This window comes from Labeo rohita, unplaced genomic scaffold, assembly GCF_022985175.1.
Source record: "Labeo rohita strain BAU-BD-2019 unplaced genomic scaffold, IGBB_LRoh.1.0 scaffold_197, whole genome shotgun sequence".
Taxonomy (NCBI): Eukaryota; Metazoa; Chordata; class Actinopteri; order Cypriniformes; family Cyprinidae; genus Labeo; species Labeo rohita.
This window is the reverse complement of record NW_026128187.1, coordinates 1-72,089: the sequence shown is the minus strand read 5'-3', so window position 1 is coordinate 72,089 and position 72,089 is coordinate 1. Positions and strand designations below refer to the sequence as shown.

At 34.8% G+C, this 72,089-nt stretch overlaps 4 protein-coding genes across 8 annotated transcripts in view; 3 read left to right on the top strand and 1 right to left on the bottom strand.

The window, feature by feature from the left end:
* LOC127159186 (monocyte chemotactic protein 1B-like) overlaps positions 1-2,048 on the bottom strand; it is a 5,857-nt gene extending 3,809 nt beyond the window's left edge. Inside the window, exons 1-3 of one of the 2 annotated variants that reach the window (XM_051102079.1) lie at positions 1,858-2,012; positions 1,586-1,706; positions 1,311-1,460 (exon numbers count right to left, since the gene is read on the bottom strand). In XM_051102079.1, the coding sequence (XP_050958036.1) occupies positions 1,340-1,460; positions 1,586-1,706; positions 1,858-1,918 (303 nt within the window). In that variant the 5' untranslated portion in view covers positions 1,919-2,012 and the 3' untranslated portion in view covers positions 1,311-1,339. Of the gene's footprint in view, positions 1-1,310; positions 1,461-1,585; positions 1,707-1,857 lie in introns of both variants that reach the window. The other variant, XM_051102080.1, reaches the window with a different exon arrangement.
* A 14,998-nt stretch (positions 2,049-17,046) lies between these two features.
* Positions 17,047-21,940, top strand: LOC127159187 (monocyte chemotactic protein 1B-like). Of its 3 annotated transcripts, none has more exons than XM_051102084.1 (3): positions 17,047-17,466; positions 21,459-21,579; positions 21,705-21,940. In XM_051102084.1, the coding sequence occupies exons 1-3, from the start codon at positions 17,406-17,408 to the stop codon at positions 21,823-21,825; spliced, it is 303 nt and encodes a 100-aa protein (XP_050958041.1). In that variant the 5' UTR covers positions 17,047-17,405; the 3' UTR covers positions 21,826-21,940. The 3 variants fall into 3 exon arrangements, with proteins under 3 accessions (XP_050958041.1, XP_050958039.1, XP_050958038.1); XM_051102082.1 differs by lacking the exon at positions 21,459-21,579 and adding an exon at positions 17,607-17,727; XM_051102081.1 differs by lacking the exon at positions 17,047-17,466 and adding an exon at positions 21,151-21,304.
* A 6,565-nt stretch (positions 21,941-28,505) lies between these two features.
* On the top strand, positions 28,506-33,724 carry LOC127159183 (uncharacterized). The gene is made up of 6 exons (XM_051102073.1): positions 28,506-29,053; positions 29,250-29,373; positions 29,494-29,592; positions 32,016-32,224; positions 32,385-32,508; positions 32,629-33,724. The coding sequence occupies exons 1-6, from the start codon at positions 28,939-28,941 to the stop codon at positions 32,702-32,704; spliced, it is 747 nt and encodes a 248-aa protein (XP_050958030.1). The 5' UTR covers positions 28,506-28,938; the 3' UTR covers positions 32,705-33,724.
* Positions 33,725-36,855: 3,131 nt separating this feature from the next.
* Positions 36,856-71,022, top strand: septin15 (septin 15). Of its 2 annotated transcripts, none has more exons than XM_051102076.1 (12): positions 36,856-37,134; positions 41,858-41,954; positions 52,860-52,966; positions 57,209-57,309; positions 57,421-57,555; positions 61,680-61,797; positions 61,886-61,978; positions 62,747-62,843; positions 68,812-68,863; positions 69,006-69,131; positions 70,580-70,715; positions 70,852-71,022. In XM_051102076.1, exons 1-12 carry the CDS (start codon positions 37,096-37,098, stop codon positions 70,999-71,001), a joined length of 1,251 nt encoding a protein of 416 aa, XP_050958033.1. In that variant the 5' UTR covers positions 36,856-37,095; the 3' UTR covers positions 71,002-71,022. The 2 variants fall into 2 exon arrangements, with proteins under 2 accessions (XP_050958033.1, XP_050958032.1); XM_051102075.1 differs by having other exon boundaries at positions 41,855-41,954.
* The last annotated feature ends 1,067 nt before the right edge of the window (positions 71,023-72,089 follow it).

Below are 72,089 nucleotides of genomic sequence, written 5' to 3'. Positions count from 1 at the left end.
CTCTGAATCTACACAAAACTCTCTCCCTGCAGTTGTTTTAAACTTGAGATGAGAGACACAAAAATTAGACTTAGATCAAAGTTTGTTTAATAGAGTGTCTCATTTAGATTTACTCCGCAGTTTGAAAATGAGATAACATTGATTATACTCAATAGCGCGTCTGGCACAGTTGCTGCTGGTCAAGTAGTAAGAACTCACCAGTTTCACAGGAATCTTCACATTAGAGAACTCTACACAGCACTTTAAGTGTGCTGATTCAAATGCACTGGTAGCTGAAATATGAAGAAATAAGATAAAAGTTCGATCATATCACAGCATTTTAATTAACCAAATGCAATAAATGAATCTGCCATAAATAATCTGAAAACAGTACATTTTGTCTTTACAGTAAGAAAAATATGATTTACCTGGTAGTTAAACAATCACTTTAAAGAAGCTATCAGTCAGACTAAAAACAATATTTCAAGTCTGGAAATTTCTGAAGATTCACCTGGAGATCTAGTACAGGGTCCTTTTAAAAACTCAAAAGACAACATTAGTTTCTCAAAATCTTTATGTACATTTTCTTTCTTTAATGATTTTTGTTTTAGAATACAATCATAATGCCAATAGTCTATTGCAAATAGTAATCATATAACCATTGTAATCTTACAGTTAGAGTGGACAATACTTTTTTTTATCATGTTTTATCATCTATAATAGTTTAGGAAAACTTTGTATAATATCTAATGTATTCCAGCATACACTGTAAAAAATAAAAAACACAATTTGTTGAGTCAGCTTAAAATAATTTGTTACCCTGCTGCCTTAAAATTTTAAGTTCAGTCAACTCAAATTAGTTTATTCAGCTTGAAATGTTAAGTTGTACTAAGTAACAACTTAGATATTTGTGTTTGCTAAACTTAACAGATGGGTAAGTAACCCAGCTGCTAATATCTAAGTTGTCACTTAGTATAATTTAACATTTCAAGCTGAATAAACTGTTTTTGAGTTGACTGAATTTAAAATTTTATGGCAGCCAGGTTACAAATTATTTTAAGTTGACTCAACAAATTGTTTTTTACAGTGTAGTTTCATCTTTTATTTTTGTCACTGAAAGTCTATCAGACTGAAAACTTCCACCATTAAATGCCAGCATATAACTGACACACATTTTAATAGAATTTATTATACTTGTATGCAATAGAGAATAAAAACATTACTACATCATGATAATTTTATCATTGATATTTTATTAAAACAACTGAATCCAATCACATAAATTATTCTGTAAATAAAATATTTTATATACACATTGGAAATAGTACAAGGTTTGAATATACAATATGAAATGCACAGTTCAAATAGAAACAGTGTGGCTTTTGTCCACTGTTGTTCTTTTGTCCACTTTATTAACATGGTGGCTCACCCAGGTGGTCTCAGGATCTACACAGAACTTTTTCCCTGCACTTGTCTTAAACCTGAGAGGGAAGACACAATAATAAGGTTTATATCAAAGTTTATTTAATGGAGTGTCTCATTCAGATTGACTTTGAGATTTGAAAGACTTTGAGTTTGAAAATGAGATAATGTTGATGTTACTCACACAATAGCACGTTTGGGACAGTTGCTGTTGGTCCAGGAGTAAGATGCCACCAGTTTCACAGGAATTTTCACGTTAGAGAACTCTACACAGCACTCTGGTGGTGTATTAGCTGCTTCAGAAGCTGAAATATTGACAAATAACACAAACGTTTTCAATGTGACTATATCACAGCATTTTAAATCACCAAATGCAACAAATGAAACTGCTATAAATAATATGAAAACAATATATTTCGTCTTCAGAAAAAATTAAAAATGAAAAAGAGCGCTCACCACTTGTCATCTGCACAGAGCAGAAGATCACCAGGAACAGCACAGACATCAGGCTTCTCATTCTTCAAGATGTTTCTTCACAATGACAGAAAGAATCTGTAGATGTTCTGTAGAGCTTGAAGATCTCAGAGTTAGATGTCAGAGAATAATGTCTGAGCACCTTCTTATATACATAGTCGGAGACATATTCCTGACATTCATGCAAATCCATTTCTGAGTATCAACATTGTAGAATGAGAGCTGTTTTTAGCTCTTCCTTTCCCTCATCCTTTTTCTGCTTTGCTACTCATGTGAAACTGTGGCAAGTAGTTTTCTTTTAGATTCACTGAAAACGTGCTTCAGCAAAACAACACAACTTCCTCTTTTTCAGATCTGTCAAGCTCGGCATTACATTCAATAAATCAGGAGATATTAATAATTTGAATTGTGCTGTCACTAAATATCAGGTGCTTAACCTTGACCCCTTACTCACATATAACCCCAAAGACCTTGATTAACTGGTTCACTGTAAAATCCAATAGTGTACCTTACTTGTATATAATTAGTTATCTTTACTTAGTTGCTCTACTTACTAGGTTACTACTTACTAAGGCGAAAAAAACAGTTTACTTGCTGCTTTGAGTAAGGCTTACTTAAAATATTCAAGTAGTCACAACAAAACCAATGACATGAATGCACCAGTGAGAGGCAGCAGTGCGCTAATGTGTTGCTAATGTGCAACAAAACCACAGAAGAAATAATTAGGACAGTTAGAGCATGCGCAACAAGCAATATTTTGAATTTGTGCTGACATCGGTTGGCTCCAGCTAATTGGCGAAGAATTTGCTGAAACTTGGAAAAGAAGCAGAGACTGCTTGCATTTTTACCTCTGGACAAAGACACTAAGGTAAGTTATCAAAAAAATAATTGTGTGTAAATGTGTCTTTCTGTCTGCTGCTAATTTTAACTGACTTAGCCCTATTTTGTGCATGGGCTGCATGTAAAGTAGACAAAAGACAAGTGATTCTGTTTACACTAGATGCTTTTTTACTGTCACAAATGTAAAACTTTGTAGTTAGTTTTCTGTTTTGCCCAGAGTTGATGCAGCAAACTCATGTTGATTTTAAGTCAATTTTGTCAATTTACAATTTTATCATCAAATATGTTTTAATATGTCACAGTTATTGCCATTGCATGATTAAACCTTTGTGGTTTAAATTAAATGAGCTCTTTGTCTCACAGTAATTGTTATTTCTACAGTAATCCAGAGGAAATGCTGCTTTTGAATTGATTTTATGACTGTGGCCTCAAATAGATATGTATAGAAATGTGGACTCTTTCTTTCTTTCTTTCTTTCTTTCTTTCTTTCTTTCTTTCTTTCTTTCTTAATGTAACCCTTCTAAAACATGCAACTATCAAGGAATGAATGTGTCTGTAATCTAGAAGCCACAACACTAGTGTAACTTACTTTTATTTGTCATATTTAGGACAAGTGTTTGTGGCAACTGCCTTCTCTGAACAGCGGTCTCATCAGCACAGGCCTCAGTACATTGGAGGTAAGATATTTCAAGCTAATACACAGCAGTACAACAGTTTTTTTACTCAGTAATCACTGTGCTACACTATTTACAATTTCATTTAAAAAAAAGTCCTGCATATGCAGTATACCTCTAACCATTTTTTTTTGCAGATTTAAGAGGACACTTCACACCCTACAACCCTAAAATGTATGTTGCTACGTTAATTGTTTTCAAATTTTTTAAAATAAACAGTTAATGACCTCTTTATTGACACTTTGACAAAAACATTTGTACTGTAACACTTGAATGTCTTAAACTTTTTTTTTTTCTTTTTTTTTTTCTTCTAGAACCCAGATTTGACAGCACTGCACACCCATCTCCGGCCTTCCTGTTTCATTTTGCGATTACCCCAGATACTTCTACTACTAACCCGCTTTGTAAGTTCTAAAAAAAGAAAAAAAAAAAACACCTTAAACAAACACTTAATTGTGGGAAAATGTAATGTGTATTTGCTCTTATATTACTGAGATACTTCTATAAGATTATTGTTGATTATATACCTCGTTCACCCAAAAAAGAAAACTATGCCATTTAATCTCCCTTATGTCATTCTAAAATGATCAAAAGTCATGGGTGAGAAATGATAACAAATTTAAATTTTTGGTGAACCAGGCAGGACAGATAACACTGACAAATAACATTGCCCTACTTAATATTTTATTTGTTTGTTTTTTTATGCAGGTGTCTGATGTTGATCCAGTCTGGACACTAATATGTGTTGGATTGCTGACCAACATTGAAGATGATGTATTTCTCCAAATCTTCTCTGCCTTGACCCTGTGTCTTCTGCCATCATTGTTCAGGGTACACTGCAAAGAACAGTCTGTAGAATCTACATCAACTGTTTGCTTCTGGAATGTCATTTGGTACATTTGGATTACTGCTACATTTGGATTGACCTAATACCATGAAAAACACTTGGAGATTCATTCAAAGTGTGGTGCTTTACTTGGGACAAAACAAAACCCTGAAACTAAAGTGACTTTTTGAACTTTAATTATATAATCCATTGGCAACATGTGCAGCCTACCCAGTGCCATACTTAAACTCATCCTCCTACTGCTACCTCTACTTCTTACACTAAGCATACCCTAAATCAGATTGTTGTTGGTTTGTGTAATACATTACCTTTAACTTTGAATTGTCACTGCCTTAAATTTATGTGTCATATGAATGGAACATTGTTTTCATTAATTTGTAATGGATTTTTGAAGCACTTAAGTTACTAGACTAGTTAAATTACTACTATTACTACTTAAATTAATAGTTAGTAATTTAAGTGCTTAGTTGCATTTACTTGTACAGAAATCTAATGTATTGCTAAAACCATGCAAACCGATAGCTTTACATAAACCAAGTAAGCATTACTCTAGCACCAGAGTAACGCTTACTTGATTTATTTAAGGCAATCGGTTTGCATGGTTTTAGCAAGTAAATTAGATTTCTGTTCAAGTAAATACAACTAAGTGACTCTGAGTTACCAGAACTTGCGTGTAAGTTTACAACACTAAATAAACCTTTGTAAGTACAAAATACTGTTCTTTTTTCACTTTACTTGCTTTTTTCAAGGCAATCGGTTTGCATGCTTTTTTTAAGTAAGGTTTACTAATTAGAATTTACAGTGTTCAGATGTCTTAATTAAACTATGAATTTTAAGATGTTGGACCACTAGAAGCATGACAGAGAACCCCTGCTCTAAGAAAACAAAACCTCTTCTTGTTTCTAGTGAGAGCTGTTGGTCTAAAATGGGAACTTTTCACTTGCAGTTAGTGTCTGGGACAGATGCTGCTAGACCAGTATCTGATAATGCTATCATCAGCAACTAATGAACATTCTGTATGAACCATAGATTAAGTAATCAATAAATTGCTATTAGGTAAATGTGTCATAATGTATTAATTCCCTAATAACTTATTATATTAATGATGTCAATTCATATGTTAATTACCACAGTGGCCAAAGCTACTTCAACTTCCAGCTGTCTGCTTTAATTACTCATTAGTTAACAATTTGCAAATGTATCATTATGTTGTGACTTTACTTGTTGAGGCACAGAACTATTAACTAATTGTTAAGTAATATGGGGTTATGGATATAGAATTATTTAGTTAGTCATGTGCCTCAATGAGTTGAAGCCATGCATTTCAACTTCCAGTTGTCTGATTTAATTAATTATTAGCTAATGAGTTACAAAGATATCATTATGTTATGACTCTACTTGTTGAGGCACATGACTAACTAATTCTAAATCCATAACCACAATGACATATTACTTACTAATTAGTTAATAGTTCTGTGCTTCAACAAGTAAAGTCATAACATAATGATATCTTTACAAACCATTAGCTAATGATTAATTAAAGCAGACAACCAGAAGATGAAATGCGTGGCTTCAACCCATTGTGGTAATTAACACATGAATTTACACGATTAGTTCATAAAATAAGTTATTAGGGAATTAATACATTATGACACATTTAACTAATAACAATTTATTGATTACTTAATCTATGAATCATATAGTAATTATTATTAAATGGTTTAGTTCTTCATGAGCTATATATTAACTCACGATTATCTCTGCATTAAGCATGAATTAATGAATATTTGTGCACCCGTATTGTAAAGTGTTACCGTGATCTCTCTAGAACACTTTGATTGTGCCACATCAAGTACATATGGCACTGAGTGCTTGTCCAAACTTTTATTGTTTGAAAATGAGGTTAGGAAAGTTCTAATAATGAAGGAGTATCTTGTTGCTGTTTTCTTTGACATAGAACAGGCATATGGAGGGAAGGACTGCTAATTAAGGTAAGTAAAATCGGGGTGTGTGTGTGTGTGTTGGGGGGGATTGAGAATGTATGTCTGGATATTAGATTTTTTGTTTGAGCACACATTTCAGGTAAGAATAGGTGAAGAAATGTCAGCATCATATTGTATCCTGAATGGGACCCCACAAGGAAGCGTAATCAGTCCAGTTTTATTTAATTTAATGATCAATGATATATTTGAAAGAATCAGACCAAGCGTTGGGAAGGCACTGTATGCGAATGATGATGCAGTATGGAAAAGAGGTAGGAATTTAGGAAATGTACACTGTTAAAAATAAATGTAATTTTACATGTAAATTTCTGTATTTTTTTACAGTATTTTACCTTTTTTTCATTATACGATGAAATACCTGTTGTTTTACAGATATTTTCTGTATTTTAAATTTCCACCATGAAATTTACAGATAATTGTTTGTATTTTGATATTACACACATTTTCTGTTTTTTAAAAGGAAATTTTCTGTATTTTTACAGAGTAATGTGTAATTTAACATAAAATGTCATGTAATAATTACAGACTATTTCTGTAAAAATAAGAAAAAATGTAACCACATATCATTTAGTCAAAGTATTTTTATTACCATTGAAGGTTGTTAATTATGTGAAGGTTAATGTGAGGTTTTAAGGTCAAATAATAGTATTTGTACATACAGTAGCCTAGATGTACTGTTAGTAAACAGTAGGTTTAAAGAGTGTGTGTACGCGCGCGCGCCCGCACACAATCTGCTCATGAACGAAGATTTAAATTTGCCGCTAGTTTCGCTCCGCCCACGACGGTTGGCTGAGTTGTTTCTGTATTGGACAACAAGGATGGAACAGCGCGCGGGAATGATTTGAATTTATTTTAGGCATCCATTCGGAAATGTGTGAGAAAATAACGCGCTCTTTCTTCAGTGAGTCTGTTTCACCAACTACAACAGATTCGGACAATACTACAGCAGACATCATGACAACCACTGAGGTAAGTCTTTCATTCAGCATGTAAACGGTATTCTTATAGTGCAGCTGCGCATTTGTGTTATTTAGTTTTGAAGCGAACATTAGCATTTCTAAATAAGTTTTAGTAAACTTGTTATTCGTATCAAAATCCATTCGAGTGTATATAACGTTAAAGTCTTTGTTTATCCGGAAGTTCCCGGCGATTTTTCAAACTCTTAAAATGCGGGACATTTTGAAACGCTGAACGTGGTTAACGTTACTTAAGTAATATCAAAAACATTTTTAGAGTGAATTCAGTAGCTGTTCACTTTATTGATTATGAATATGAACGCAGTATGGTAACGTTAAATCGCAAGGTAGGCGCTTTCCCCCTTTCATATTCTCCTGTACATACATACATACACATATATATATATATATATATATATATATATATATATATATATATATATATATATATATATTTAAAAGTACTCAGAATTTGGTCCTCCATTGTCACTAATGTGTTGAGCGTTTTGTAATGGTTTTCTATGGGAAAACGCTCAATCTAACTTGCAATTAAAAAGCGTTGCATTCACATTCTGGACGCATTTGCTCGCCTACATCTATATTATGCACGTGTAAGTACATATTTTTGTCTTATAAGTAATAATAACTGTTATAATCTTTGTGTTCTGATTAGGAATAAAACACGTCTTGAGGCCTGAAGCTGAGTAAACTGTCATTACATATGGGATCGTTGATTATGAAAACTGCATCCATCCTGGACAGTTACACTGCTACTGTAGACAGCAGTGGCGGACTGGGACAATAATTCAGGCTGGGAATTTGACTCCACTCCCAGGCCACCTCTGCTGCTGCAGTCACCACCACCCTATTCATGTAATCTACTGGACTGATAAACTTGTAGGCTAACCCTATTATTGTAACAGGTAGACTACCAGATGCAATATAAATGAATAAAAAAAATAACCCTTAACAACTCACTAGGAATACACCATTTATACTACCAAACCAATGACAAATAGAAAATTGGCTTTTTAAAAGAGATAATAAGAGACACATTCACATGTTGAAATATTTACATTTTATGTATTTTCAGTGCTCAACTCTAGTATATCAAATGTATCAGAAACACAAACACAAATAAACTTAACAAAACCTATGACAGCGTAAGTAACAGATAACAATGTTTACTCAATTATGGCATTATGTGGAACAGACCAGTAAGAGTAAACAGTAAGTAATTAGCACTACTAGTACACCAGTAGGCGGCGCAGTAGCTCACTGCTCTCTGCCATCTTGTCAATTATGTCATCTTTATCAAGTTCCATAAGAATCTCCTTCTCAGTTGCCATCAAAAGGAATGCTTCAAGGTTATCTTGACTCAGGGAGGTTCTCAGACGGCTCTTCACTAACTTCAGGGTGGAGAAGGTCCTCTCACAGGCAACTAGATAGATAATAGATAGTGTGAGGAGGAACTTGTAGCCCAAACCAATGATGTGATAAGCATCAGTAAGCAGATTGTACTGAGACAGGAGGAGATAGCAGCATATTGGACAGTTTTTGCATTTGGAACAACTTCTGCTTACAAACTCCACACTTTCATTAGGAACCTCAGAGCCTTCCCCTGCTTCATCATTAGAGGCAGCACCCCTAATGTTGTAGTTCTCCATTAGTGATTGTTTCAATCTTTCCCAGTGCTGTGCAAGGCTGATCAGTTCAGCCTGCAATGTCTCAAGACTGGCACGTTCATCAAATTGCAGTAGGCATTTGCTGAGCTCCTTCATGGCTGTCCCTGGAAGGCCTTTTTCTCTGATTTCAGGGAAGTTCCTAGGATCCATGCAGGAGACATCTGAACACAGCACTGCATTTTCTGCATAACGGCTATGAAAGCTTTCAATAACAGTGTCCAAGATCACATTGTGGATGTTGATTTTGTAGTCAGTGTCTGCATTAGCAATAGGCTCATCTTGTGCCAGCTCACCTGGTTGCCTCTTGTGTTTTCTAATTCTCTTCTCTGGGAGAGAAGTCTGAACTTCAGCCTCACTGTCCTCAAGCTTCTCCAGAATGCCATTGGCCCGTTCAACAAAGTCATCTGCTGCCCTCATTACACCCTGAAAGTCCCGGGCACACTTTCTCAAGCTCTCCTCTGTTCCTGTCACCAAGTGCTGTGCTGAAGCAATATCCATGCCACTTGTTTGTAAATATTTAGAGAGAGGGGTTGTCTGCTCAAAAATCCTGAGGAAAATCTAAGCTGTCAGTATGGTCTCATACTTTAGGAGAGCAGCCTTGTACCCTTGGGCCTTGTTTCGGATGACAGGTTTCATGGTCACATCCTTTTCAATTTTTTCCATAGTGATGACCAGATCTGTGTAAAGTGCATTGTCAGGCTTTGCAAACCTTCCAAATACTTTCCTCAAGGCCTCATCTTTGGCCCACCAGCGCGTTTCACCAATTACACCAAGCCGTCTGTGTCTCTTGTCCTCACTGTTTTCCTCCCATAGCTTCATGCGCTTGTATGAATCACGAATGAACACTGCAATGTCATTCAGTAGTGAGAAAAGGGACTCACTTGCCACAACAACCCCTGTAGTGTCAGCTAGAACAAGGTTGAGGACATGTGAGTAACACCATATGTGTACTTGGTTAGGTGATGCTCCTGTGAGCAATGCAGAGAAACCTTTGTATTGTCCCTGCATGTTTGCAGCTCCGTCTGTTGCATTACTAATGCACTTTTTGATGTCTATGTCCATCTTCTCCAGGGTCTGTTTCACAAGCTCCACAAAGTACTGTCCAGTTGATGACTCACAGTCAATGACTGCAATGAGTTTCTCGTGGACAACATCAGTAACATATCGCAGAACTACTGCACACTGGTCTTTGGATGTTAAATCCTGTGTTGTGTCAATTTGTATTGAGAACATCCCTGCCTTTCTCACTTCAACAGCAATTGTCTGTTGAATCATATTTCTTATTAATTCAACTACTTTATTTACTGTTGTTTTGGACATCAAAGTTACCATGGACCCTCTTCCTTTAGTTCTCACCTGCTTCTTTTTCTTCTCAATACAATCACTAACATGTTCCTGTAGGCAGACATCATACTTGCTCAGCAAAAGTATGAGCTCAAGAAAGTTACCATGATTGATAGCCGTGTTTTCAAGGTCATTTGTAGCTTCATGACTGTGCCCTCTGTAGCTTAGCCCACATTTACCAATAACTTTCACTACATCAATCACACGTTCCAAGACCTGCCTTCTCTTTCTAACCTGGTCTCGATGGACGGTCATTTGCTTATCAGTCAGAAGGGTATGGATATCTGCTTTGTTGACTCTAAGAAAAAAGGCTTCAGCACTTTCTCTATGGATACTGCTTCTCTCATGTTCCTGTACTCTCTGATGGGCATGTTTCCAGGCCTGCATACCTCCTTTGACAAATGCACTGTCACTGCCTAAAGGTTTTGCAAATGCAAGACATACTGAGCAGAATAGGGAGTGATTACTTTCATTGTATGTCAGCCATTTTCTGTTTGTGCCATCTTTTGAATGGAATACATCAGGAATGGCTCTTTCAGATGTTTGAATTGGGTGATACTTTAAAAAAAAATCTAAATCCTTAGACTGTGGACGGGCAAAATAATCAAAAGAGATATCAAGGCTTTCACTGTCTCCTTCATCTTTCCCTGAATCCTTCTCTCTCTCACTCTGCACATCTAGTTGCTCTGCAATATGAAATAAGCGTGTTCAATAATCTGTATTTATAATTGTGCAGCCATCAGTTGTATGTCCCCAAAATCACAGTCCTACTACTGATCTTATAAATCATAAAAAGCACATGTTGTTTAAAAAGTATAGCCTGCTGCCTGCATGTTTAGTTTTGCCTATCTTAAATTTTACCTGAAGGTTCCTGCTCTGACTCAAACGCTGAACTGTCCACCACCTCTAGCTCAACAGCAGGAGCATTTGCAGCACTAGTGCTACTGCTGCTTCCTTCGTCACCTTTTCAAAATAAATAAATAAACAAACAAACATTGTAGGCTACATATTGTAGACTAGAAATGAAAAATCAAAATAATCAAAATTTCCTTTTTATACGCTCCCTCTCTGCTCCTCCTTTGCGTTTACGCTCCATTTTTTTGAACGATTTAGTCAGATATACCCTGTCTCTGGATATAGCCAGATATTAGGCAGTGCGTCGCTGACGTTGGGTCATGTGGGAGTGTAATTTTCCCTCCGCCATTGCCTGATTCGTAGATTGAGAGATCCGTCAATTAATTCGTAGTTGCACACCAGCCTATCACATGCCAGGCTGATCGTCTGCACAGCGGCAGCCGGCAGGCCAGAACGACCGTCAGGCCACCGGGAAATGTCCCGGTGCTCCCGATGGCCAGTCCGCCCCTGGTAGACAGTAATATGATGCAGCTCAAAGTCAAAGTAAGTAATATAAATTTACTTTCTATAAGTTGAGCTAAAGTCACATGGTGGACCAAAGCATCACTGTTAACCTTTCCTGCTCAGTTTCCAGATCATTGTCTCAGTGGAGTATAGACTGTAATGTCTGAATGAAATACAAAGTATTAAATTATTATTATTATTATTATTATTATTAGTTTCAGGTCGTGTGGAAAGACTGTGGAGATCTACAGCAGACAAGCATGGCAATTCAGGTGTGGAACTTTGGTTATTATTGATAATAATAATTAGGGATGGGACAAAAAATCGATTCACCTAACAATCGCGATTTTTTTATTTACGATTTTAAAATCGATTTTTTTACACCAGAATCGATATTAATTCATATTAAATACAATTGCTTTATTTTAGCACTTACTTATAAACGAGGCGGACGAAAGTTACGTCTTTTATTTCAGCAGAGGGCGATGTGTTGTATCGGTTACATGATGTCACATCTCTTACTAGCAAACACGAAAAATTGAAAATGGCGGAAGGAAAGACAGCAAGAGATATACAGCCTGCACCATCACACTTTAAATCCAAAGTGTGGAAACACTTTGGATTTCACAAATTACCAGGGAATGAACAGCTAGACATGTCTAAAGCAGTGTGCAAACTCTGTCGAATACTGGTAACCTACTGTGGTAATACAACTAAAATGAGCGCGCATCTTGCTCGACATCATCCAGAGTTAAACGCCAAGCAACCTGAGAAAGCAGAAGCGTCTGCAAGCCAACGAACTCTAAATGAGACATTGTATAAGTTAGTGGTTGTTTATGCTGAAATATTTAGTTTGTTATAAACTGAAATAAAACAGGAAAAATGCTAAAATGTTTTTTTTATTGTGTATATATTGTGTACTATTCACATTTTTCCATATGGTCTAGAGAGAAAAAACAAAATCGCAACACATTACAATATTGAATCGCAATACTTGTAGAATCGGAATTCTTAAAAAAATCGCAATACATATCGTATCGGCACCCAAGTATGGGAATCGTATCGAATCGGGAGGTAGGTGTATCGTCCCATCCCTAATAATAATAATAATAATAATAATATTATTATTATTATTATTAAATCTGCCATATGATAATACAACAAATTCTGTATTTTCTTTTCATGTAGCTGTTTGTTTCTTTCTTTTTAAAATGGTTCTTTGTGTATAATTGTCAGTTTCTATGTGGTAAGGGGTGAATAAATTAACCATCAGTGTAATTAAAATCAGTGTAAAACGGCTGCATGAAAAGATGTCTGTGAATTTTATTGTTTGACAATCATTGTCATTTTATGCAGAAGCAAAAGTTTATAGTTAAACCCTAGTGTTACCTTTATGCTTTCTACATTACATTTTTGAATAATCGGAATGTTGGTGTACCCACTTAGATGCATTTTGTGCCTCAACAGATCTTGGACTCCAAAAGTGATTTGCAGAAGACATCTTGGAATGCATGGGGGTGAGTAAAACAAGATTTTCAACTTTGGGTAGGGCTGGGTATCGTTTTTTGATACTTTTTAGGCACTCACCAAATTGCCTCAACTATTGAGTATCAAAAAATGTCTCGTTGTTTGAAGTATTAAATGTCAGAATGCTTTATGTGCCCAAATCAAGTGCTGGTCACTGGCTGTGGCAAGGCATCAAGGGCTTTAAAATGCAGGAACCAGTACTGAAATCAAAGTATTGTTATTGATATTGAACTTTTTTGAATGCTTACATTAATTTTTGGATTAACTAGGACCATTAAAACATGTCATTTGGGCCTAGAGTTTAAAATAATTGGGTCTGTCATTCAGAAACATGGCTTTTCATATTACTGCTATTGTAGTGACACACATCTCTCCCTTTCATTCTAGCTGGATTTTCTGACGGTTACTGCTCCCATCTCTGAACAGAAATGCCTTGCTGAATGTTGAATGACCATCAACTCAACCTTGCCAAGACAGAACTGCTCATGTTTTCAGCCAGCCCAACTTTGGTGTTACAGTGGACACATATTAACTTCACTGACCACATTTCAGTGGCCCGATCCTGCAGATTTGCCCTTATGGGGCATGCAACAGAACTGCTTGTCCAAGCTCTTATTTTCTCTAAACAGGACTACTGTACTTCTCTCTTAGCAGACCTTCCAGCATGTCCTACCAAGCCTCTGCAACTAATCCAGCATATGGCACTGAGTGCAGTCTTTAATGAGTTGAAGAGAGTGACGTCACACAAATGTGTATGTGTACATGACTTTCTACTTTCAGACAAAAACAATCGGAGTTATATCAATAAACATCCTGGCTCTTTTAGGCTTTAAATTGGCTGTGAATATCTGCTATGAGTTTGAAGCTCAAAGTGCATCCATCCCTCATAAACTTACTCAACATGGCTCCGGTGGATTAATAAAGGACTTCTGAAGCGAAGCATATTTTACACCTTATAAAGTAAAATAACTAATGTTCAGGTCAAACAGCCATACAGAGTCAACTTAAACATAAATTGCATGATGTAGGATGTAGCTTAGCATGTCATGTCATAGCATTTTGCTAGAATCAAGTTTTTTTTTTTTACTTTAAAAAGTGTAAAGTATGCTTCACTTCAGAAGGCTTTTATTAACCCCCTGGAACTATGTAGAGTACGTTTATGAAGGATGGATGCACTTTTGAGCTTCAAACTGCCATTTACTGTCATTATAAAGCCTGGAAGAGCCAGGGAGTTTATTGATATAACTCTGATTGTGTTTGTCTGAAAGAAGAAAGTCATATACACAGAAACTATCCATTTAATACTAACACTTTCTGTTTATTAAAAAACTACTATGTCTACTGTGTTAGACTAACTGGGATATTGTATGTTGCTTTGGATAAAATGTCATTGTAAATGTACACAGGTATACAGCAGTTGTCTCTTGTATGTAGGTATTTTTGCATGTTCTAAATTATGTACTAAACGTGTTTCCTATAATTTTATTATTCATTTAACTTGACATACAATGCTTCTGTAAAATGACTATTACTGTGACTGTAGAATATGTTGTTAATTTTACAGAAATTGGCTGAAAATGTTGCTGTTGTTTTTATGCATTTCTAAGTACTGTGCTGTATTCTCTACTGTCCAAACATTTTAAACTGTAATATTTCTGGAAAATGAATGATTAAAATGTATATCTACAGACATTGTCTTTGTATTACGAATTTACAACATTTTTATGCAACATTTCTTGATTATTGTAGTTAATATCTGTATTTTAACAAAATTATTCCAGGTAGACATAAAATAACTTATACATACCTTTTAATTTTTCTGTAAAAAGAAGGATTAATCCTTTAAAAAATACGCATTTACTGCATTTTTATAAATTATTTCTTAGTTATTGTACATGGAAAAATGGTAGTTTAAAAGTAAATTACTGTAGATGGACAGATCAGTTCTATAAAATAACTAATTAAAACCTTAAATTTATGGCAATTAACCTGAAAGTTGACTTTTTCTATGTAATTTAACATAATTTTTGTATATTATCAACGATAATATACTGTAATTTAATGAGTTTTGACCATAAAGTTTGTCCTGTATTTTTACAGTCTTTGCTTGTAATTTTGAGAAATGGTGATTTCCTGTAATTTAACGGAGTATCTCTGGAATCCCTGCTGCCAGTCTTTTTGCCGTTTTTTTTACAGGATTTTTTTTTACAGTGTAGTTAAAGCAATACAAGAAACTATAAATGAAGTTGAAAGATGGTCAGTGGATTGGGGAATGAAGTTTTCAGTATCAAAGACTCAATATATGTTTTTTTTTCAAAGAAAAAGAAAACAGATTACATTGAAATTATATGATCAACTGTTAGAAAGAGTGACAGAGTTCAAATATGAATTGGAAACAAAATATTAAGAAAATTGAAAACAAATGCAAAGGTGTAATAAATTGTATGACCTCAATAACAAAGTATGAATGGGGAGCTAGGAAAAGTGCACTGTTATATATCAAGCCCTAATACGTTCTAGTTTAGATTATGGATATGCAGTGTATGGTGCTGCAGCTAAATCTCAGTTAAAGAAACTGGATAATATACAGTCTAGAGCACTTAGAATCTGCTGTGGATGCTATTAGGGTTGAAATGGGGGAGATGCCACTAGATTTGAGAGGAGAAAAGCTTGCAATGATGTATTGGGTTAACTTAAAGGGTAGTAATAAGAATCACTGTACACGCATAATACTCAATGACTGTTGGGAATATAAAAAGAATGGAGGAAATAGCTTTGGATGGAAATATGAACAGTGGGTCAAGGATTGTGGTCTAGAGGATGAAGCAATCTGTCCTAACATGCCATTAAGTGGTGTGTCGGTATGGAATATTCCTGAACCTGTTGTTGAAATGAGGTTACTGGAGGCCCAGGAAAAAGCAGAAGAATTATATAGTAATAGTTATGAAATTAATGTTTTTATGAGAGAACATTTTTATTCTTTTGTACAGATTTATACAGATGGATCTAAGGATCCAATTGAACAAAAAGTGGGCATAGGAGTATACATTCTATGTTTTAAGATGGAAATAAGTCTAAGGCTAAGTAATAAATTGTCTGTGTACTCTACTGAATTAACTGCAATTATAGTAGAATTGCAATGGGTAGAACAGGTTAGGCCAGACAGGATTTTAATTTGCTCAGATTCTTCAAATTAGCAAAAGAGGCATTAAAGAAAAACATGGTGGATGTTAAGGTGCCTCTGGGTAGAAGTGAGATAAAATCAGTGATTAATAGGAAATTAATAAGAATATGGCAACAAAGATGGGAAAATAGCAGCACCATTAAGTGGTATTATAATATTGTGAAATCAGTAGGGAAAAAAAGAACAGTTTTATGGAGACACAGAAAGGAAGAAGTAATGATCTCTAGACTAAGAATGGGACATATGGGGTTAAATTCAACACTAGCATTAATGGGTAAGCATGAAAGTGGGATGTGTAATGAATGTGGTATCTTAGAAACAGTTAAGCATGTGCTTTTTAAGTGTGGTAAGTATGATGGTCAGTGTGACAGTCTTTTTAATAGTGTAAGGCCAGTGTGTATTGTGGATCTTCTGGGGAAGGGCTTAAGTGATAATCAGATATATAGGGCTGTTTTAACTTTTTTGGAGGTTACAGGACTAGGTTATAGGATATAGAACTATAGTGTCTGAGGATGAGGAGCATCGTGCCTCTGTCTGCCTTGAAGGCTGAGGAGCCCAGTGTGGAAGCTGGAGGAGCTGAACACGCAGCGTCAGCTGAAGCCTGGGATCTGATCCTTTGGGGTGGGTGGGGTATTTTTTATTTTTATTTTTTAAATAATACAATTTTAATAAATAAAATACAGATTCATCACCCAGCTGCATAAGATATACAGTAGGTGGCGGTAATGCTCCTACGGAGTGAACGGCCATTCAACAAAAGAAGAAGAAGGAGGTTGCGAAGTATTGTTTTGCCTGTGCGGACTCTACCAAGCGTTTTCCCTGTTTCATTGCCTTGTTTTGTTATTTCCATGGTCATTGTTTTGTTTCATAGTCATAGTTTTGCCTTGTTTTCATTGCCATAGTTTTTGTGTGGTTTCATTGCCTTGTTCATTTGTTACTTTGGACTGCTCACTGGTATTTTGACGTTCTGCCTGTTTATAGGATTACGTTCTTGTCTTGTTATCTGTTCACACTTCTGACGAGTCCCCTTACGCACATCTACTCTGAGATCTTCAAGCTCTACAGAACATCTGCAGATTCTTTCTGTCATTGTGAAGAAACATCTTGAAGAATGAGAAGCCTGATGTCTGTGCTGTTCCTGGTGATCTTCTGCTCTGTGCAGATGACTAGTGGTGAGCACTCTTTTTCACTCATTTTCATTATTCATATCATTTCATATTATTTATGGAAGTTTCATTTGTTGTATTTGGTGATTTAAAATGCTGTGATATAGTCACATTGGAAACTTTTGTGTTATTTATTAATACTTCAGCTTCTGAAGCAGCTAATAATCCACCAGAGTGCTGTGTAGAGTTCTCTAACGTGAAAATTCCTGTGAAACTGGTGGCATCTTACTCCTGGACCAACAGCAACTGTCCCAAACGTGCTATTGTGTGAGTAACATCAACATTATCTCATTTTCAAACTCAAAGTCTTTCAAATCTCAAAGTCAATCTGAATGAGACACTCCATTAAATAAACTTTGATATAAACCTTATTATTGTGTCTTCCCTCTCAGGTTTAAGACAAGTGCAGGGAAAAAGTTCTGTGTAGATCCTGAGATCACCTGGGTGAGCCACCATGTTAATAAAGTGGACAAAAGAACAACAGTGGACAAAAGCCACACTGTTTCTATTTGAACTGTGCATTTCATATTGTATATTCAAACCTTGTACTATTTCCAATGTGTATATGAAATATTTTATTTACTGAATAAATTTGTGTGATTGGATTCAGTTGTTTTAATAAAATATCAATGATAAAATTATAAAGATGTAGTAATGATTTTATTCTCTACTGTGTACAAGTATAATAAATTCTATTCAAATTTGTGTCAGTTATGGCATCTAATGGTGGAAGTTTTCAGTCTGATAGACTTTCAATGACAAAGATAAAAGATTAAACTATGCTGGAATACATTAGATTTTATGCAAAGTTTTCCCAAACTATTATAGATGATAAAACATGCTAAAAGTTTTTGTCCACTCTAACTGTAAGATTACAATGATTATAAGATTACTATTTGCAATAGACTGTTGGCATTATGATTGTATTCCAAAACAAAAATCAATAAAGAAAGAAAATGTACATAAAAATTTTAAGAAACTAATGTTGTCTTTTGAGTTTTTAAAATGACCCTATACTAGATCTCCAGGTGAATCTTCAGAAATTTCCAGACTCCCTTTTTTTTCTCTCTTTAATTATGAAATATTGTTTTAGCCTGACTGACAGCTTTTTTAAAGTGATTGTTTAACTACCAGGTAAATCACATATTTTTCTTACTGTAAAGACAAAATGTATTGTTTTCAAATTATTTTTTCAAATTATTATGTATTGTTTTATAATTATTTTGTGAAAATGCTGTGATATGATCAAACTTTTATCTTATTTCTTCATATTTCAGCTACCAGTGCACTTGAATCAGCACACTTAAAGTGCTGTGTAGAGTGCTCTAATGTGAAGATTCCTGTGAAACTGGTGAGTTCTTACTACTTGACCAGCAGCAAGATGTGCCAGACGTGCTATCTGAGTTTATTATCAATTATTATCTCATTTTCAAACTGTGGAGTCAATCTGAATGAGACACTCCATTAAACAAACTTTGATGTAAGTCTTATTTTTGTGTCTTCCATCTCAGGTTTAAGACAACTGCAGGAAATGAGTTTTGTGTAGATCCAGAGACCATCTGGGTGAGCCACCATGTTGATAAAGTGAACAAAAGAACAACCAATGCTACAACAACAACTGCTGCTGCATCAACAACTTCTACCACAGCACAAACTCAGACTCTCACAGTCTAAAAGAATCTACACTGTTTCTACTTAAAATGTGCATTTCATATTGTATATTTAAACCTTCTGCTGTTTCCAATATGTATAAAAAATATTTTATTTACAGAATAATCTATGTGATTGGGTCCATTTGATTTAATAAAATATCAATGATAAAATTGTCATAATGTATTAATGTTTTTATTGTCTATTGCATACAGGTATATTCAGTTTCATGAAGAAACAGCACATTTGTTTTAAATAACTCAGGCTATTATGAATTTTCTAAATGTGACTATAAACAAATCTGTTTTAGCAATACATTTCCCTTCTCATGTAGACACTAAAATGCTATACACTTTGTGTTAACAGAATTATCAAAATAAAATACAGTATGCAGCTTTATGTACTTTGTGATAGTCCTGCAGTCATATTCTGCCATCTAATGGTGGAAATTTTCAGTCTGATAAATTTTCAATGACAAAGATAAAAGAGGAAACAATGGAATACATTAGATATTATGCAAAGTTTTCCCAAAGTATTACAGATGATAAAACCATACAAAAAATTCTTGTCCAGTGTAACTATAAGATTACAAGACAAGATTACAATTTGCAGTGGACTGTTTGAATTATAATTGTATTCTAAAACAAAAATAAGTAAAAAAGAAAATGTGCAGAAAGTTTCTGAGAAACTCATGTTGTCTTGTGAGTTTCTAAAAGGACTTTGTCAATCTCTGGATGAATCTTTAGATATTCAAGAGACTCGCCTTTACCATAATTGTTTAGAGAAATGCACTTGCTGCTTTGCAAATGTTAAGGATGATTCAAGAAATGTACCAATGCGACTGAGAAAAACTGTAATATGTGAAATATAGTTGAAAAGTTGAATTGAATAATATTGAAATACTTGTTAAATGAAAAGATCACCCCAAAATAAAAATTCTGTCATTAAATAAAATGCATGTGTGCATCGTCATACTCTCATGAATGGTGGCAGAGATGTACCTATAATAGAAGAAATTATTGAATGAAGTTGTTATTTTTGTTTTCTTTGCACACAAAACGTATCCTCATAGCTTCATGACATTACAGTTGAACCACTGATGTCACATGGACTATTTTAATGATGTCCTTACTACCTTTCTGGGCCATAAATGTGATAGTTGTGTTGCTGTCTATGCAGAGTCAAAAAGCTTTCGGATTTCATGAAAAAATATCTTTATTTGTGTTCCAAAGATGAACAAAGGTCTTGCGGGTTTAGAACAATATGGGTGAGTAATGACAGAACTGTCGTTTGCTCAAAACCTTTTCTCAAAACCTTTTGTTGTCATTTGTGTGCATGAACATACAGATTAATTATATTTGTCTGATTGGGGATATTTCAGCTGTAGTACTTGATACAGCACAATCAAAGTGTTCTAGAGAGTTCACTAATGTGAAATTGATAGCGTCTTACTACTGGACTAGTAGCATTTGTCCCAGACACTAACTGCAAGTGAAAAGTTGCATTTTCCAATCATTACATTTACATGTTTTAATTCTGAGAATCAGTTTAACTAGTGATTCTCTATTAGACCAACAACTCTCACTAGAAACAAGAAGTGGTTTTGTTTTCTTAGAGCAGTGGTTCTCTGTCATGTTTCTAGTGGTCCAACATCTTAAATTTGTAGTTAATTTAAAGACATCTGAACCAGTTAATCAAGGTCTTTGGGTTTACATGTGAGTAAGGGGTCAAGGTCAAGCACCTGATATTTGGTGACAGCACAACTCAGATTTGATCATTAATATCTCTTGATTTATTGAATGTAATGCTGAGCTTGACAGGCCTGAAAAAGAGGAAGCTGTGTGTTGTTTTGCTGAAGCATGTTTTCAGTGAATCTAAAAGAAAACTACTTGTCACAATTTCACATGAGCAACAAAGCAGAAAAAGGATGAGGGAAAGGAAGAGCTAAAAACAGCTCTCATTCTACAATGTTGATACTCAGAAATGGATTTGCATGAATGTCAGGAATATGTCTCCGACTATGTATATAAGAAGGTGCTCAGACATTATTCTCTGACATCTAACTCTGAGATCTTCAAGCTCTACAGAACATCTACAGATTCTTTCTGTCATTGTGAAGAAACATCTTGAAGAATGAGAAGCCTGATGTCTGTGCTGTTCCTGGTGATCTTCTGCTCTGTGCAGATGACAAGTGGTGAGCGCTCTTTTTTTTTTTTTTTTATTTTTTCTGAAGACGAAATATATTGTTTTCATATTATTTATAGCAGTTTCATTTGTTGCATTTGGTGATTTAAAATGCTGTGATATAGTCACATTGAAAACGTTTGTGTTATTTGTCAATATTTCAGCTTCTGAAGCAGCTAATACACCACCAGAGTGCTGTGTAGAGTTCTCTAACGTGAAAATTCCTGTGAAACTGGTGGCATCTTACTCCTGGACCAACAGCAACTGTCCCAAACGTGCTATTGTGTGAGTAACATCAACATTATCTCATTTTCAAACTCAAAGTCTTTCAAATCTCAAAGTCAATCTGAATGAGACACTCCATTAAATAAACTTTGATATAAACCTTATTATTGTGTCTTCCCTCTCAGGTTTAAGACAAGTGCAGGGAAAAAGTTCTGTGTAGATCCTGAGATCACCTGGGTGAGCCACCATGTTAATAAAGTGGACAAAAGAACAACAGTGGACAAAAGCCACACTGTTTCTATTTGAACTGTGCATTTCATATTGTATATTCAAACCTTGTACTATTTCCAATGTGTATATGAAATATTTTATTTACAGAATAGTTTATGTGATTGGATTCAGCTGTTTTAATAATAAATTTTTCAATAATAAAATTATCATGATGTAGTAATGTTTTTATTCTCTATTGGATACAAGTATAATAAGTTCTATTAAAATGTGTGTCAGTTATGGCATCTAATGGTGAAAGTTTTCAGTCTGATAGACTTTCAATGACAAAGATAAAAGATGAAACTATGCTGGAATACATTAGATATTATGCAAATATGCAAATGTTTTCCCAAACTATTATAGATGATAAAACCATGCTAAAAAAATCTTGTCCACTCTAACTGTAAGATTACAAGGATTATTAGGTTACTATTTGCAATAGACTGTTTGCATTATAATTGTATTCTAAAACAAAAATCAATCAAGAAAGAAAATCTACATAAAGATTTTGAGAAACTCAAAACTCAAACTCAAAAGTTGTCTTTTGATTTTTTAAAAAAAGGACCCTGTACTGTAGATCCCCAGGTGAATCTTCAGAAATTTCTAAAGACTCCCTTTTTTCCTCTTTAATTATGAATTATTGTTTTAGTCTGACTGATTTTTTTAAAAGTGAATGTTTCACTACCAGGCAAATCACAAATTTTTCTTACTGTAAATAAAAGAAGACCTGCTCTGTTTTTGATTACTTTTGTATATTTTAGTTCTGTGAAGCAGGTTAACTGTACTTCTCATTAGACAATGAAAAGGCATTAGAAACAGTCTGTCATCTCAGCTTCCCTAAAATTACTTAAAACATAATAATAACAATAATTCATAGAATTGAAACAAAATAGGAACTGTTGAATTGAAACAAAATAGGGATTTAAATGGCCTTTTTAAGCAACTGATGCTTCATTATTTTATAGGCATGAAAGATACCCAAATTACCACAGAATAACTGTGATAAAGGTTACTGCATACTGCAAATACACACACTAATATTAACATATGAATGAAAAGTGGTCTGTTGGTTATTCACTCTCAGAAAAAATAAAGTAAAAAGTAAATTTCTGTTGCTGGGGAGGTACCCTATGGTACAAAAGTGAAAAGGTACATTTTTGTACCTTACCTACCCCTAAACAGTACATATTTGTACCTTTTCACTTTGTACCTTAGGGTACCGCCCCAGCGACAGAACTGTACTTTTTTTCTGACAGTGTTGGTAATGTTAATGGTCATCTTTTCGGGGTTGTAAAAACGTCTGCTCTTTCTGTTTCACTATTTGTAAGGGTTTTGTGTCCGTTTCTCACATAAAAGCATTTACAGTTCAAATAAAAATTAATTTCAATTGTCTAACTACAGTAAAACCACAATGTCTTTTAAAAATGGTGTATTGTATTTGAGAAGTTGTAAACGGTTGGTGAAGGCAATACTGTATTTGTGTCATAATATTAGTATCATTTCTCAAAGTAGAATCGTCTTTTCAAAGTGTAGTATTGTTGTATGAGCATAATTTGCAAGTTGTGATTTCTTGTTTCTAAGCATAGAAGTTAATGCACAGTGTGCCTTATTTTAAATATAGTAACAGTGATCCTAATTTACAAAGAGGCTACAGACTGTGGTCTCTTAGTTTAGTACTAACTTCAATAAAATCTTGCTGAAGTAGACAGGCCTGAAAAAACAGGAAGCTGTGTTTTGTTTTCCTGAAGCACATTTTCAGTGAATTTGAAAGAAAAGTACCCTACCTTCCACTTTCACATATGAGTGGCAAAGCAGAAAAAGGATGAGCAAAAGGAAGAGGTAGAAACAACTCTCATTCTACATTGTTAATACTCAGAAATGGATTTGCATGAAAGTCTCACTACAACAACAACTGCTACAAAAACAACAGCCACAGAATCAAAAACAACTGCTGCTGCATCGACAACTACTACTACAGCAAAGACTCAAAGAGCCTTACAGTCTAAAAGAAGCTATACTGTTTCTATTTGATCTCTGCATTTCATATTGTATATCTAACCACTAATATATATATATATATATATATATATATTACAAAATAATCTGTGTAAATGGATCCAGCTGTTTAAATAAAATATAAATGATAAATTTATCATGTCGTGATGTTTTTTCCTTTCCCTGGATTTTTGCATTTAGTCTTTTCATTTACATTTTATTTAAACTTATTTTATTTTTATTTAAAAGTCAGTAGTAAATATAGATGTGCAATAAAAAAACATTTAATACATAAATATAACAATAAAAGTAATAAAAAAATGATATTAACAGTGTTTAAATCCATTCCATTGATTCACAAATTTTCTTCCAGACAACAAAAACACTTCCTCAAATCCTCATAACATACAATTAATTTATCTCAATGTAAATGTTTCAAAAAGACATTTACAGACAAATATTACACACTTTTAATGGGTGTTTATTCAGAGTCACCTCTTCATTATTAAATCATTTTATTGTAATCTAATATGGATTATATTCTTGCAAAGTGAAGAAAACGGTTTTGTTACTCTAATGTAAGACTAGCAAAGCCAAATTTAACCAAAATATACTTTACAGAACTGTACAATATAGAGATGCAAATATGACACAATACAAAAAGCAGTGAACATTAAGAAAAGTTATGAATGTTTACATACGCTTGATTCTTAATGTGTTGTTACCCGAATGATCCACAGCTGTGTTTTTTGTTTAGTGATAGTTGTTCATGAGTCCCTTGTTTGTCCTGAACAGTTAAACTTCCTGCTGTTGTTCAGACTAATCCTTCAGGTCCCACAAATTCTTTGGTTTTCCAGCATTTCCGTGTATTTGAACCTTTTCCAATAATGACTGTATGATTTTGAGATTCATCTTTTCACACTGAAGACAACTGAGGGACTCATAGGCAACTATTACAGAAGGTTCAAACACTCACTGATGCTTCAGAGCAAAAAAAAAAAAAAAAAAAAAAAAAAAAAAAAAACATGCATTAATAGTTGGGGAGTGAAAACTTTTTGAATTTGAAGATCAGGGTCAATTTAACTTATTTGTCTTCTGGGAAATGTAGCTGAAAAAAAATATAATATTTAAGCAAAACAAGAAAAATGTAGTCTACACATCTTTATTCTGTTCAAAGGATTACGCCTCTTTCCTTCTGAAGCATCAGTGAACATTTGAACCTTCTGTAATAGTTGCATATGAGTCTCTTGAACTTCCTTGTTTGTTGACCTAGTTCTTCAGCTAATTTGATTAATCATTTTGTTCCTGGTGTCTCATTTATTATTTCATCAGTTCCTGTCTATTTATTCTCCCAGTTTGGCTCAATTCCTTTGTCTGATGTCATATGTGTTGTGGTTTTGTTTGCTTGTCTGCCTTTCTTTGAATTTACTTGTGGATATTATTAAAGACTTTGTTTTGGATCTTTGTCTGTGCGTGATAAAGCTGATTATAGTTTTGTGCTGTGGAGGATTACATTTAAATAGTGTATCTTTTCAGTAAGTCTGATGAAGTTGACTAATCTAGGTCAGCCATATTTGAAAGTAGATATGAACTGTATGTATTTCCATTGACATAATTCTCAGTTATAAGAAGTGGTCTAGTAAAATAGACAATTAAAGAAAACTGATATATAGACAGAAATACTAATATTTATTTCTCAGTCAAAGCAGTATGAGAAAGTCAAGTGCTGCCTTTGTGAAATATTCAGAGTGAGATGACTTGAAGGAAGCAAGAATTAGGTTCTTTCTTGTAACACTGAGGAGAAGTACAGAATTAGAAAGAAGAAATGAAACCATTCAAATGGGTCGTACCACAATGTTGATCCTCAGAAGTATATTTACTTGGATACCTGTTAGAGGAATATGTCCTACTCAGTATAATGAGAAAAGTTATTCTGTGCATGATATATTTTCTCTGAATATTCATCTCTGAAATTTTCACTTTCATTTTCTTAAAAAATGACAGTTTACCCAAAGATGAAAGTTTTGTAATTATTCACTCAAAACCGTGAAACACCATGCAACACTAAAAAAAAAAAAAAAAAAAAAATTAATTACAAAATGTTCAAGATCCTGTATTTTAAATTTACAATTTGAAAGGGAACTGACACCATGTCTGTGAAGTGTGAATATAAAGGCTCTTTAATGAATAATGACTTTTATAATTTTTATAAAACTTTTATAATGAATTTTATAATGATTTTATGATGTTTTAAGTTTTTTTTACAGCCTGAGAACCACTGGTCACCATCCACTTCAATTGTATGGAAAAAAGTTAACTTTCTTCAGAATATCCCTTTATGTTCCACAGAAGAAACTCATATGAATGACATTAGTGTGTAAATGATGACAGAATATTCATTTTTGGGTGAATTATTCCTTTTACTTTAGAGTATGAGATACATTAAAGAGATAGTTCATCCCAAAAAAGAAACATTTATGTTAATTTACTAACCTTCAAGCCATCCAACATGTAGGTGGTCCTTGGAGGGTCATAAAAATGCAAGTCAATGGCAACCATCACTTTGAGAGTCAAAAAAATAATATCAGGCAACATAAAAATCAGTACCAAGGCGGGTAGTGTCAAAAGCAAATGTCCCATACCAGCTACTGTGTAAGTATCCTGTTAAGATTTTCAGAACCAAACTGAATGAGGCAAATGGCGTATAATAAAAGTGAACTTTTAAAAGTGTCTTCTAGTGGTGATCGTTCATAATAACACATGCTCCCTTGAACACATTTTAGCTAATTATAATTATTTTATCCAAGACCCAGAAAGGTAGTAAGAACATCGTTAAAATATAGTCCATGTTACATCAGACGTTCAACTGTAATGTAAAGTAATGAGAATACTTCTTGTGCACAAAGAAAACAAAAATAACAACTTATTTCAACGATTTCTTCTCTCCAGACACAGTCCTCCGCTATTATTTGTAGTATGACGCATGCGTGTGCATTTCTCTGCTGGTAAATACTTATTTATAGAAAAATATCTTAATTCGTATTCCGAAGATGAACGAAGGTCTTACGGGTTTGGAACGACATTGTCACACCCCTGGACTCTTTAGTTGGTTTCTACCATCATTTCCCCCTGCAGCTCTGTGTGTTTTGGTTTCTCCCTCATTGTCCGCACCTGTGTTTGTAAATCAGTCTGTGTATATATAGCGTGTGTTTTCCCTCTTGCTTTGTTGGATGTTTATGTTATTTCCCTGTGTTTCTTGTGGATTATTAAAGACTGTTCGTTTCATTACGTCGTTGTTAGTCTGTTCCTGCCTGAAGCGTGACAGACATGAGGGTGAGTAATTAATTTTTATGTGAACTATCCTTTTTTCCACAGTAAAAGCTTTTAGTGATTATAGATAAAGTTTAGAACCGACATCAAAGTATAACAAAGTCTGTTGCTCCATTAATTTTCAGTAAACATATTTTTTCTGCAATCATATATGGGATTAGTGAAAAGCACTAAATGCACCGCTGTTATGTTTCAAATGACCGACTGTGCTGGTTGCAACTAATTACAGTTTACAGCATGCAAGACAAATCTATGAAATTTACCTTTAATTATGTAGACATAATTTCAGCATTTTTCTCCATATAATGGACTGATATGGTGCCCCGATTTTGAACTTCTAAAAAAGTTTACATACAGCTTCAAACGATCTCAAATGCGGTTGTAATCCCAGCCGAGAAAGAAGGGTCTTATCTAGCGTAGCGATTGGTTATTTTCATAAAAAGAATACAATTTATATACTTTTTAATGCCAAACGCTCATCTTGTCTTACTCTGCCTGTACGGTTTTTGTTCTGGTTCATGACAGTAAGGGTATGTCGAAAAACTCCCATCTCATGTTCTCCCTCAACTTTGGAATATTCTTATATCGCTGTTTTACCTTTTTTGTTGAGGGTGTTTGATCTCTTTGCTTGTTCTTCACTGTAAAAAATAAAAAAACAATTTGTTGAGTCAGCTTAAAATTTATCCTGCTGCCTTAATTTTAGGTTCAGTCAACTTGAAATGTTAAGTTGTACTAAGTAACAATTTAGATATTTGTGTTTGCTAAACTTAACAGATGGGTAAGTAACCCAGCTGTCTTATTTTTAAGTTGATTCAACTCAAATATACTAAGTTGTCACTTAGTATAATTTAACATTTCAAGTTGAATAAACTTTTTGAGTCGACTGAACTTAATTTTAAGGCAGCCAGGTTACAAATTATTTTAAGTTTTTTTTTTTTTTTTTTTTTTTTTTTTTTTTTAATAACAGTGTGGGTCGGGACTTCTGCAATGATGTAGGATGATTTTGAAATTTTTAAAGGTGAGGGAGAAAATACGATCTAAGTTTTTTGACATTTTTGACATACCCTAACTGTCTTGAGTCAGAATACAGGGAGAGAAAGGCAAGAGATTAAAAAGCATTTAAATTGTGTTTTTTTTTTTTTTTTTTTTTTTTTTTTTTTTTTTTTTTTTTTTTAAATGAAAACCGATCGTTTCGCTAGATAAGACCCTTCTACCTCGGTTGGGATCATTTACAACCGCATTTGGGATCGTTTGAAGCTGCATTAAAACTGCATTTTGGAAGTTCAAAATCGGAACACCATAATAGTCCATTATATGGAGAAAAAAAATGCAGAAATGTTTTTCTCAAATGTAACTTATTTACAACTGAAGAAAGACATGAACATCTTGGATGACAAGGGGGTGAGTACATTATATGTGAATCTTTGTTTTGGAATTGAACCTTTAAGGCAGAACTTTTAAATAAGTGTACTTTTTATTAGCTAATTTCCCCACAAAGTCTCTGCAAGCACACCAAATGAGTTCCTAATTCTATTATTTACTTGTATAGCTCTGAAGCACAATAGAGCACTGTGTTATTCAAAGAAGCCTGTGGCAGGTCATTTCAGTAGGAAGAAATAGTGTATTTGTGAAATGCAAGTGTGTTATTCGCTCAATGCACATACAGTAACACCCTCGTATAAAGAGGAAGATGGTTCAGAGGCAAAGTGTCATTATACTTAGAAAGGCTGTGTCACTGATCCAGAGAATCAGCATAGGGGATTTCTTTCAAAAGAAAAAACTAATTCATTATCGCTATATAATCGACTGCTGGCAGTTCACTACATGCTCTTACTTTCTTTGTCTTATGGTGTACATTATACCTGGAGAATGAAGACCTTCATGAAGACTTTAGTGTTTCTGATGCTGTGCTGTGCTCTGCAACTTAGTACCTCAACTGGTGAGTGTCATATTTGTTCTCTGTCATTCCAATTTGTCCAGGGAAACTTCATTTAAACAAAACGGTTTTTTAGTTATCTCTTTCTGAAAATATTGGATAACGCTTATTTAATTTGCATTTTAAGAAACCGAAGAATAAAAACCATGTTTAATCATGTGCTGAATCACATTTGACTAGTAAACCCTTCACTTTTCAGGTCCTTCTGCAAATGACATTGCAAACAGTATCTGCTGCTTTAATAAAATCAATTACAGGATACCTCTGAAACGGCTGAAGTCTTATTTCTGGACAGGCAGCAGTTGCCCCCTCACTCACATTGTGTGAGTATCCTCTAGAAATATATTGGGATGTCCACTTATATTGTTACTTATCTTAAAAGTAAGTTAGTATTTACTTCACATTCATGTAGGTTTAATGCTTTTGTCTCTAATGTGTTCTAGACTTGTAACTGTTCCTCGGGATTCTACCACACAGAAACAATTCTGTACTGACCCTAAAGAGAAGTGGGTCCAGCGGGCCATTAACTACTTGGACAAGAAGCCTGCTTGAAATTCAACAGAATCGAACTTGAAAGAAATGTTCTACATTTCTACACCGATACACACATCTGTATATATGAGTAAAATTGTAAAAAAAAAAAAAAGCTATTGTATTGTAACATTTTAGGGAGTTGTATGTAAATGTGTATATAAATGTGCTGATCTCATTATCAATAATAAGTCAATAGGCTACTGTTGTGTACATTTTTAAATGAGCCGTTATAACTAATAGAGAGTATTGCATGTAGAAGTTGTCATGTTTGGAATTTGTTTTAGTGTCACCTACATTTTAATTTAAATTTACTTAGCTGTTTACTTCAGTTTAGGTTACTTGACAATTTTATGTTCTGTCATAAAGCAGTTAGTGTAAATGATATGCACTTTATTTTAATAATAATAAAAACGTTTATATTATTAATGTATTTGATTTGTTTTTCCATTGAGTATTCCAAGTAAATTTCTTAAAGCACCCCGCAAATTTTTTTTATTTTTTTTTATTTATGAGGTCTGTTTTTATGAACTAAAGTTTATCAAACGTTTTAACATTCTCTATTTTATTTTGATATAAAACAAGTAACTCTTTAAGATTCCACCAGAGGGCAGACGTAGCCCACGTAATTACAGGTTATATGATCAATTGCTCCATGGTCAAAATCCTGTGAGCCAAGTGATGATTCACTGATCACTGCAAGCGGCCAGTCGCTGACCAATAGGAGATGAACTCTGTAGGAGGAGGTCAATCGCTCTTCAAGTTCAGGACCGAAGTCAGAAAGAGTTATTGCCAAGTATGTTTACACACACAAGGAATTTGACTTGACGACAGGAGCTTCCAGTGCAGAAGAAAGTACAAACATGATAGTGCAGACATGGGAATAACACAGTGAGATGGTATTATTAATATAATATTAGAAACACTAAAAATTAAATAATGCACTATATGCAGAAGTAGTTATTTACAAGTGCACAGTTTACAAATGTACACATTTCGGATTTTATGTAGAAATATGTCAGTTATGACGGAAGAACTTCCGGTTCATTATCTGCTCTAGCAAAATAACGAGAAGAATAACAATGTGTAGTAAACGGTAATACTCTTTGCACTGCAAACCAGTGTGCATTAAGACAATACATTTAAATAATATGTTAAGACACCAATCAAGCAGCAAAACAAGCTGATTTTTACAGCTAAAAATAGTTGGACGCGGACGAGGCCGGAAGCCACACCCATACAATTTACAAATTAAGCTGGTCCTTTGCTGGTTTATGCTGGACATGTTGCTGGTCAAGGACCAGCATAAACCAGCAAAGAACCAGCTTAAACCAGCATCAAAACATACCTACCAGCATATGTTGTTTTTTTCACCAGGGCCAACTCTTACGTTAAGAAAAAGGTGTATAGTTAGACGTTTTAAGGAGCCTGTGGTCAGTTAGTGAGCAGCTTGTGGTTCCAGTGAGGTGCAAAATCAATTTCCAGACACTTTTGTTCACTTCTTCCTTGCTGGACATTTTAAGTGTTGTGTTATGAGGGAGATTGTTTGTTTATGTCAATTATTTCTTTTTAGAATTACGTTTGACTTTTTTCTTGTCAGCTTAGTCTTTTCTCTGCTTGTGTTTTACATGGTGGTTGTTCAGCTTGGATTTGGTCAGTTACCGGGATACACGGCCATATTGGAGATACTCGGATGTAAACAACAGCATGGATTGCACAGTGAATGTACTACTGAATATGTTGTTCTGCTCATTTATGCTGTCTAAACCACGGAAAAAAAATGTGTGGAAGCTGCTAAATAATATAGAGAAGGACTTAGAAAGCAGAAAAGGGCACAATATTAGAGTTATTGGGTGGTAAAGATATGTACGGGCAGTTTTATTTAAAGTATTAGCCTAATATTTCACCTACCTGACCGGAAATGATAAGAACAAACACAAATGTTGTCAAGATCCTGGTTCAGTTTGGCCAACCACAAACTCCTTTTGTTCCTCAGACAGTTTTTTGCACTCTTCTGCCTGATTTGTTATAACTTTTGGCAGTCTACAGTACTCCAAATGTTTTTCCCGGTCTGACCGATTAGTACAGCCCAAAACATGACAATAATTGACCATTTTCAGCAGCGATAATCAGCAAAATATGCAAGTTGATGCCACGTTGTGGTTTAGACAGCAACGTATCTCTTTACTTTAACTTGAGTACAAAAGTGTAGTTAGTACTTCAACTTTTACCAGTCTCTTTTTAAACATGAGTATCTGTACATCTGCTTGAGTGAAGGATGTGTGTACGTTTGCCTCTTTGGCAGTATGCATGGGCGTTTTGGTTTTTGCCACCTCTAAATAATTTCCACCTGCTTATATGCAGTTTTAGCACATATAGCAACACCTTTGCATACAAAGCGTGTTAGAGGCTTTCGAAACTGAATTGTACTTAGGAATATAGACCAGTGGCGCAGCTCTTTTATGTTTACTCAAAAACTATTTCACCATCTCTATATAAAGGACTGCTGGCAGTTCACCACATACTCTTACTTTCTCTGTCTCTTGTGTGGTGTATATCAAACCTGGAGAATGAAGACCTTCATGAAGACTTCATTAGTGTTTCTGATGCTGTGCTGTGCTCTGCAACTTAACACCTCAGCCGGTGAGTGTGTTTCTGTCATATTTGTTCTTTTAGCATTTCAGGCTCCAAATGTAAACTTTTCTGGAGAAATTGTTTTTATAGGATAACTCTTATTTACTGTATTTTAGAGAATAAAAACATGTTGAATCATATTGTAATAGTGAACTCTTCACTTTTTCAGGTATTCGTGCAGTTATGAGCGTTAACAGTATCTGCTGCTTTAAAGAAATCAATATCAGGATACCTCTGAAACGGCTGGTGTCTTATTTGTGGACAAGCAACAGTTGCCCTTTCAAGCACATTGTGTGAGTATCCTCTCGATATGTTTAGATGTATATTGTTAATAATTAATAAATAAAAAATAATCTTTAGTATTTACTTCACATTCATATAGTTTTAACGCTTTTGTCTGTAATCTGCTGTAGATTTGTAACAGCTCCAGATCCCAAGAAAAAAGATGAAGGAAAAGATTCGGAAGAATCTTTTCTGTATGGATCCTGAATATAAGTGGGTCCGGCGGGCCATTAATTACTTAGACAAGAAACGGGCTAAAAATTCAACACAATAAAAGTTTCTACCTAAATTTTTGACATTTACATAGATATACACACATCTTCATATATATGAGTAAAACTGTAAACAAACTGGTTTTAAATTGTAACGTAAACTGCCGTTCAAAAGTTTTTTTATTTTAAATGTGTTTTAAAGAAGTCTTTCATGCTCATCAAGGTTGCGTTTAATTGATACAAAAATACAGAAAAAAATCATGCTGATATGTTGATTTATTATCAGTTGAAAACAGTTGTGCTGCTTAATATTTCTTTGGAACCTGTGACAGTTTTTCAGGAAATTCTTTCTTTGATGAATAAAAAACTTAAAAAGTACAGCATTTATTTAAAATAGTAATCTTTTGCACTACCATTTGAAGTTTGGGGTCAGTAATGTTTTCTTTCTTTCTTTGAAAGAATTTAAAAGTTTTATTCAGTGTTAAATTGATAAAAAGTGTTAGTAAAGATAGAAAAGATTTTTATTTTGAATAAATGCTGTTCTTTTTCATTTTTTATTCATCAAAGAACCGTGAAAAAAAATGTCACACTGTTCCAAAAAATATTAAACATTGATAATTAATCAGTATTTTAGAATGATTCCTGAAAGATCATGTGACACTGAAGACTAGAGTAATGGCTGATGAAAATTCAGCTTTGCATCACATAAAATTATATTTTAACATATATTACAATAGAAAACTGTCATTTTAAATTGCAGTAATATTTCTGTATTTTTTTATCAAATAAATGGAACTTAGATGAGCATAAGAGACTTCTTTAAAAAACATTAAAAAGTCGTACTGATCCCAAACTATTGAACGGCAGTGTATCAGAAAGTTACTATTATAATGTTTATTATTCAAATGTGTTGATCTCGTCATTATCAGTAATATTATGTTAATAGGCTACAGATCTGATGTAAATTTTAAATGTGCTGTATTATTATGTCTAATACAAAATATTGCATACAGAAGTTGTCATATGTTTGGAATTCTTTCATTGTTTTCTAGCTTTTTATTTCAGTATTTACTTTACGGTTTAAGTTTCTTGACAATTTTATTAGGTTATATCAAGTAGCAGTTAGTGAAACTAATATGTACTTCAAAAATTTTAATAAAAAAACATTTATGTTAGTTGAAATTTGTCTTTGTTGTCTTTGTCAGTGTTGCCTTTAAGTACACTTAAAAAAACAGAATAATCAAGTCAAGTTACCTTATTTATACAATAAATAATATACAATATAGATTGTTTCAAAGCGGCTTTTCAGTGATAAAATTAATTCAGTGATGCATACAAAATTCAATTCTGCTGTAAAGCAGCTTTAAAAAGACAAACAATCATTATTTAGTTGAAATCAGTTCATTGTTGATTTATTTCGGTTTAATCATTGTGTAAAGTCCATCAATTTTGAGATGAATTTAATTTATCAATCAAGCAGCTCTGGAGAAAACAGTGACATCATCATCCAGCTCAGTTCAGTCTGGTCTGTATACAGTCAAGATAATAATAATAACAGTGCCAAATGTCAAGTGTCTATAAGCGAGACTTCTGGTTCAATCGTTGCTATAGGAAAACAACCAGAAGAATGACAACAGTAGTGCAGTAAAAGGTAAAACTGTTTGCACTACAAACCAGTGTGTTCATAATTAAGATAATACATTAAAATAATATGGTAAGATTCACCAATCTGCAATATCAAGCAGCAAAACGAGCTATTTTGTACAGCTAAAATAAGCTGGACACGGATGAGACCAGAAGCTACACCCATAAAACTTACAAGTGGCTGCGCCCGCTCTTACAGGAAGAAAAAGTTGGATACAGACAAATCAATAATAAAATTTGTCAAAATCAAGTGTCCTCAACTAAGCAAGCCAAAAAGTGACGATGGCAAGGAACGCAATAACTCCACTGGTGACAGAAATGGAGAAAATAAAACCTTAGGAGAAACCAGGCTCAGTCTTATGATGTCTATTTTATGAAAAAAGATAGGCTAATCAAACATTTCAACATTGCTTTTCTAAAGGAGATAGTAAAGCACATTGTTGTCAAATTAAATAGGACACGTTGCAACTATTATTTGAATATTCCACTAGAGGGCAGACGTACATCATCATACAAATCGCTGCATAGACTGTTCTACTGAGTCTGTTAATGATTAAAAATATTTAAGGTCCCCATGAGAAAACAAGCTTATAAATCATACAGAATGAAGTGTTTGGAAAAACACACATCTAAAAGCACACATCTAAAAAAATGCTTGTTTGTTTTGAATGTTTTGTATGAGGTTTAAGGCTAGCATAATGGGAAGGGAAATTACAGTTTGTAAGTATAAAAACCATTAGAAAATGTCCCTATTTAGCAGATCTTGGTAGATTACAAATTGTAATCCGTTACTGGTTACAGAGATTACATAATAAAAATTGTAGTTAGTAATGTAATCTAGGTTACTTGTTTTGGGTAATGTATCCTGACTACTTTTTAGATTACTTTGTATTAAAATTTGTTTTAAGCTTATCATCAAATGTATCATATTGATATAAAAAAGTCAGAAAAAGAGAAGTGTATTCCATTTTTTATATCAACATCATAAAATGCATTATACATTACATTAAACCAGTGTTTCCCAAACTGGGCATAATATAAGAACTGCAGTAGGTTTGTTAGTTGATAAAAAGTAAATTATTCCCAAAATCCCAAGACATAGAAGAAAAGATTCAGAAGAATCTATTCTGTATGGACCCTGAATATAACTAGGTCCGGCGGGCCGTAAAAACTACTTAGACAAGAAACAGGCTTGAAATTCCAACAAAATGAAACTTCCTATACCAAAAGAAATTTTTGACATTTACTCAGATACATATACATATATTCATATATATATATATATAAAACTGTAAACAAATTGATTTTGAATTGTAACATACACTGCTGTTCAAAAGTTTGGGATCTGTAAGATTTTTAATGTTTTTAAAGAAGTCTTTTCTGCATCAAGGCTGTGTTTATTTGATTGAAGATGCAGAAAAAACTGTAATATTGCGAAATATTAATTTTTTAATATACTTTAAAATAAAAGTTATTCTTGTGATGCAAAGCATGCTGAATTTTCAGCAGCCATTAGCATCATGTCACACTGAAGACTGGAGTAATGATGCTGAAAATGCAGCTTTGCATCACAGAAATAAATTATATTTTAAAGTATATTAAACAGTATATAAACCATTAACCATTATAGAAAACCATTAAAATGCAATAATATTTCATAATATTACTTTTTTTTGTGTTTTAATCAAATAAATGGAACTTTGATCAGCATAAGAGACTTCTTTTTTTTTAAAAAAAAAAAAAAAAAACATTGAAAATGTTACTAATCTTATTCATTTAAACATTACATTAACCCAGTGTTTCCCAAACTGAGCATAATATAATATCTTCAAAGGGTTATTGAGTTGATAAAAAGTGAATAATTAAATAATTAAAATGTAAAATAAAAAAATAGTTAAACCCTCAAACACTAAATAGAAATATTTTATTTTCATTGTGTGAATAATATGTAATCAGTATCTGATTATGCGTATTTTAAAATGTAAAAAGTACATCAGTTTTGAAATCTGATTACCTAATCTAGATTACATGTAATCAATTAATGCCTATAATGATAGAAATACTAGTATCATGTGTGTACCTACTTAACCATATTTTGGGGACAGATTTGTACCCAAAAGTGAGCAAAACCTGACAAAATCCCCCAAAAAACCCCTTTGGAGACGTCCTCATTTGTAAAACTGGTATCAAAATAAAGTAAATATTTTATTTTTTTCAAATTGTAAAAATGCAGAATGTTTTTTTGTGAGTGTTAGGGGTAGGTTTAGGTTAAAAAATGTATAACTATCCGTATATAAAAACAATACGATTCTATGTATTGCCCCCATTTAGATAGCTAAGTAAACGCGCGCGCGCGTTTTTCATTCTTCCTCCGTCCTCGTGTGTGCCACTACAACTACCACAATCCTTTGTAAAATCCAGTGAGCCAATGAAATGCAAGAGTGGGCGGGATTCTATGACATCACTACAAGCGCCCAGTCGCTGACCAATAGGGCTTGAATTCTCCAGGAGGAGGACAATCGCCTTTCATGCTCACAGCATTGTAACATTTTTCCCTGGCCGATGCTTGTATGCTTGTTTTTGTCCTGTGCACGTTTAACTTCCTTAAAAATTCATTCATATAGTCCAAATCCGAAATAGCCGTACGGGTTCATCATCGCTTCTGCACTCGACCCTTCCTGAGTCGGCTCATCTTTTTATGCCTGATCTATTGGGATTCAGAGTGGGTGTTGTCACAGGACAATGATCGAGAGACCCGACTCAGCTGTTTCCAGCGTTGCAGTGAGTACAATTTTAATGCATTTACCCAAATATGTCCAGAAAATATATTTGAAGCACATCTGGCGTATGGATTCATGGATTTGCATGGTGGTGGGCGAATTGATTCCTAGCGTGACTGTCCCTCTGATCATCTGTGTGTTATGGCAAGCCGATTTCACATTTATTCCTTAAAGTAACTACCATCTGTTTGACTACAAATTTACCAATAATTATTCTGTAGATACTAGTGCATATTCCAATGTTATCTAGTATGCTACATATTCAAGTAGTAGCTAGTAACTAGTACTCTGCTAGTCACTATTCCGAGTGGCAAGTCACTAATTCTGTGGTACTGGTAACAAACTGCAAATTCTGTGGTAATGTGTGTTTCATTTAGCAGTTGTTTGTAGTACTAGTAAAAAAATAACAACAACAGTTGGAATAAATACAATACACAGATTCCCATAGAATTTAATAGATGGTTTGCACTTATATCATGGTTTTGTCAGTTACCCAGTTAGCAGCAATATTGGCGATACTCGGATGTAAACAACACCACTGACTGCACGGTTAATGTACTACTGATTACATTATTTTGCTAATTTATGCTGTCTAAACCACAGAAAAGAAACATGTGGAAGCTGTTAAATAATATAGAGAAGGACTTAGTAAGCAGGAAAGGGTGCAATATTTTGATAAACCAAAGTCAATGGGTGGTAAAGATGCGTACAAGCAGTTTTAATTAAGATTTTAGCTTAATATTTAACCTACCTGACTGGAAATGATAAAAACAAACGCAAATGTTGCCAAGATTTTTGCCCTGGAAATTCTGGTTCAGTTTGGTCAACCACAAATGCCCTTTGCTCCTCAGATAGTTTTTTGCACTCTTTTCCTTGATTTGTTATAACTTTTGACAGTCTGTAGTACTCCAAATATTTTTCCTAGTCTAACCGATTAGTTCATCCCAAAACATGACAATAATTAACCATTTTCAGCAGAAATAATTATCAAAATATGCAAGTTTCATTTGTTTCAGTAGCATTATTTACATTCAGTGCTGCAAATATGGCTGATTCACGACCAATCATGAAAACACTCTGTATTTGCAAGTAAACTTGATTAGTAAAGGAATAAGTCCTACAAGTCTCTTCACTATTAAATTAATTGAAATTCTACTTTAGAAATTAAAACTAAATACTAATTACATAAAAGTAGATGCTAGTTATTTTTAAGAAGTTAATGTGAAAATAGCTTGCCATAATGTAGTGTCTATAAGCTTGATCCAAAGCTCACTGGTTGCTGTTTTTTTATTGATAAACAACTATTGATAAAGTGAATTATGTCACATGTGCCTTAGCTCATGTAGTAAAACGGTGTAACCGTATGAAAAGTAAGACACAAAGCGATCAGTATTATGTTTTTAGACACAAACAGCCCCAGCATTTTAAACATTACTCTCTATCAGTAAAAGTTTCTTCATACCATGCTGAAGGCATATGGTGAATCACATATATTTTAAAATTGAAACTGCCTTTTTTGGGCCCTGTTGCAGTTGAGGCCTCACACAGGTAATAATATATTATTAACGTTGACCTCAGGACAGATGATTGTGATTGCAGATGCATGCAAATGTGTTTTTGGAGTGAAATATTTGGACTGTTAATAGCTGTTTGGAGCAGTTAATGAGAATGACGGGCTCTAAACATGATGCGCAGCTCTCTTGCAGAGAGCAGTGAGTGGAGATGCATTTCAATGGGGTTAGAAAGAGAACAGCAGCCAAAAACTGTCACCAAGCATATATCACAATCCCATTTGTGTGAACTTGAAGGAAACTAACTTCATATGTCTGCTTAAAATCAACATGGGGCCATTTGGTTTGCAGTAATTGCAAAAATAGCTCAGTCAAGTTGGCTCCAAGAAGAGGTCTAGCATCATTTTTTTGCAGATGACAGTTGATATTATACAAGTTTATACATTTTAATACTTTTAAGTGCTTTTTGGGGCCACTGTATTTAGGGTCCTCATCAACTGGGTTATACATCCTTCAAAGGATGAATGAATGGCATAGATGTTAAACCTATTCTGAATAGTAAGCTTGTGAACACCCACACTGTTTCCCACCTACGCTCTTTGCATCGTTCAATCTGTCCTGTTCTCCACATTGCACGTTTGAGTTGGGGTGCTAACATGGAGAGAGGTTCGATAATCAATGATTTTATACACCCATTTGGTCAGATGTTTTGTTGTTTGCCATGTCGGGCCATGACATCAATCTTAGAGTTATGTAAGAGCGCTTCAAGAGTGGAAGCATGGAAAATGCCCTGAGCTGTTCACAGAGCGTGGCTATTTATAGACTGCTGTATGAATTATATAGTATAGTTTTGAGGATTCTGTTGCATTTTACGCTGCAAACTGTCAGAAGTTTCATATCTAATCCATTTTGATATTTTGTTCTTTTAAGAGGATAGTTCACACTCAAATAAAATGGTCATTTATTTATGCATATTGTTTCAAGGCTGTATGATTTTTCTAGAAATGCACTGATATTCAAATTCTAGCCAATACCATAAGCTGATAAATATTTTCAGATAATTGTGTTATGCCTAATAACTGATAAATAGCTATGCTGAGTTATAAGAGATGAGCATGTTACATTAACAGTCTTTGGGCAATAATTTTTCTACTTATTCAGTATAGACGATATGGTACCGATATAACTTGCATCTCTAATGATTTTTCTTACCGAGCATGTTTTTTCTTTCTTTAAAAAAAAAAAAAATAAATAAAATGCAGAAATTGCCATTGCAACATTGTAATATAAAATATGAAAAAAAAAAAAAAAAGTAATATAAATGTGAAAACAGAGAAAATAAGATTATTTATTCTTGAAAGAAAATCATTAGAGTTGCACGTTACATCAGTACTATATCGGTTATTGGCCGATAATTTTTCTAATTTATGAGTATCGCCTGATAAAGAATATGGTACCAATGTAGCATGCATCTCTAATGATTTTCTTTCCAAGCATGATTTTCTTTAATATAGAATACTAAAATTGCTATTGCAACATTGTAATGCACAATATGAAAAAATAAAGAAAACATATTTTTTTGTGTTTTTCTAAAAATTGCATTTAACAGTATTATTAAATTGTTTAAACATTACCTTTAAGTTACTGTTACATAATGGAAAGGGTAATATAAATGAAAAAACTGCAAAAATAAGATGATTTATTCATGAAAGAAAATCATTAGGGTTGCACATCACATCATTGCCATATCGGTTATTGGCTGATAATTTTTTTCTAAATTATTGGTATTGCTTAATAACAAAATGTTATGTTAGATTTTTCTAAAACGTCCATTTAACAAAAATATGTTTTTTTTAAATATATTTTTTCTAAAGACCGCACACTATTATTTACTTAATATTTTAAGATGAACTTAAAAATACATTATTTGTTCTTGAAAGAAAATCATTAAAGTTGCATGTTACATTAGTACCATATTGGTTATTGCCTGATAAAAGGAAAAATATGGGAAAAAATATTTTTGATATATTTCTAAAGATTGCATTTAACAGTATTATTAAATTAGTGTTTAAAAATTAACGTAAAGTGACTGTTAGATAATAAAAAACGTCATATAAATGTTTTCCTGAAAGAAAATCATTAGAGATGCATGTTACGTCAGTACCATATGGGTTATTGACTGATAATTTTTCAAATTTATCGGTATCACAGATAAAGAGTATGGTACCGACGTAACGTGCCTCTCTAATTATTTTCTTTTCAAGCATGTTTTATTTTAAATAACATACAAAAAAGTGCAACATTGTAATGTACAATATGAAACAATAATATATATATTTTTAAAATATTTTTCTAAAATATCATTACATCAGTACCATATCGGTTATTGACTGAGAAGGGTTTTAATTTATTGGTATCGCCCGATAATCAGTTTAGTACTGATGGAACATGCATTTCTAATTTTTTTTTTTTTACCTTGTCATGTTCATTCATTCAGGCCAAAAATAGTTAAGTCACCCTGATAACTGTAGCCCTCCCCATTCAAAATATCTCTCTCTAAATGATCAGCATGGCCCCTACTAGTTAGTTTTCCATTGGCCTACCATGCATGAGAAGTTCAGTGGACCCAAAGCAGAGAGATCAATTGTGTTTGCCTCGCCTAGCGTTTGCTTCAGCGCTGTGCTTCCGAGAGCATGAGATTACAAGAGATGGAAAGCGACGGAGAGAAAGGGATGGAGGAGCACGAGAAAGACTTACAGCTGGACAAGGCGCTGGCTGTGATCTGGAGCGAAATTCACTGTCTCCATGACGACATTGAGTTCATGATGGATTTGATACGAAACGTAAATGAGCATGTGGGCTTCACCTCATCCTCCCTTCCCCAACCTCTTGGTTTCCCAAAGTTTGTGTTTGGGCTAGAAAACCGCTAAACTTCCTAGTCCGCCGGTGTGTTGCTTTCATATGTACTTATCCTCAAATTAGCAAAATTCCGTGTTACCCTTTGTTGTGGTTCCCTTGTATGTGAGAGTAGGAGATAAGGAGACTATGCCAAGTCATTATCCACTGTAACTAATGTTAATATTAGCATAGCCTTTAATATCTTTCCTCTGAAGTCCTCCTGAGCCCTGTTTTGAGAGGGATAACTGTAATGGAGGAGCTGTTCTGCTCTTTAATCAGTGGAATGTGGAGTAAAGCTGTGTTCTCTTCCAGCAGAGGAATCTGGAGGGTTATGTCGGCTTCGCCAACCTCCCCAACCAGGTGTACAGGAAGTCCGTGAAGAGGGGGTTTGAGTTCACACTCATGGTTGTCGGTAAGTCGCAAAATTCTTTTGCTCACCTGTGAGAAAGTCATTCTGCGGATTGAATTTTTAAAGATTTTAGGTACAATTGAAGTCAAAAGTTTACATACACCTTCCAGAATCTGCAAAACGGTAATTATTTTACCAAAAAAAGAGGGATCATACAAAATGCATGCTATTTTTTTATTTAGTACTGACCTGAATTAGATATTTCATGCAAAAGATGTTTACATCTAGTCCACAAAAGAAAATAACAATTGAATTTATAAAAATGACCCTGTTCAAAATCCTTTAGGTGCCACAATTTCTTTGGATTTTCAGCATTTTTGTATTTTTTGAACCCTTTCCAACAATGACTGTATGATTTTGAGATCCACCTTTTCACACTGAGGACAACTGAGGGACTCAGTTGCAACTATTACAGAAAGTTCAAACGCTCACTGATGCTTCAGAAGGAAACATGATGCATTAAGAGCCAGGGGGTGAAAACTTTTGAAAAGAATGAAGGTGTGCACATTTTTCTTATTTTGTCTAAATATCTTTTTTTTTCATTTAATACTTCCCTTTGAAAGCTACAGAAGATACTTACATGTTTCCTAGAAGACAAAATAAGTTAAATTTGCCCTGATCTTCAAATTTCAAAAGTTTTCACCCCTGGCTCGTAATGCATTGTGTTTGCTTCTGAAGCATCAGTGTATCTGTAATAGTCCCTCAGTTGTCCTCAGTGTGAAAAGATGGATCTCAAAATCATACAGTTAAAAAACATCAGCGATTAAATGGAAAAGTCTTTTCACCTACATGAGGACCACAAACGGCACTAGTTTTGTACAGTGACACATAAAATGAGATCGCTCTGGTTTGTTGTTTGATTTAAGTGAATAATTTGTGTCGCTTTGAATGAAAGTGTTTTTGCTGATGAACGACTGAGTAAATGCCCTCATACAAGAGTAGATAGATGAGAACCGTTTGGATGATCAATACTGTTGTCACCATTGCACTGTCTCTATGGTTTGAATGCTGTGACTAAAGCTTTATTGGAAATATGGATCTGGGTGACATAACTGCTGCAGAGCGCTTCGTCATAGTAACTGGGTTTGTGTCTGCTAGCATTTGCGGTGGGGTTGCTTTCCAGCTCTGGTGTGAAATAATCACTTTATATTTTCTGTTCCTCTATTCCTCTTCCAAGTTTTTAGTCATTCTAGGTTTTCGTCTCTCACTCATTGCCTTCCTCTATTATATAGGCTAGTTGTCTAGTTTGTGGTTTCCTGTTTGGTAAACCAGCCTTTTGAGATACTTGTACTGGTGCCAGGAGTTCAGCCGCACTAGTCTTTGTAGAAGGCTAGTCGTGTTGCCTTCAAGGTAAACTGTTTCAGCTCAAACTTAGTTTGCTGTGCTCCGTTAATGGGATAGTTCACCCAAAAATTAAAATTGTCATTAATTACTCTCTCTCATGTCACTCCAAACCCGTTAAGACCTTTGATCCGAGAGTTTTCTGACCCTGCGTAGACAGCAACGCAACTGACCCGTTCAAGGCCCAGAAAGGTAGTAAGGACATTGTTAAAATAGTCCATGTGACATCAGTGGTTCAACCGTAACGTTATGAAGAAGAAAATCGCTCATTTTTGTTTTCTTCGCATAAAAGGTATTCTCATAGCTTCATAAAATTACTGTTGAACCACTGATGTCACATGGACTATTTTAATGATGTCCTTGCTGGCTTTTTGGGTCTTGAAAGTGTCAGTTGCGTTGCTGTCTTTTTAGGCTTCAAAATCTTGACCACCATTTACTGCCATTATAAAGTTGAAGGACCCAAAACAAGTAAATCATGGAGTAATTTTCGTTTTTGGGTGAACTATTGCTTTAATAGTCTTTCTCATTCACTGATATTGAAATTTTACCTCACATTTTACCTCAGAAACAAGTTCCCCCTCCACATAAATTCTCTCCAAACATGATTTTGCATATCTCCTTCACAGACTGGGCTAAAAAAGTGATGTAGTCTAACTATCTCAGCGTGTAATACATGTATTAAGGTCTAGCTGGGTTTTGTATCCACTTAAAACGCTCTTCAACCACGTCCAACGGCCTTTGAACGGACAGAAGCGAAAACTGTCGTCTTGTTCTCTTGTCACTCATCCTGACAGACACCACAGGGCTTTGGCTGTGGACTCCATTTTTCCCTCCAAAATTTCAGGGAGGAAAAAATCTGTTTCCTGTCTTTTCTCTCTTCTCAGTCTCCCTTGTGCTTTTTTCCACAAGCATTTCCTTTCTTGAGCTTTCCCTCTCAAACCAGCTGGCAAAATGTTTCTTCAGGGAGAAAACGCTGGAAAATGTGAAGAGTTTTAGAGGTTCGCTTTTCAAGTTGAGTTATCTGAGGCGTGTTTGAGGTGCAAGAACAGGCCACAAAAAGTTTCAAGTGAAATAAAATCTTGTAGTCTTGTTAAAAATATGGTTTAGTCTGTACACTGTCTTTTATAACGATTATTCAAGCTGTGTAGTAGACTTCACACCTGTACAAGCAATGAATAGAAAAAATCATACAATTTCACGCATGTTTTTGTTAATTGCGCTGTTTGCATTCCTTCACAGTAAAAACTCAGACAGCTGTGTTTGGACAACTTGAAATGTTTTAAGTGATGATTTTTTCAGTCAGTATCTTAAGTCTTCAGACCTGACTTGTTGTTGAATTCCATGTCATTCAGAGATATTTTCGACTACACAGCAGCAATTTGTCTGGTGTGGCTGCACTTGCATAGCTACCGCTAGGAGCTGCCATTTTTCTCATACGTTAACATGCTGTAGGTCCGTTTAAAAGATCCCTGGCTGAAATACGGACACACATAGGGAGGAGATTTTAATCCCTGGATTATGAAGCCAAAGCTTCCCCTCTCAGGCCTGCCAACAGGTCGTCTAACAACCCGGTCATGAAGCTAAGCCTGTCAGACAGTCTTAGCCCACACATGCTAATGTATCCGCCAATGCACAAACAAACACTGGCGTATCTCTGGGTTTTCAAACAAACACTCTTTTAAAGTTGAATTCAGGCTGAATATGAGAATATTTTAAGTTTGTTTGTGTCTTTTGCGTCAGACTTGCGTTCTCAGCTCTCGACGGCTATGAGGGTGTGAAGTAAAGTAACACCATTATGCTAATCCTCTCGCACTCTCTAGAAGCCATTTATGAGTTTTATTAAGTTGGAGAGATCATTGTTTAGATGGGATTTTAGAAATTAACAATAAGAAGTTTGACAGTATTAAAGATATGTGTTTTTGTTTAACTACCTCCTTTGAATAATTGAATCTCTAAGGTTTTTTCCCTCAGTTGTACAAGATTCAAAACTAGCGACAGTGTTGACACTTGCAAATTTAACTGCTCTCTTTTACTGTCCTGTCCTTGGTATCTTTTTTTTCTTTCTTTTTCATATCTGTGTAGGTGTCTTGTGATTGTACCGTGTCGTGTCTGAAAATCCAAAAATACCTCAACAAATATAATATTTAAAAAATTATGTGTGATGGTAGAAATGTGTAAAGTGGCTATTCTGTTTCCAGTGCAGATGCTAATTATTGAAATGACTTAGCTTTTGACTTATTTATTTATTTGTTTATTACAGATTCTAGATGTATTTATTTGTTATGAATCGTCTGACATAATTTAGTTTTATTTTTGGTATACACTACCAGTCAAAAGTTTTTGAACACTAAGATTTGTAATGTTTTTTTAAAGAAGTCTCTTCTGCTCTCCAAGCCTGCATTAATTTGATTCGAAGTACAGTAAAAACAGTACATTTTTAAAAAATATATTTTTACTATTTGTATGTGCTTTCTATTTGAATATATTTTAAAATGAAATTTATTCCATTGATCAAATCCAAATTTTCAGCATCATTACTCCAGTCTTCAGTGTCACATGATCCTTCAAAAATCATTCTAATATGCTGGTTTGCTGTTCAAGAAACAATTTTTATTTTATTTTATTTTATTTTTTTTATTATTATTATTATTATTATTTAAACAGTTAAGTAATTTTTTTCAGGATTCTTGATAAGTAGAAAGATTCAAAGATCAGCAATCATCTGAAATAAAAAGTTTTTGTAACATTATACACTATACCATTCAAAAGCTTGGAGTCAGTACATTTATTTATTTATTTATTTATTGAAAGTATAGAAATTAATACTTTTATTTAGCAAGGATGCTTTAAATGGATCAAAAGTGATGATAAAGACATTTATAATGTTACAAAAGATTTCTGTTTCTTTCTATTCATCAAAGAAACCTAAAAACATCCTCAGCTGTTTTCAACATAATGATAATAATTAATGTTTTTGAGCAGCAAATCAGCATATTAGAATGATTTCTTAAGGATCATGTGACTGAAGTAATGATGCTAAAATTCAGCTTTGAAATCACAGGAATAAATGTAATTTTAAAATCTATTCAAATGGAAATTTTATTTTAAATAGTAAAAATATTTCAAAATTTTACTATTTCAATTTTACTGTTTTTCTGTACTTTGGATCAAATAAATGCAGGCTTGGTGAAAAAAAAACCATAAATCTTACTGTTCAAAAACGTTTGACTGGTAGTGTAGTTTTTACAGCTGTAAAAACAGTAATATTGTGAAATATACTTAAATAAATGTTTTAAAATAGTAAAATCATTGTGCCATTTTTTTTTTTTCAGGATTCTTTGATAAGTAAAAAACTCAAAAGATCAACATTTTTTTTTTAAATAGAAATCTTTTGTAACATTCTAAACTGTCACTTTTTTGATTAATTAAATCCATCAATTTTTTTAAAAATAAAAGTTCATTTCTTTCAAAAATGATCTTACTGTTCCCAAAGTTTTGAATAGTACTCTATATGTATATACCATATTTAACCATATTTACCATATAACCATATTTACTCACAATTTACTACAAATAATACCACAGTAATTTATTATGTGTACGTGTTATCCAAAATACTTGGGTTTTCATTTGTATAATCCACCAAATCCATATCCCAGTCTGCTTTTGAAGTGACTGATTGTTCATTTAGTTACTGTCATCTTCAACTTATTTAGAAAAATGATTCTGAATCATTGCAAAACATTGTAATAGTGTCACAGTACGGGAAGTGAAGTGTTTAAACGAACTGCGTCATTTCAACCACAAGTTTCAGATCTCTAATGAGAGTATGCAAAATATGTTTTAGGTCTCAGAAACATTAAATCCTGGTGTAGGTTCTTGGAAAGCTGTTTTGGACGTTCTGAGAAATCACAACCCCAGTAGTATAATGTGGAAAGTGTGTCTTAGCCAGGGTCCCCTGAAGTGTCCATGTGGTCAACATACCGACTTTGAGTTGTGTGAAGACTGCAATGAATGAGAAAAATGCCTTTTGGAGAACTATTACTCTACAACTTGAAGCATTTCTCAAAGCAGATTCAGAATAAAAATGCATTTGGCAGAAAATAGTCCATAGCTTAGAGAGTCTCTCATTGCCGTTGGGGAAAATCTAACTAATTTCCACTATATCTGTGTGTGAGTATGTATGCTGATCGTGCACGTGCAGTGTGTAACATCACACGTGTCACCTCATGGATCTTATTTTCTATGTAGGTCAGATTGATTTTCTTATTTGAAGTGACTTGCGTGTGTGTGTGTGTGTGTGTGTCTATAGAAGTTTTTTCAAAGCGTTGCTGATTGTTATCTCAGGCTGTTCGGAGATGAACTCTGACCTTTGTTGCCAAACAATGGATCTTATCACTACAGGAGCCCCTCTCTGCAAACCAGTTAAACACACACTTGCTATCACACTTGCATTCTCACGTTATTTAAAATCAGTAGAGTGTGTACTAAATACTTGATCCAAGTGTTTTCTGAGCTTACTAGTTCAAATTAAAATAGTTTGTTCTGCTGTTTATTTGTAACGCCAATTCAGCTTTGTTTATGTGTTGGGGTAGTGGGCCTCTTTTTCGCTCTCTGTCCGCAGTTTGTTAAAGAGTTAAGCAACTGTATGGTAGAAGAGCCTCTTTTATGAGGGGAAAAGAGTGAGTGAGCAAGCAGAAGAGACAGTGAGAGAGTAAGAGATGGGATAGCTGGGATTGGATGGGGGCAGGGTAGTGGAAAAGGGGCGGAGGTGAGGGGTTGTCAGGATATCTGAGCCCGGTAATGGACCCTGGGGTGCTTTCTGGCCCAGAGCGTGATGACAGGAAGAGGTAAAAGATGAAAGTCAAGAAGAATGTGTGGAATCTCTTGGAAAGTTTGTCTATTTGTCCCAGACCTCCCATTCACCCGTCTATTTATGGTAGTAGCAATTAATAAGCGTAGAAAAGTAATCTTAATAGGGAAGTTTGGTTCATTGATGATTGATTAATTCATAAAGCACTTTTCTAAAAGTAACCCTGGACTACAAAATCAGTCATAAGGGCCATTTGAGGTTTATACATCATTTGAAAGCTAAATAAGTTTTCCATTGATGTATGGTTTGTTAGGACAATATTTGGTCAAGATACAACTATTTAAAAATCTGGAATCTGAGAGTGCAAAAAAATCTAAATATTGAGAAAATCGCCTTTAATGAAGTATTTAGCAATGCTTATTCTAATCAAAAATTAAGTTTTGATATATTTACAGTAGAAAATTTGTCTTCATGGAACGTGATCTTTACTCAATATCCTAATGTTTTTTGGCATGAAAGAAAAATTGACAATTTTGACCCATACAATTGGCTATTGCTACAAATATACCCATGCTACTTATGACTAGTTTTGTGGTTCAGGGTCACAAATTATTAAATGGATAGTTTAGCCAAAAATTAAAATTCTGTCATCATTTACTTGCCTTTAAACACAAAAGAAGATATTTTGAAGAAACTTGGGAACCAAACAACATTTTGACTTTGAATTATATGAACCCTTTGACATGAATTTTATGAACAAAAACACTAAGGCATTTCTTGAAATATCATATTTTATGTTCTGCAAAAAAAAAAAAAGAAAAGTTTTGTCATTTGTGTTATTTTAGTTATTAATATAGTAAATTTAAATGAAAGCTGAATATTTATATAAAATGTGTATTTTCAGTGTTTTTTTTTAATTTATCTTTAATTTTCATTTAAGTTTTTATTTAAGTTTAAGATTTTTAGTTGTTATAGTACTTATTTTAGAACCTATTTTATGTTAGTTGCCAATGATTAGTTGAGTTGCAAAGCCGCAAAAGTCACAATTAATCAAAAAATTAATTAAAATAAACTAAAGCAAAAGTTGCGATTAATCGATTTAAAATAAGTTTATGTTTGCATACTATATGTGTGTACTGTGTATATTTATTATGTATGTATAAATACACACATACATGTATATATTTAGAAAAAAAAATGTTTTATATGTAAAATATTTATATTTATATACAATATAAATTATATACAAGTGTTTACATACAATACAAATACATACATACAAATATTTAAAAATACAATGTATTTATATATACATAATAAATATACACAGTACACACACACAGTATACAAACATAAACTATTTTGAATCGATTAATCTCAACTAATCGTTTTGCAGCTCTACAATTTTTCAAATTTTGGGTGAAATACAACAATTTTTCTCAAACTATCTAAAAGACATTTTCACTGGACTTACTTTATCATCATACTGCATGAAACACTGGTGACTCAAATGCTTTTGAACACCATTCACCCTTACTTTTTCAAGCTAAATGCAAACTGTGTCAAACTGGGTCAGGAAGTGATGCTAGCTTGCGCCTTTTATTCTAAAATGTCTGTTCGCCTTATAGCCTGTCTGGGTGTAGTTCAGCGTAAAGCCGGTGGAAATAGGGTCTATTTATCCGCACTGTGGTTGTGCCAGTCTATTAGCACTGCTTTAGACTTCTTCCTCTGTGTAATGGTTTTCCAGTGTCTCTGTTTGTCCCCACTGGAGAGTCACATGTGCTATATCCCTTTTGACTGGAGTAGTAAAAGAAAGACTGTAAAGGGACCGAAATGAGACAGGGAGGTGAGTTCGCTTCATTCATCCATGGGTCTGATAAAGGTCAGCCAACTGTGAACTAGACCTGGATCCTTGCTGTGTGACTGAAGCATCTCGTTTTCAAAGATCATGCGGACCGATATTTAATTAAAAGAGGGGATGAGGCTAATTGGGTCTGGCTTTGCCCTGAGGGGGTGAGAGGGAGAGAGAGGGAGAAACAGGGCGTTAGAGATATCTGGAGCTGGAGGCGCTTGCTAATCTACTTATTCTCACCCGTTAAAGCGGTGGCATCAGGATTTCATGAATACATCCTGCTGTGCGTGTGTGTACTACTACTAGTGTGAGGTTTCTGTAAAGCACAAACTTCTGGAAATGGTTTGAGCAATCATATTTGCAATGAATTTTAATTTTTGTATGTTTTCACAAACATTTTATATAGTTTTAACCAGCTACAGAAATCATAAGTAAATTGTAACAATAATAACAACAATCTTTTTTTCGTTATATTTATGAAAAGTATTTTTGTGATCTGAATGGTCTCATTGTATTTTTGTCTTCATTTTGGGACTATATTTAACTTTTATAGGCCCCTATGATTTCCATTATGTGGAAAAGTCGGACAGAATCACAGAATCTGGTCATAAAAATGAATTTACTGTATAAAGCGGAATATCATAGAATTTGACAAATTTTGGATGAACAAGTCAAAAGTAGGTCAGTATATTTAAATCAAAACATGATACAGACTAGTGTCTGTGAATGTTAAGCTGCAAAAAATAATATTTAAATACGAACCTGCATGTTATGCATATATCTGTGTGAATGAATGACGCAGACGTGCGATTTTTGTTTACTACACACATACTGAAGCACACGTGATGTTTGCAGTGTTTTTAGCCTCTGCTGTCTTAGTTTATGAGTGAACACATGAACATGATGTCTAGAACTGCATGAGCATTTTACAGTTTTTGAGAAAAAATGTTGTCATAAAAGTCTTCACAGAAAGCCGTCAAAATAAAGGTTTGGTTTAACTTGAAGAAACTGTGACAGAAACTTATTACTTAATATGATAATAGTACTACTACATTATTAGTAGAGAAACTATTTACCAGAATTCATTTACCAGAAAAATATAAATACGCAGTATTTCTGAAAATAAATAAATAAATAAAATAAAAATAATTTATTTTTTTATAAAATCAATTAATTAAAGATGCTTTTGATTATTGGTGAAATCCAGATCATTAATGGAAAACGCAGAATTAAAAAAAAAAAAAAAAAAAAAAAAAAAAATCCAGAAAAATTAAAATGGGAAAAACTGAATTTTGGTGAAAAAATAACAGATTTCATAGGGCCCTACTTTTCTTTTTTCTTTGGTCCTTTTTTATGCTTTTTAACGGACAGGACAGTAGAGATTGACAGGAAAGCATGGGATGGAGAGTTGGGAACGGGATTGGCAAAGGACCACGAGTTGGGATTCGAACTCGGGTCGCCAGAGGTACAGTTGCACTATATGTCAGTGCGCTAGGCTATCAGCACCAACAGGGCCCTACTTTTCAACTTAAAATTCTGAACTTTTACCTGTATAAATGTTTTTATAATTTACTAAAACTATTAAAAAGTATTTAAAAAAAAAACAACTGAAATACAGCTGAAATAAAATATAAATATTGGTAAAAAGAATCCTAAAATTAGACTCTAGTAACTAACTGAAATAAGTTTAAGTAATAAAATTTACAAAAATAAATTAAAACTAAGTAGAATATTAATAAAAACGACAGGAACACAAAACAAAATTATTAGTTGTTGTTACATGGCTCCCATTAAAATGCCAGTGTAAGTGCAGACAGACCAAACACTTCTCTGTCTCTTTTTATCCATCTCTCCTCCCCCCTTTCCTTCTCTTCCACTGGTCGCCTCAGTTTCAGGTTGCTGACGTCCTCTCATCTTCTCCCCCCACCCACACACAAAGATGCTCTTACAGTCCAGTCACTCTGTCTTGTTTAGGTAAGTCTTTGTAGCCTGAGGCACGGAGGAGTAAATTTACTTAGCAGACAGAGGGTGGGTTTGGTGTCTGTGTGTTATCTCTGGCATAGCACAGAGAATCTTTAAAGTGTGTGTGTGTCCAAATGTTGAACTGTTTTGGCTACATAGGACACACTGGTAACAGCTTGAAACTGATTAATGTTGTAATTAAGATTGTAATATTTTAATATTAGCTTAACAATCCAATCAAATATCAATGAATACATCAACTATTTACCAGTCAATATTTGGTTTCTTCTTGGTAAATGTCCATTTAGGACTTGGTATAGTAAATGCATAAGAAAAGATTTGGAAGCTCAGAAGCTGAGGATCATCAGTGGGAAGTTTGTTTATTGAGAGAAGAGGCTTTCAACACCCCCATCTGAAACCTAGGATCAAGCTTGTGTCAAGAACGTGGAGTGAGAATGTGTATTTGAGTGGGTGAGGATGGTGTACATTGGTGGTCTGTTCTGCCAGATGAGCCCAAGCGTTCCCTTCCCCCAACTCAAAAATGACAGCCTTTTGCTCATCAGTAAAGAGTGGAGCTGGCTAGAGGGAATGGAGCGAGCAATGTTTTATTTCTTCTCTCTCTCACTCCTCTTCTTTGTCCACAACATTTTCCCAATACACCCATGAATCTGCTGTCATTCGATTGCTGTCCTCAAGAAGAAGCTATTCAAGTTCTGGCCAGGGTCCCACATGTGCCATTGGTTGGCTCAAAAACAACAAACTAATTGTGTGTTTCTGTGTGGGTGGATGGATGTGAGAAAGCTTGAGAAAGAATCTCATATTCATCACCTCCTGTTTTTAAGTATGGGTGTCTCCGTCTGTCTCTTGCGTTTGGCATTTCATCCTGGCACAAGTAAAGCACAGCCACTTAACATTTTTGTTTGCCGCTTTCCTGTTTTAGGTGAGTCTGGACTGGGCAAATCCACGCTTATCAATTCCCTCTTTCTGACAGACCTGTACTCCAAAGACTACCCTGGCCCATCTCAAAGGATCAAGAAGACTGTTCAGGTATGTCCTCCTTAGATGACCTTTGACTCCTGATACTGATCCAGTGATCTTCCCTTTATCTTCCACTGTCTCTGTTAGTGTTGCTCTCTATTTCTTTCCTTACCTTTGACCCTTTATCTCCAGCCGCCATTATCTTGCACTGGCTTGCAGCCAGATGTGACATAGAGAAGCCACGAGGGAGGCTACTGAGGTCTGATTTCTTAGGCACTGTCCCAAATGGCACTCTAAAACCCCATGGTCTTCCTCTGAGTCCGCAAAAAGTGCGGATTGAGGGTGCATAGTGGCTGCAATGGATCAAACTCACGAGCACCCTCCTGAAAGCTAAAACGATGAATGGGACACCCTCCGGTCTTGTGGACTTAGTGGACATGTGCAAGCAGTGGCCATTGTAAGTCCTCAAGACCAAAAATGCATGTGAAGTGTGCCATTTGTGGCAAGGCCTTGTTCTTACCTTGGACCAGGAGTTGGCAACCTTTTTGTCGTGCCTAACTGACCCGTTCAACTGTGCAACCTTCTGCGTAACTTAGAATACAGATCTGTTTTCTTTCATGCCCCAATTTTTATGCTGCAGGAACAATTTTTGGTCTGTCCAAGTTGATTTTGTTGCCAACTTGCTATTGGCAAGTTGTGCAAGTAAACAAATCTAGTCTGCGTTATCCAGGGGTTGCACATCCAATTTGGAACCACTACACATTTAAGTATTATAGTTTTGATAGATTAGCTGCATGACTGTGAGGAAGGATTAAGCCTTACTGCATTAATCACGCACATGCACTCAAGCTTTTTGCCTCGTCAAGTTCAAGTCAACCAACACGCAAGTGCAAAGAAACAGCTGGAGTGCAGAGCACCAAGCAGGCCCAAGCAATCACAAACAGATTCTTGCTTTCTGAAGGTCCCAGGCCAGAGCAAATGCTCCCAGACTTCCCACAGCAAAGAGACAGCAGAGTTTTGACCTTATATGGATTTGATAAACAAGGCGAGAACAGATGCTGAGGCTGGAACATCAGAAATGGGGGAGGATACACTGAAAAGAGCTTGCGGTATGATGGAGTGAGTCAATTGCAGTGTTTTGAAGAGGATGGGAGGGGCAATATGAAGGGGTCTAGATTCCTCTGGAGGCAAGTAGGGTTCAGTAGAAGGTCAAGAATTTTCCCACGAAACCCAACACCCCGGCAATGACTTTCCCACCACCCTAGAGATGGGACGTGTTCCGAGGTGGCTCGGCCCTTTCTGGTGTTTTCAGTGTAGACGCTCTCGGTTCTCCTTTATCTTGATGAACAAACTCTGTCTTTGTTGACATCAAGACAAAGTTCACCGTTGAGGTTTGGATCCAAGTTGTTTTGGACACTGGTCAAGCTTGGATGACATGACATGTTAGTTCACTTGGTGTCTATTTTAAAAAGCTTTCCAGTCATGCAAATGTAAGCTCCTGTCTACATGAACAGAGAATGATCGAAGTCTCAAGAACTTTTGTACCATACTTATTTTGCAGTAACACAGGGATGTCCAGTTCCCCTTCTGAAGGGCCAGTGTCCTGTAGAATGCTTCAATTGTAATTAAAAACACTTGAACCAACTAATAAATGTCTTCAGGATTTCTAGAGCTAAACTCTGCAGGACATTGGCCCTCGAGGAGCATGATTAGACCACCCCTCCATTAACATGTCAAATCACCATTAAAATCTGACTGATAGTATAACTGGTCAGAAAATACATGTGTCTTTTGCAGCCGCCATGATAAACCCTATCTCCAATGACACCCCAAGTCCTTGCAGTCCTCCTCCAAGACCACAGTTTTATGATATAATGCCACATAGACTCTGTATATAAGTCAGCAGTGAAGACAGCCTCATTGAACAATCCTGAGCACCCTTCTTAACCTAAAATGACTAATGGGACACACTGCAGCCTCTTGGAATTCACATACACAGTGATAATTGCAAGATTGCAAGTACACATTAAGGCCCTGTCCCAAATGGCACACTTCATGTGCAGTTTCGGTCTTGATTACTCACAAAGGCCACTGCATGTGCATGTCCATTAAGTCCACGAGACCCATTTGTCCCATTTGTCATTTTAGCGCTCAAAAAGCCCCTTTGCGACTGCTATGCGCCCTCGATATGCACTTCTGCCGAGCTCCGCAGCAGACCTGACAGTCAAAGCGGCATTACGTCACAAAAGTGTGGACCCTTAGGAAGACTGTGAGGGTTTAGGGTGCCGTTTGGGACAGAGCCCAAGTCAGTGGCCCTGTCCCAATTGACACACATCATGTGCACTTTCGGTCTTGCAGACTTATAATGGCTGCCGTGTGTGCGCGTCCATGAAGTCCACAAGACATTAGTCATTTTTGCATTTGAAAGGGTGCTAGTGCTGCTATGCGCCCTCGATATGCACTTCTGCTGAGCCCGCACCGGGGGTGAGCTCTACAGCAGACTTCTACCCAACAGTCAATAAGGCATTACGCCATGAAAGTGCAGAGTCAGATGAAGACCACGAGGGTTTAGGGTGCCATTTGGGACAGAGCCTAAATCAGTGGCCCTGAATTTTAAAAGGAAAACCCCACCAAAAAAAAAAAAACATGACATAACAAAACATTTTACCCGCCAGATTGCGTTTGGGATAGTTCTGGACTAGTTTGAGTATCAATTGGGAGGGTTTTGTTTTGAACACCTGGCAACCCTGCATTAAATGCACCGTTTGGGACAGGGCTTCAAATGTGTTGATCTGTTTCCACTCATTTATTAATGAGTAGTCTGTGTACTCATCATATTGTATCTATTCACATGGATCAGCATTTAGGGGGTGCTTGTTTAGGGTTATTTGCTTTTCTCACCACTGTGCAGAAACCAACCAAACACAACTCCACATCATCTTACAGTTGAATCCAGTGAGTGTGGCATCTGTCACCCAACATCTAAACAAATCCATTCTCATTTGGAGAGGTGATGTAAAACCAAGGGACATTGCTTGCTCCCACTGGAATTCAATGAAAGATTCATCTGAGGCGGCACCTTATTGATCTCGTTGATCACATTGTTTTCTCCTGTCCTTTCCTCTTTAGACCTCATTTAACCTTCTCTGGCGTGTTCCCTAGTGGCAGGATGCCTTCTGCCATACACTTGTTCCACCATGAATACCGGTGGTATAAATTTGTCAGTCTGGCCAAAGGCCATGTTGTGATGTGTGGCTGTCTAGTCCTCTGTGGTCACTTCAGGCAGGACATAGAGACAGCCCCGAGAGTATTTATATTCCAAAACAATCTGCAGTGTTTGTCATAGCAGCCACACAAGGGCGAGTGGGTTGCGTCGAATGAAAGTCTTGACATTTTTGTGGCTTTGTGTTTCTACATTTGAATTTATTTCTTTTTCTGTGTTGTTGCAAACTGAAGTGGCCCGATGTGCCTCATAAACATCCTAGCATGAGTGAGAATGGAAGGGTTTTATTAAGGTTCACTCCACTTCACTTTCTTACATTCCCTTCATTTTTTTCTATCTCTTACTTAAGTCTCCTTACGTCTCTGAGTTTTCTCCCTCCCGATCTCTCTTCTTTTTGAAGAACTAAGAAAGGTTGTGTGGTTGTTTTTGTTAGCGACAAAGTGCATGTGTGAATGAGAGTGCAGTTTTAGAAAAAGAGGGTCAGCCAAAAATAACCAGGCCTGTGAGAATAAGCCGGTTTTTACTGAAAGCAGCTGAAATAACTTCAGGAGATGATGAAGCTGAATCATAGTGACATTGGAGATGACTATTTCAGTGTCTCACTTTGGTGTCTAACACTGGCCTAACCTAGAATGCAACTAATGCACATGCTAAGATGTAGAATGAAACTCGTGAGACTACATTTGTTGCTAGAAAGAGGAAGGACGACTATTTATTACTTGACATGAACAGGTTTGTAGCAGCAATGAATTTAAATATGCAGCTTTTAATAAAATAAACTAGTCAGTCTCATTATTTATTGGACAACTACTAGACCATGCTGTCTTGTTAATATTTGTTATTAGCATTTTTGTATAACATATACAGCTGTTGTATTAATTGTTTATTTTCTAGACTCATCTATGACCTTTTGGTTTGATGAAAGTACACATTTTTATACACAAACCAGTGTTTCCTCACATGAACGTTTGTGGTTTAGACTTGGTTAGCAATGATGTTGTGTCAGAGACATGAATCTAGAACAAACAAGCAAGGTTGCTGTCCCAGGCTACATATCCTGTGGTGACAACTTGTGGTCCTGTTTTCAGGTGGAACAGTCCAAAGTACTGATAAAGGAGGGGGGAGTCCAGCTCACACTGACCATCGTCGACACACCAGGTTTTGGAGATGCAGTGGACAACAGCAACTGGTGAGTTTAAGTATTTTGGGGGCATTTCAAATAATATATGATGTTTTAAATCTGTTCTTAGTCTTTGCATCTGACTTTGCCTTTCATCTCTCCTTCTCCCCTTTCTTTCAGCTGGCAACCTGTCATTAACTATATCGACAGTAAGTTTGAAGACTTCCTGAATGCTGAATCCCGAGTAAACAGGAGGCAGATGCCTGACAACAGGGTGCACTGCTGTTTGTACTTCATCGCCCCCTCTGGTCATGGGTAGGCGCTGCACTCTGTACAAACAAAGCCTGGCATGAATCAACCATCTTAAAATAGAAGCACCACACACATACACACATACACATAGATGTCCTGATTTACACATTTTGCACTTTGTTCAGGAGTGGGATGATGTTGGAATTTTGTGCATGAATCCCTTATGACTGTGGTACAATGAAAGCATCAGAACATCAGACTGTGCATTGATTTAAATGCATTAGTGAGTGAAATGGAGAGATGGAGGACATATGAGCACAGATGGAGATGCGTACTACCCACACCCAGATCCAAAAGCCTTACATAATGCCTACTAAACTGGGCTTGACGCATGACGTTTATTTTTGAAAATGATTAAGCTTATTTGGCTCAGTTTTCCTAAAGATTATAAAGTTTTTTATGTCAGAAATGAGATTTGTACCACTGAGTTTTAGTGCCACGTTAAAAAAAAAAAAAAAAAAAAAAAAAAAAAAATAAGATTACAAGATTAAAGTCGTATTCGCCTCAGTTTAAGCGGGATGTAAGTCAGTCATCTTTCTGATTGCAATGAGACATTTGTTTTATTCAATTACGTATTTTTTCATTCCCTCTAATGTTTCTTCACATTTATATTGTGCTATGAACTTGAAATAAAGAGTAAAAACACATTTATAAATTGTATTTCATTATAAAACTAAACGAATTTGAAAGCTGAGCTTTGTTATATTAAAAGCAACTAAGCATAAAATTATTGTGATTACTGGGTGGCTGGCATGCTACAAATAATGAATGGAAGACTATTATTTCCAATTGTCTACTGTATTATTCCGTAAATAAAACAGCTTCTGAATAGTCGCCTACATACCTCAGAAAAGACAACAATATATAATTTGTTAATGAGTTGTTTGTATTTAACTATAAAACTGAAAGATTTTGAAAGCTGAGCAGGCTGTACTCTCAAAATATTTTAAATAAATTTCGACTTCCGAAACATTTTGACTTTATTCTCAGAACATTTTGATTTTATTTTCAAAACATTTCAACTTTATTCTCGTAATTTTGACTCTATTCTCAACATTTGTCTTTATTCTCGAAACATTTCAACTTTATTCTCGTAATCTCAGCTTTATTCTCAAAACATTTTTACTTTATTCTCGAAACATTTTTACTTTATTCTTGTAATTTCGACTTTATTCTCAAAACATTTAAATTTTATTCTCGAAACATTTTGATTTCATTCTTAAAATATTTAGATTTTATTCTCAAAACATTTCAATTTCATTCTTAAAACATTTCAACTTTATTTTCAAAACATTTTAACTTCATTCTCAAAACATTTTGACTTTATTCTTAAAACATTGACTTTATTCTCGTAAGTTTGACTTTATTATCGTAATTATGACTATTCTCAAAACATGTCCACTTTATTCTTGAAATATTTAGACTTTATTCTTGAAACATTTTCAACTTTCTTGAAACATTAAGACTTTATTCACATAATATTAAGTCTTTAATCTTGTAATTTTAGATAAAAAAAAAAATGTAACGTGGCACTAAAATGCCATCGTAGATTTGTGATGTGTTTTATATTTTATTATATTTGTTTTGGTAAAAAAAAATGTTATTGCAAGATGTCGGCACCGATAGCCTTGTGGGCAGTGTGCCAACATGCAGTGCCGTTGCGCTACGGGCGTCACGAGTTCGAATCCCGGCTCGAGAACCTTTCCTGATCGCGCCCCCTTCTCTCTCTCCCACTTCGCTTTGTGTCTTGTATGATCTGTCCTGTCACATTTGAAGGCAAAAAGGCCAAAAATAAAATCTTATTGCAAAATTTTTCTTTTTTTACTACTCACCCTCATGTCGTTCCAAGCCCGTAAGACCTTTGTTCATCCTTGGAAAGCAAATTAAGATATTTTTGATGAAATCATAGAGGTTTCTGATGCTGCATAGAAAGTAACGCAACTGACACGTTCAAGGCCCAAAAAGGTAGTAAGGACATTGTTAAAATGCCAGCTCCTGCATCAGCAGAACTACACGCATGTATCGCGGTACTCTTCTGAATGCACAATGAAGACTGACACGAAAGAGATGAAATTGCTGAGTTGAGCCATTATTTTTGGGGGGTTTTTTTGCACGTAAAAAGTGTTCTCGTAGCTTTATAAATTATGTTTGAAAATGGCAGTTGCATTGCTGTCTATGCAGGGTCAGCAAGCTCTTGGATTTCATCAAAAATATCTTAATTTGTGTTCAGAGGATGGTCTTACGGCTTTGGAACGACATGAGGGTGAGTAATTAATGACAGAATTTTCATTTTGGGTGAACTATACTTTAAGATGTGGGAAAATCCTTTATAACAAACTCTGTGGTGCTTTATAGTTCATGGGTATGCTAACTTCTGTATTTACATTCAGTATAGTGCGACCCCCGCAGCGTGCCCTTTTTGAGACGCCACCATGAAGCAACATTCATATTTCTGTGACCTTTGTGTTGCATCTTCAGTCTTGACATTCCTGAAATGTATAAACAGCCCCTCGGCTGGCCCCCAAAGCCACAAAAACACACACACAAACCCTGCTCAGTGTAAGAACAGCCTCTTTGTCTGGAATCCCGAACGAAAGTGATGCAAAGAGAGACAGAGTGAAGCCCTCATTCCCTCCATGACATAATTTTTCTGGTTTGGAAGGAAACGATGAGAAAACGTTCAGTGCTGTGTGGTGGCGGCTCTGTGCTGACAGTGGCCCCTCTGCTCTGGTCTGTTTATTCATGCCCATTTCTGGTGCCTGACTTGTTTCAGTTCTATTGCATCACTTCAAAGGATACAGATGATTTTTGTGTTTGGTTTATGTGTAAGCTTTGCAGATTTTTCTGATGGTTTACTTAATCTTACTGTTACTGTCACTGTTGATTATATTTATTATTATTCATGTAGAAAACTATGTGGAAACATTCCTTTTATTGTTTTATTTTTTTCCCCCGTCGTTCCATGTAATTGTAGTGGTTTCTATACTTTTAATTGTAAGACTTTTCAGGAGTATTCACTCTGTTGTAAAATTATTTCCTTAATGCACTATACTATGGTATACTGTATTATATCGTAAACTACTCTATACTATTCTATAATATATTCTATATGCTGTGCATTCTATCTATCGTTCTATCGCTCTATTGTTCTATCAATCTATTGTTCTATCACTCTATCGCTTTCAATTGTTCTATCATTTTATATCGCTCTATCATTCTATCTGTCTTTCTATTTGTCTTTCTATCTATCAATTGCTCTCATTCTATCGCTCTATTGTTCTGTCTTTTTATCTATCATCTATTATTCTATCGTTCATTCTTTTGTTTGTTCTATCGCTGTATCAATTGCTCTATCGTTCTGTCGCTCTATCATTCTACCACTATCGTTCTGTCGTTTTATCACTCTTTTTTCCTATCACATCAATTGCTCTATCTATCTATCATCTATCTATCTATCTATCTATCTATCTATCTATCTATCTATCTATCTATCTATCTATCTATCTATCTATCTATCTATCTATCTATCATCAATTGCTCTCTTTCTATCTATCTACCTCTATCTATTGTTCTATCACTCTATCTATCTATCATCTATTGTTCTATGTATTGTTCTGTCTATCGCTCTATCTAATGCTCTATCATTCTGTCATTCTACCACTCTGTCTATCGTTCTGTCGCTCTATTTTGCTATCTATCTATCGTTCTATCGTTCTATGTATCGCGCTATCTGTCACTCTATCGCTCTATCTAATGCTCTTTCATTCTATCTGTCTCCTATCTATCTATCTATCTATCTATCTATCTATCTATCTATCTATCTATCTTTTAATCATTCTACCGTTCTATTTATCTATCTCTCTGTCTTTCTATCGTTCTATCATTCTGTCTATCTGTTGTTCTATCTGTTGTTCTGTCTGTTATTCTATCTATCATTCTATCATTCTATCTATCCTTCTATCCATCCGTCTGTCCATTGCCATTTTGTACTGCACTGTATGTACTGTACCTTGCTATATATTAATTTATTTAGTAAAATGTTACTAGTAATGTATTAGGACCACAAGCTCACAAGACAAGTGTAAACTGCTAGACACAATTCACTTATATTCTGAATCTTTTTTCAGACTGAAGCCTCTTGATATCGAGTTCATGAAGCGTCTTCATGACAAAGTCAATGTCATCCCGCTCATCGCCAAGGCCGATACACTGACGCCAGAGGAGTGCCAGCTTTTCAAGAAACAGGTGTGTTAATGTGTGATTTTACATTTTACAGGTAATGATTTACATTTTACAATTTTTCTTAACTATACTATTATTTTTCCACCTTTAGATTATGAAGGAGATCCAAGAGCATAAAATAAAGATCTATGAGTTTCCCGACACAGAGGACGATGAGGACAGCAAACTGATCCGAAAGATAAAGGTAGAGTCCATTTGCTTAATACAAAGCAAAGCAAAGGAAACTTAGGAAACTTACACTTTCATAAAAGAAAACAAAAATGTTTTGTATTTAACAATGTAATCAATATTCTATTTGTTAAAGCCAAGTATGAATCTCATCAAGTTAGTGTTTTTGAGCATTTTACATTTATTCAAAAATAACTCAAGGCAGTAACAATTTAAACAATATATTTTATTTGTGAACTTATGTTCAGCTATTCTTAATAATAGTTAACTTTTTAAGCTATTTTTGAATTTTTCGGATTATCAGTCACCAAAGCTCAGTAAATACTAGGCACAGACACAGAGATTTACTAATTTACTCATTCAGACTGATTCACGCACACAAACGCATACGAAAACAAGAGGCAGGATTTATCACATGAACCAATCACAGGCGAACACAACCACTTCATATCCAATCATGTATATAGCCATCATATATACAGCCTTGTTATTAAGCCTTACATAAATTTTTATATTTGAATTTGACAGCAGAAAAACAGTGAGAATTGTTGTCTTTCAAGTCTGTAACTATCCCAGCAGCATCCACAGTGTTGTTTGTGTCTCTAGGTTAGCTTGAGGTTATTATTGACTACATTTAAACTGCTACAGAACCAATTTAGTTGACTGACTCGCTCGCGGCTCTGAAGTTCAATGAGAATCTACGTCAGACCCCCTGTGTCAGTTCTCTTTTTCTGTGTGTGGTCGATACAGGCTCACTTTAATTAACTGTGGTTTGTGCCAACAGGAGAAGATGCCTCTGGCCGTGGTCGGTAGCAACGTGGTGATCGAAGTAAATGGCAGGAAGGTCAGAGGGCGTCAGTACCCCTGGGGTGTGGCAGAAGGTACGCTTTGTATCAGCATGACCCATATGAGGACTGTACCATTTTTAAAGAGAGCAGGAGTGTTCCAGTGCGTGTGAAACAAGTGCATGGGCTTGCTGGACAATTTTTCTCTCAGGTCAAATGTCCAACCTGAGGGATTCTGGAAAAGGGAGGGCGACGAGGTGTAAGGTTTTCTAGAGAGAAAGACTGTCACCCCCCTTTTTTTTCATCATAGGCCACCAATGACTTGCTGTTGTGGTTTTACTTTCCCCACATTTCTTTCTTTACAAAGCTCTCCTCCCTGAAAACTTTTTCATTTGGAATTGTTGTTGTGTGGTGAGCGAGTGTGTCTTTTTTTCCTCGGTTGTTTACGTGTCATTCTTTCTTTTCTCTTTTTTCTTTCTGTCTGCTCTTTTCCATGACTGACAGAGGGCATTATTGGTAAACAAAACCATTTTTCATTTATACGCTCTTCGTTAAGGCCTCCTCCTCTCCTTCCTCTTTCACCTTTTTGCTGCTCAGAATCTTTGCTGATTGTCAGTGCTCTACGAATAGTCATGGAGAAACCTATAAGCTGCAGCCCCATAGAAAATAGAGCAACTCTGCTCTCTAACATGTTTATAGATTCTTATTTACCCTTTATGTAGGGCTGGACGATATAGGCAGAAAATTATATCTCAAGGTTTGAGATATAACTCTCAATATTTGAGAGTTTCACTAATATTTTATATGTGTAAAGGGATCAGAAAGTTTGAGACTAATGAATGCTTTTGTTGTGATTAAAAAAAATAGTATACATTACGTAAGTAAAAAAAAAAAACTTTTTAAAACCTCATTGTTTCTGAAGACTGTGTGTGTGTGTGTGTGTGTGTGTGTGTGTGTGTGTAAAATACATGCATAATATATAATATAATATATATATATATATATATATATATAAAACCCTTTTAAGAAAAAACCCTTTAATTATATAATAAAAACCAAACTATAAATTATACAATGTATAAATAAATTCTATAATAAATTATAGCATTTATTTATGAATTAAAATCATTTTACATCACATATTTTGTGTGTGTGTGTGTATAATTACAAATGACTTTATGCAATAACATAATATATAATAAAACTATTGAAAAGATTTAAAATATAATAAATTAAAATATAAATGAAATATTAAATGAAAATATAATTTAAATGTTTTTATTATAAAAATGTTATTATATAATAGCTCTAATTTATAATATATTAAAAAAATCACTTTACAATATCAATATATATTAAGACAACTGAAAAGTATTATAAAAATATAATAAATTAAAATATAAAATAAATTATAATTTAAATATTAAATATAAATATAAAATTAAAATGATATATGTGTGTGTGAGTGTGTGTGTGTGTGTATCATTACAAATGACTTTATGCAATAACGTAATATATAACAAAAAGATTGAAAAAATAATACATTAAAGTATACATGAATTATTCAATAAAATTATTTATATATGTGTATATATTATATATATATAAAAAAGTCAGAATTGCAAATTTATATCTCATTTCTGAGAAAATAAAGTCAGAATTTTGAGACAAAAAGTCCGAATTGCAAGATATAAACTTGCATTTACAAGAAAAAGGTCAGATTGCGAGAAAAGGTCAGAATTGTGAGTTTATATCTTAATTTTGAGGAAAAAAAGTATCAGAATTGCAAGAAATACACTACATTCGTAAGAAAAAAGTCAGAATTGTGAGTTTATATCTCAATTCTGAGAAAAAAGTCTTAGAATTGCGAGAAATAAACTCACATTTGTGAGAAAAAAGTTGGAATTGTGAGTTCATATCTCAATTCTGAGTTTAAAAAATCTGAATTGTGAGAAAGTCAGAATTGCTCATTTATATTTCACAATTTTGAGAAAAAAGAATTGCAAGATATAAACTTGCATTTGAGAAAGTCAGAATTGCAAGTTTATATCTCGATTAAATCTCATATCAGGGTTAGTACACTGTTAGTAATATTTACCTCATTATATACAGTCATGTGAAAAAGTTAGGACACCCTATTGAATTCCATGGTTTTCTGTATCAGGACATCATTTAAAAAAAAAAAAAGGTGCTTGGCTGGTCTTATTTTGAAAATAAAACCTCAGATGAACAACAACACATGACAAATTGCACCGTGTCATTATTCACTGAACAAAAATAAAGCCAAAATAGAAAAGCCATGTGTGACAAAGTTAGGACAGCCTTACTGTTAACACTGGAATTAAGAGGGTAAATAACAGTCAAGCATTGACTTGATTAACTGATCATCAGCAAGTCTGAGCGCCTCTATAAAAGCATAAGCTTTGCCAGTTTGCTGGTCTGGAGCCTTCAGGTGTGCGTTAACACATTGCCAAGGAGGTAAGACATCAGCAATCATCTCAGAGAACCATGAATCTGAGAAGAGTAATACGGCCATTTCCAAACAATTTGAAGTTTATTCACAAGTGGAAGACATTTAAAACAGACACCTCTCCTTCCAGGAGTGGACGTCCCAGAAAATTCACCCTAAGATCAGACCATGTAAAGCTCAGTGAAATGCCAGATAACCCAAGAACTACACCTCAGACTCTACAGGCCTCAGTTAACATGTTAAATGATAAAGTTCATGACAATGGCATTAGAAAAATATGGGACGAAAATGTCATGTTTGGAAGGCTTGGCAGAAGAAAGCTTCATTGCAGCATTGCAGCACAGTTTAGGTCTGCAAAGTTGCATCTGAACAAAACACAAGTCTTCTAGAATAATGTCCTTTGAACAGACGAGACCGAAGTGGAGATGTTTGGTTATAATGCACAGCGCCAAGTTTGGTGAAAACCTAAAAAGCATATCAGCACAAACACCTCATACCAAAAGACAAACATGCTGGAGGAGGGCTGATCAATTTGGGCTTGTTTTGTAGCCACAGGACCTGAGCACCTCACAGTCATTGAGTTATCCATGAACTCCTCTGTATATCAAAGTATTCTACAGTCAAATGCAAGAGCATCTGTCCGACATCTAAAGTTGGGCCAAAATTGGGTCATGCAACAGGACAGTGATCCCAAGCACGGCAGCAAATCTACAACAGAATGGATGAAAAGAAAAGAATCAAGGTGTTGCGATAGCCCAGTCCAAGTCTAGAGCTCATCATGGCTCAAATGCTGTGGTGAGAGCTGTGCATAAGCAAATGCCCACAAACCTCAATAAACTGGAGCAAAGCTGAAAAGAAGAGTGGTCCAAATTCCTCCACAACGATGTGAGAGACTGATAAAGTCACACAGAAAATAAATGCTTCAAGTTATTGCTGCTAAATGTGGATCTACAGGTAATTGACTCATAGGGTGTCCTAACATTGTCACATATGGCCTTTCCATATTGGCTTTATTATTGTTTAATAAATAATGACACAGTGTGATATGACATGTGATGATGTTTACCTGAGGATTTATTTTCTAAATTTTAAGACCTGCCAAGAACCAGATAATTTTTTATTATGTCCCCATATAGAAAACCATGAAATTCAATAGGGTGTCCTAACTTTTTCACATGACTGTATTTCTATACTTTATTATAGGGCTGCACGATTAATCGAACGATGTCGTGAGGCGCGTTTAGTCAATGAAGCCGGTACTTTGATTAGTAGTAAAGCTCCATCACGTGCGTTCAGCTGGAGCGGCAAGTAATACACAGAGCCGTAAAGCACTGACAAGCTACACCAAATCGCGCGCAAAATCGAATTCGATTTTGAGCGCGATTTTGGCGTAGCTTGTCAGTGCTTTACGGCTCTGTGTATTACTTGCTCTGTGTACTGAACGCACATGATGGAGCTTTACTACTAATCAAAGTACCGGCTTCATTGACTAAACGCGCCTCACGACATCGTTCGATTAATCGTGCAGCCCTACTTTATTACTATATTTACCCCTAGACTCATAGACGAGGTGGGAACTCAGAGCTAGTCTAATAAACATAAATGGCCAAATTAAAATTAGCTTAATATTTATGATGTTGCCTAATTTGATTTTGAACAAAATCATTGCGAGTACATCATAAATATTTGACATATCACCCAGCCTTACTCTTATGTTTAAACAAAACCTTGCATCCAGACATGCATGCCTCCCATTACTTATTTCCAACCCCCATTTTGGATTTAAATACATTGAGTACAAAATATACCACTTTTTCCTTCACATACATCTATTTTTTTTATTATAGTACGTTGACATGATTATTTTTAAGCATTTTTACCTCAGAACTCTGATGCGGGGTTGACTGAGTGCTAATGTTTCCATCCTAACCTCTGATCAACACTGTCCTAACATACGATCCAATATAAGTGACGCCGTTTTGAGGCACCATCAATACCTGTCAGCATCAGGAGTTTGTCCCATCTCAAAGAAGAAACTACAAATCCCATGATCCCTTTAGACATATGACTCCACCCCCTGCCCCTCCTCCTAGCTCCATTTGGCTGGTCTCTCTGCTTGTCATCGCTATGCCATGTAACCCTTCCTACAACACACCATTATTTTAGTCGTAGTAGCCCATGAATCACAGGTTGAGTGGGGGTTCCCACAGGAGAGACTTTAGTCCCGCCCCTCCAACTGTTCTCTCACAGGTAGGTGGTTGTAGCAGATGATTGACACGTGGGGTGGTCAATCAGCATGAGTTCTACTTATAGGTAAGATGCTCGCTTGGTAAAGCATCATTGGGCTCTGTAACGGTGCAGGTTAGACTTGCAGAAGACTTCATCCTTTAACCATCTTTCAGAAATCAGTGTCTCTGGTCCTTTTCCAGAATATCATGTGATTACAACGTTTGATCATACATACCCGTGTATGATCACATAACAGCGGTCTGACTGCTAACCTGCTGTTTATCTTTGTGACTGTTTAACCTTTTGACATATTCAGTTTTGATGTCTAATTACTAAATTGTGTTTAATTGACAACCACCTGACTTTTGTCTTTTTTTTTTTTTTTCATGTGTCTGATATCGTTTATTGTTACCTGATTAATTTTGTGTTCGATGTCTGATCCTGTTTGCTTTTAAATGTATAATTTGTCACTGTTTTATGTTTTTAAATGTAAAAGTCGGGATGCACTGATATTAAAATTCTGTCTGATAAGATAAGCCCATAAATTATTTTTTTGCTATGGTTGATAATTGATAAATGGCTAGTGGTTCAATTCTGTATTATTTTCTTTAAATAAATTAAGAATACAGAAAGCATAACTGTATAAAGTGAATGTAGGCATCACAACATTATAATACAAATTTTTTTAGTGTATGACTGATAATTAATAATTGGTTAGTAGTAAATTCTGTACTATTTTGTCTAAATAAATTAAGTATTTAAACTAAAATAAATAGCTTAAAATTCTATAAGTAAAATATACATCATAACATTATATTGTACAGTATGAGTTTTGAGATTTACTATAGATGCAAAAGTTATCTAAATGTAAAAATCGAGGGAAATGAGCATGCAAAATAATATTTTTAATACTGATAACTGAGAAGGTATTGATATATCATGCATCCCTGTTAAAAATTGTTTTTGACTGCATCTTTAATCAAAATAGAGGTCCAATCTCATATTAAGTGTCTATCATAACTGCATACATCCATAAAAATAATGCATTTTCATGTCAGATTTTATTGTTACATTTAACAGCATTATATGTTGTAGTCCTGAACATGAATATGCAGGTAGTACCTACATTTTTCTATTTTAAAGGTTAGTTCACCCAAAAATTCTCACCTTTATGTCGTTCCAAAGTAATTAATGACAGAATTTTTATTTTGGGGTGAACTGTCCCTTTAAGCAAGTAATTTTAAAGCTTGTATTTTGATATTTTAAGTTAAATAAAAAAATAAAATAAAAAATGTTAGGGATTTAATGGGTTTGAAAGTCATTGTGACATTATAAAGCTAAACTATCTATTTCTTCCTGTTTCAGTGGAGAACGGTGAGCACTGCGACTTCACGGTCCTGAGGAATATGCTCATTAGGTGAGAAACAATGCAAAAACAATGTGTTAGATGAGATAACTGTGAATTAACACTGTGTCCTGACCAGGTACGACCTGACAGTCATTCTGATATACTGTATTGGAGTTCAATGTTTAACCTGTCATCAAACAATCCATTCCAGGACTCACATGCAGGACCTGAAGGACGTGACTAATAATGTTCACTATGAAAACTACCGGAGTAAGAAACTAGCAGCCGTCACCTGCAACGGGGTCGATGCCACCAAGAACAAGGGCCAGCTTACAAAGTACGAGCACAGTTCTGTTTTTAGCTAAACATCCCAAACAATTTTGAATGAGTTATTGAGAGCCTGGATCACCTTTTGCTGGGATCACACCTACAAACTTTTGTTGAGCATCTCCTGTAGCCTAGTGGTTAAAAATTCTTAAAAAGTCTGATTTTCAAGGTATGGAAGCCTGTTTCTGCCACTGAATATAAAAATACAATATTTCTCACAATCTCACAATTCAGCATTTTTTTTCCTCACAATTTCGAGTTTGCATCTCTCAATTCTAAATACTTTCTTAGAATTGTGTGATATAAACACAATTGTGAGTTATAAAATTAATATTGTGTGATATAAACTCACAATTCTGAAAAAGTTAAGAATTGTGAGTTTATATCTCAATTCTGAGAAAAAAAAATCAGAATTGCGAGGAAAAAAAGTCAGAAGTCTCAGTTCTGAGAAAAACAGTGAGAATAGCAAGATATAAACTCGCATTTGCAAGAAATGTCAGAATTGTGAGTTTGTCAATTCTGAGAAAAAGTCAGAATTGTGAGTAAAGTCAGAATTGCAAGTTTATATCTCAAAATTGTGAGAAAAAAAGTCAGAATTATAAGTTTATAAAAGATCAAAATTGCGAGTTTATATCATAATTCTGAGAAAAAAGACAGAATTGCAAGAAAAGTCAGAATTGTGAGTTTTTATCTCCTAATTCTGAGAAAAAAGTCAAAATTGCTAGGAAAATAAGTCAGAATTGTGAGTTTATATATCAATTCACTTCTGAGGAGGAAAGTCAGAAAGATATAAACTTGCATTTGCAAGAAAAGTCAGAATTGCGAGACATAAACTAGTGTTTATTAGGAAAAAACTCAGAATTGCAAGATATAAACTAGCGTTTATTAGGAAAAAACGCGAGTTTATATGAATTCTGAGAAAAAAAAGTCTGAATTGCAAGAAAAAAATGAATAATTGTCGGCGGCAATAGCCTCGTGGGCAGTGCGTCAACATGCGGGCGTCCCGTGTTCGAATCCCAGCTTGCGGACCTTTCCCAATCCTGTCCCCCCTCTCTCTCTCTCCCACTTCATTTCCTGTCTCACTACTGTCCTATCAATAAAAGGCAAAAACGGCAAAAATAAATCTTGGGAAAAAAAAAAAAAAAAAAAATCAGAACTGCAAATTTATATCTCAGTTCTGAGCAAAAAAGTTAAAATTGCAAGAAAAAAGAATTGTGAGTTTAAAAATCATTATTGCGTGATATAAATTCACAATTCTGAAAAAAAAAACAAAAAAAAAAAAAGCGAATGCAAATTTCTCGCATATGCGAGAAAAAAAAGTCAGAATTTTTCATATCTCGCAGTTCTGACTCCCATTCTGATGGCACCCATTCACTGCAGAGAATCCATTGGTGAGCAAGTGATTTAATGCTACCTTTCTCCAAATCTGTTACAACTGTTACAATGTCACTCCTGTAGGAGTCCCCTGGCCCAGATGGAGGAGGAGAGGAGGGAGCATGTGATGAAGATGAAGAAGATGGAGACAGAGATGGAGCAGGTCTTTGAGATGAAGGTCAAAGAAAAGAAGCAAAAACTGAAGGACTCCGAGGCAGAGGTGTGTATATGAGAATGCTTGTTTAGTTTCTAGTTCTAATTAAAATGAGGTTGTTGTTTTTTCTGTTGCACTCCATACTTGTCATGGCTATCATCACAAATACTTAACTGAAAAACCTTGGGCATCTTTGGTGCAGCTGGAGCGGCGTCATGAACAGATGAAGAAGAATCTCGAAGCTCAGTATAAAGAGCTTGAGGAGAAGAGGCGCCAGTTTGAGGAAGAAAAAGCCAACTGGGAGACTCAGCAACGCATCCTGGAGCAGCAGAAACTTGATGCATCAAAGTAAGACTCTCGCTGTTCTCTCATCTCAATTCCTCAGTGTTTTTCTCTTAAAATAGACTTTCTGTAACTCTCTGCATTATTCAGTCCCTAAATAATGCAGTTAGCAAAAACCTTTTTTTTATATTTTAATAAATACAGAAAGGCACTCATGCATAGAAGTAGATTTAAGCAGGCTGACTGTGTCATTTGCCTCTTACATCCAACGATCTGGACCACGTTAAAAAACTGGATTCAGACTTAAATTTTAAAGAGATAGTTCAACCAAAAATTAAATTCTGTCATTAATTACTCACCCACATGTCGTTCCAAATCTGTAAGACATTCGTTCATCTTCAGAACACAAATTATGATATTTTTAATGAAAGAGCTTTATGACCCTCCATAGACAACAATGCAACTGACATGTTTAAGGCCCAGAAAGGTAGTAACGACATCGTTACAATAGTCCATGTGACATCAGTGATTCAACCGTAATATTATGAAGTCTTGAGAATACTTTTCATAATATTACGTTTGAACCACTGATGTCACATGGACTATTTTAACAATGTCCTTACTACCTTTCTGAAGATGAATGTCTTACAGGTTTGGAACGGCTTGAGGGAGAGTAATTATTGATAGAATTTTTCTTTTTGTGTGAACGATCCATTTAACCTAAAATAAAGTATTAGCATTTTTAAAAAATGTAATACAAAATAATGTAGTTAATTTAGTGTATATGAAATGAATTAATTTCTTTCTCTAAATTCATATTTTAAATTTAAATTAAATTTAAATTTGTAATTATAAACCCTGTGAGAGAACTTTGTTTCATTCAGTTAACTCTTTTGAGGAAATTTTTAAGTTGAGACAAATTCAGTTTTAGCGTTTTTAGCAAAAATAAATTGTAAAAACCTGATATAATTTAGCCAATTTTTGTGGGCATAAAAATAGCCACAGAAACTGGCATGGTGTTAAACACAAACAAACAATTTAATAAATTCTCTAACAAATATTCAAAATATTCTGCATTTTGTGGTTTATGTCTTTTCTAAACTTAATTTCAGTGATTATTTTTCAGTTTATATGTTAAACATGGACTACCATTCAAAA

Excerpts from the sequence above, each read along its gene's own strand:
- LOC127159183 (XM_051102073.1), top strand. The coding sequence starts at position 28,939 with ATGCTCTTACTTTCTTTGTCTTATGGTGTACATTATACCTGGAGAATG. Across the intron at positions 29,593-32,015 it reads ATTAACTACTTGGACAAGAA|GAATATAGACCAGTGGCGCA; the intron begins GCCTGCTTGAAA and ends AATTGTACTTAG. Across the intron at positions 32,225-32,384 it reads GCAACTTAACACCTCAGCCG|GTATTCGTGCAGTTATGAGC; the intron begins GTGAGTGTGTTT and ends TCACTTTTTCAG.
- septin15 (XM_051102075.1), top strand. The coding sequence starts at position 37,096 with ATGATCGAGAGACCCGACTCAGCTGTTTCCAGCGTTGCA. Across the intron at positions 57,310-57,420 it reads GCAGTGGACAACAGCAACTG|CTGGCAACCTGTCATTAACT; the intron begins GTGAGTTTAAGT and ends CCTTTCTTTCAG. Across the intron at positions 61,798-61,885 it reads GCCAGCTTTTCAAGAAACAG|ATTATGAAGGAGATCCAAGA; the intron begins GTGTGTTAATGT and ends TTCCACCTTTAG.
- LOC127159187 (XM_051102084.1), top strand. The coding sequence starts at position 17,406 with ATGAGAAGCCTGATGTCTGTGCTGTTCCTGGTGATCTTCTGCTCTGTG. Across the intron at positions 17,467-21,458 it reads CTCTGTGCAGATGACTAGTG|CTTCTGAAGCAGCTAATACA; the intron begins GTGAGCACTCTT and ends TCAATATTTCAG. Across the intron at positions 21,580-21,704 it reads TGTCCCAAACGTGCTATTGT|GTTTAAGACAAGTGCAGGGA; the intron begins GTGAGTAACATC and ends CTTCCCTCTCAG.